Below are 72,089 nucleotides of genomic sequence, written 5' to 3'. Positions count from 1 at the left end.
AAAACACATAGTTAATCAAAGAGTTTAGTAAGAACCGAATGTAAAATATATAAAAAACCTGTAGTCCATGAATATTATATGTTAAGATACAATGTTTGTATACTACCTATTGAATAACCCTGATCGTTTCCTTGAGATCTAAGCCACAGCCCAGATCTCCAATATCTTATTCCTTGCGACCATCTGTGCCACAAAACCGCACATTTGCCGGCCGCTCATCCCTCAATCTCTTCCATTAAATCTCGAGGTCCGCAATTTGCCTATCGAGGAGTGTGTGGTCGGCTACTTTAGCCGGGCTAACCTCAAATAGGAGACACTAGACCTGCCTACCATGTGTGATAAGTCCTAGCTGGTACACGCAGATAGCCATCGGCGGTAGTTTGAATCCTCACCAGGCTGACACCTACAACGAAATCTGCACATGTTGTAAGACGAGGAGAATTAAGGGGAAGAGGATGTAGGGTTGGAAAAGGATGAGGCTGGATGTGTTGCTTGCGTGTATGGAGAGCAGCAGGGCCGATCCCTGTGCATCTTTAATATACTATCGCCAGCCTGGGATCGCGGTGTGTATGCTGGATCTAGATAGCATCAGGTTGGGTTTCTCTCCGATGTGAACGCACATGTGGAAGCCCAAATTGCGTTGTTAAAATGCGAGAGGCGTTGACAATGGGCACAAACACACACATGCCGGGGCTGGAGGTTAGTCTAGGCCCAGGACTTGTTCCTGGCTCGTTTACAAAGCCAAAAAATGAGCGCAGCCTTATCGAGATGGCCCTATGCGGCGACTTGATAACCGATCGCTGATAGCCCTCTCCAAAGATGAAGCAGCTGCCTCCGTTCCGTTCCACTCGGCAACTCAGTAACTGAGTAACTCACCAGCACAGCACCGAAAATCTGTTGCCCTTGATCGAGGTGTGAGCTTGCTCTACATACCCTGTAATTACCGGCCAGCAGGTGTCAAAATAATTAGGCGCCTACTTAGCCAGTCCAAGGTATATGTATCGCTGTCCCTTCGCAATGGAGAGCTTTCGAGCGGAGCAATTACCGATGATTATCGTCAACACCTTGCACTCAAGGTGTCAAAATGTGCGCAGGGCATCATGCAAAATGGCAAACGGCACTAAACCCCGAGTGTAGAATGCAGAATGCCGAAACTCGAAACTCCAATTCCCGGCCCCGCTAATTATGTGAGTCTGGCCGACAGTCGACAGTCGACGGTCGAGAGTCGACGGTCCGACACTCAGTCACTCAAAGTCAGCGAAATGCAGTCCGGAATTATTTTCAGCAAGTGTGAAGTTGATAGTCGGGCACGTCCATTAATCATTTGGTTGTTAACAAGGCACTTGATGGCAGTGACAGAGCCCGCTTTTTGGCTCTGGTCCCTCAGTTTCTGTTTTTTTTTCCAGCTCTTGGGTGCGAACTGCCAAACTCAAACTGTGCTCCAAATCTGTCTTTGACTTATCCGCCTAATGGCATTAGCTGTTCAGGAGATCAAAGTGGGTTCCTAATTGCCCGGAGCTTGGGTTCCTTACCTGAGTCATGCATATGGAGGTTACGTTCTCATAAATCGAAAATATATTATTTTCATTTCCCCTTTTTTTGATATAATGGTCGCTAATAACTTTTTTTAAGCATTAAATAAAAAAAACGACATCCTGTAGCTTGCTTGTTTAAAAGAAAATTCAAATTTTGAATTATAACTTGTAAGAAATTGCTTTGCATTTTTTTGTAAAATTTTTAAGACAAATATTGCAGTTTTTGATTAAATAAATATAAAATCTTTTAAATAGTACTACTCATTAAATTTATTTAAAAATTAACTTTTTTTAAATTAAATGAGTTGTTGGTTTTGAGTTATTAGAAAGACAAATAGTTTAATTTTTTAACCAATCGAAATTAAATTTTAATCCATTTTCCATCAAATGTAAATAAATAAAAACAGGAAAACAGTAATAGCATGTAAGTCAAATTTTAAGACCGTCAAATGTTTAATTTAACATAATTTAAGAGAACAAGCCACTAAACCACTATCAGTAGCTTAACATCGCACTTAATTTCTGCAAAGTTCGATCATGAGAAATGCCGCTAACTTGTTTCTGCAGTTCTAATGATGAGAAATGAGTCATATTGGATTCATAATCGAGATAAAGCCAGGATTGATTAGGGCTCTTTGAAAGCCACGAACTGAACGGCCATAAACAAGACAATTAATGATAAAACACTGAGAGGTGCCCAGTAACCTCTTTTCGAGTTATTCGAGCCCGGTTACCCACTTTCTCCCTATCTATGTGCAAGTATCGCTCCTTTGTCTCGTTCGCCAGCGAGTTGCCAACTAACCCAGTGAATTGCAGGCCATGCAGCCTGATTAATGTTTATGGTCACACCTCTGGGATGCAGCAGCAGCCGAAGCAGCAGCAGCGGTTTTGCAGAAGAGGTGCCAAAATTTTACACCTGCAACGCACGCAAAATCGCAAGTCAGCGGCAGGAGCTGCAATCTGCCCAGAGATACGAGTCCCAACGGGAAGTCATAAATAAAATTTAGACAACCAGCGCACAACATATGATTTGGAAACAATTTTCTAACACCAGTCGACAAGGAGTGGGAATGGAAGTGGGAATGGGAATGGGATTCAGAATGGAACCGAGTATCTTTCCCTTTCGAGTTGGTGGCTGCAGGTGCAGTTGCAGTTGCAGTTACAGTGGTTGATTGGCCGCATTTAACGCTGCGTGAGTTGGCCCAAAGTCGTCGTCGTCTGATCTCCTCTGGCGCCCCTTTGCCTTGCCACCACTTATTCTAGGCGTGAACTCGAGATCCAGCCATGAAACAAACGCAGCAGGACATGGCACCTCAAACCTCCAGCGGCAGCAGCAACTTTCAACTGCCTCCGCCGCTTGGGTTGCCAAAAGTGTTCTCCTAAATTATAGGTTCGCTTTTTGGTTAATTAAAAAGGTTCAGCCGGTTGCCGACGCCGCCGCCGCCGTGGAAGATGATGATAATGATGAGGGATATCCTTGACCAACACCTTGGCTTGCCGGTTCTCGACTCGCTGTGATACGGCGCCGGCGGGCAATTAAAGTCTTGTTATAGAGTGTAATAAGCATTTATGAGGACTGAAATGCCAGCGTGTAAATATAGCTCCTGGGGCTCTGTGAGATTGGAATGGAAATACCCGAAATTATCGCGCTAAATTGTCTTGTAGATTAAGCCTTAAAAATATAATGTTTAACCTTGCTAGATAGCGGCTTATATTAAAAAAAAAGGAATTTGTTGAACTCTCAATACATAAATAAAAACCATCAGAAATTAATATAACCATAGAATAATAAATATAATATATGTATATATTATTAAGATAAAAAAAACATCACATCCACAAACTTAAATGTTTTGATTTCAAATATCCCTTTACGATTTTTTTTATATTAAAAGGAGAAAAGTAATAAAAAGTCAAGCGTTATTTGTCAATCTGAAAATAATATTTATAGAATAATCATTATTTGTTGAGTTGAAAATAAAACAACAAAAAATCTTTCATTTTTGAGATTTGTATACAACTCAAATAAAAACTATTATCCTTCAAGTTTTAAATAAAATTTGAAAAATATAACAATATACTGGTATAGTTGGATTACTTCTACAGCTTTTCGTGGCCATGATTTTTCGGTCTAAAAAATAAATAATACATTTTTTACGATCCCTGATAAAAACTTGTAATAAGTGATTGATTGTTCTTTGAATTAATTACATAAAGAGTAATTTTTAGGTACGCGTAAACAACAACATTTTTGAGCGCATTTAATTTTATATTTAAATTTGAAATCGGATATTCCCATCATAATGATATAAAGTGATCGCCTTTTTCTCTGTGTGAAGTCTTGTATTTTGTCAAACCGTGGTGCAATTAGTGATCTCAGGCATTTGCGAATCATCCCAGCAGCTGACAACTGATGATCCCCACAAAGAGATCCGCTCGTTCCGATGCCGATTTGCTTTCTAGCCAAAACACTTAAACCGATGACAATCGTGGGGCACTTAGAGCTGTCTCATTCCGCGTAAATTGATATTTTCCACGCTTCAAGCTAGCTCAGTAGAGATCCCAGAAGAGATCCCAAAAGATTCGAACAAAGACATGGGCAGACGAACTCTGATTTCCCGAGTCCAACCACGTCGATCGACAAAAAGATGACATAGAGAACTTCTCTTGGTTCTTCGTTACCGATCTTAATCGCATCTGCGGCCCATCCTACCTGTTTCGGTACGAGATAACCACAAATTGTTTGCCGAGCCCTGTTTTCGATGTTTTCAATATTTTTCTCTTGCGCCTCGCTAGATTCTCATCAGCATGCATCCCATCGTTGTCCTTCGGCCCTTTGGCCCTTCTGCCTTTTGGGCTATTGTCAACGGCTCTTTGTCAACTTTGTGGGCCCAGTGTCTTTGCCGAGGGCTGGCTCACGTACGGGACCAACCGCCAAGATTGCCCAGGTTGCAGGCCTTTGTTCCAGCAGATATCGATCATTAGATAGTTGCCCCTGCGCCTGCCCTCAGTTTGTTTTTCCACGCACACAAAGTACACACACATCGCGACGTGTCCCCCCCCTGTTCTACGTGTGTCCTATGTCATCAATTATTATGTAAGTTTTATGTGTTTTTCCCCGACGACGGACGGACGGACGTACGGTTTTCCCGGGTATTCGTGGAATCTGTCGCAAGCCTCCCAGGACCATCCACTAGCATGATTAACTGGAAATATTTTGGGGCGTGTATGTCCAGTCTCCCGGGTCCAAAATGTTGTGATAAGATGTTGATTTGGGGCTTGCTATTGTTAATGGAGCGTTTGCTTCCTAAAGTTGCTTGGCGTTCTGTGAAAAATATTTAAGGAATTCCTAATTACGGGTCAAAAATAAATTAAGTGCTACTTTAAAGTTCGTTTTTAAAAAACTTATAATTTTACTAACTAGTAAAATAAAGAGATGCATTTATAATATTAGTTTTGTCACCACCTTGTATCGCTTTAATTAATCAATTAACTAATAATTTTTGGTGGTCTTCAAAATATTTCTCTGAATTTGTAATACATTTTCTACATAGAGCTAAGAATAATATTACTTGCCATTGTAAATTGAAAAATGGTGTATGCTATGACATTAAAACTGCAAGAAATATAGCAGTTATAAAGATAATTGTTAGTCTAACACGCTTAGTAATGAAATCATATACCTAAAAACGCACTTACAGGCCTGATTTAATCATTCTTTAAATTCAATTAAAAGTAGTTTCTTAAGTTATTTGCATTATTTTGAGGAATCTTTAAAAATAAAGTAAATAGTAAAGAAAGTATTCGGCCTTAGCTAAGTATTGCTAACTGCTTATTACTTAAATATAATCTTTCCACTATCGAGAACAAGACCAATAATTTATCAGATTATACTAAACAAATATCTGTACTGCAGTGAAACATTATCTGTTGATACCGCCTTTTAAACTTATTTCCTTGAGGGACTGCTCACTGTCGTAATACAGCAAACGAACTCTGCGAAAGCGGAGACCCCTTCAAAATTGATCCCGTTTGCGTGTAATCGATGCAAATTATCAGCTCGCCCGATAAACTGTTAAGCAAACTCCTTAAGTGCTGCCCCTGACCTAACTGTACTTGGTGGCAAGTTGGACTGGGAAATTGAAAAGTGATACCATTAGTGCGGCCAACTACTCGGCATGTGTGCTGGTGTTGGTTGGAGCATACCGATACCGATGCCGATGCCGATGCCGAGTATCGTGCAGCATGCAACACGTGCTCGAATGAATTATGGCCATGAAAGTTCTTAGCTTTAATATGCCAGCGAGTGAGTGACCATCCGAATACCCCTGCATCTCCCATCTTCCTGGCCATCTCGAGCTGAGGCTAACGAACAAAATGCTTGCACGCTCTGGGCCACAGTGGACTATGGAGTATGGACTATGGAGTATGGAGTATGGAGTATGGAGTATGGAGTATGGAGTATGGAGTATGGGGTATCTGGACTATCTGGAGTATCTCACAAGTAGCGCAAACGAAGCTCTTACGCAACGGCATTATGGCAGCGGACCTGCCAATGTCATCGATGGCCCTCCAACCGAGCAGCCTGTGACGCCGTCGTCAATAATAAATAAATATGTGTCTATGCTGTGGCATGCCAGGACACTTGAGAGGCCGCTGCTCGACCGCTCCCCAGGTAAGCAACTATAACACTCCAACTGCGGGCCAAACAAAGGGGCAAAATAATATAAAACCCACAAACGAATGGGACAGAGAATAGAATAGAATTTTATTGCATAACCGCTTTGTGGCCAGCAGGGAGGTCCACCATGTAATAAGGACATCAGAGCCCTTGACTCTCTGACATCTCCACTGGAACATCACTGGACTAGGACCCGGACTCGGACTCGGACTCGGACTCCGACCCGGCATACTAATGATGACACACATTTCGTATCTTGATCTCTCTTCTGCTCTAAGGACTGCGACTCGGATGCTTGTCAAAATAAATTGAAGCACATGCTTAGGCGCTGCACAATGGCATTAACATTGTGATGTGTACTGGAACCGGAGTTCCCAGTAGGTAGCTCCACTGGCTTTGAGCCAACGAAATGTGGGCGGTGACAAGGACTATCGGTGGTTATGATCTCGACTCGAATAAATTGTTGGCCACTGGCTTACGGGAATAAGGCGTACAAATTGGCTGGCCAGGAACAGGACCCTTTACTACCGTTCGTAGGTAGTACCCCTTCGCAGGTGCTCCAGCTACCGTGGGCACTACTAGGGCACCTGCAGGGCCCTTCTCGAATCACTTTTAATGAACTTCGACGAGGGTTGATTACATCTCTCCACCCGCTCCATGTGTATTCCAATCAAGTTGATTAGGGCTTCACAAGATTTGTCATAGCTCTTCAGACATAAGAACCAAAACTTGAAGTTCAAAACTGTTGCTGTCGTGTATGCTTAATTATTTTATCAACGCTTGGCCTATGCTTAATTTTGTGATTGATGACCCGCCCTAATTTGTCCCGAAAAAATGCAAAACAGCGGGCATCCAAAACACAACAGTGGAATTCTATTCGAAACACAGATGTTCCGGCAAGTGCAATTGGCCAAGTGCTGCAGTTGCGGGGGCGTTGAGGCTCCCAGCAAATAGATAATAAATCATAATTCACAGTTGAGTGGAAACATCAAAACAAAAGTGACCCGCGCTTCGACATTTTTGGGCTTATTGAAAGTTCTGCAGCAGAAACTGAAACAACAACAGAAACAGACCCAGAACCAGAACAACGATTCCGTCGAGTTATTTTCAAATGTCAGAAATTAAGTTATGACAGATGGCCAGTGGCCGCCCCTCCTCCTCCTCCTCCTCATCCACCTCCACCTCCACCACCATCTCCATCTCGATCCGCATCTCCATCCCGCTGGTCAGCTGTCAACTCATCCGCTGCTTTACAACTTTGGGCGCGTTCATAAATTTTTCAGAAAGCTCCATTCATTTGGGCTCTCGTTTAAAGGGCGGTCCCCATATATAAAACGTATCCGAACAGCAACAGCTACAACAATGGCAGCGGCAGTAACATGATGGATTAGTTTTGAAAATGCCCGGCGTTTTTCTACTTAGTTTGATATTCGAGGTGGTTGGGGGAGTTTTTGGGCCGCTTTCTGGCTGATGATAATCGCATCGTTTTTTGTGAAATTGAGCTGTGAACTTGGTTCCCTCTGTTCGTTGGTTTGCTGGTTTTCAAATGTGTAAGATGATGATCCGATATGATATGGGAATGGACTAAATGAAATTGACAATGCAATTAGACAGTCAGTCAACTGGGAGTGATGCTAATTATTTGCTTAAAATATAAAATATATTTAAACATAATAAAATAAGAGAAGGTTTAAAGTTATGTAGCAAAGATAATATTTCTACTTAAACAACTTACTCCAATTTCAAATTATAAATAACATTTAACTTTAACTGCAAAACAATTAACTTTTGCAAAATAAACAATTAAAGAGTTCATATTCCAAGATGAAATCGGATTAGAATCGCAGCTTATATCTAATTGGGAATCAAAAGAATAACGATTTTCCAATGGTTTCCTGTTGATTGGAAATCAAATCCCGCCACCTGGCGGAAATCCAAAGAACTACAAATTTCTAATTTACTGAGTTGAATTTGATTTTTGAAAAGCAATGTGGTGGGTTTTACAGCACAGAAATAAGTGGTAATATAAAACATGTAAATTTTAATTAAATCCGATAGCAAGATCATTTTGTTACGTTTGCAAATTCCCAGACTAGATTTCACAAGGAAAACACTCTTAAGTGTCTTGTGAGTTGTGCCATGCATTTTATCACTTCAGTCAGACCATATAATTGAACGTAAAATCGTTGAAGCCAAGCAAAACGAGCAGAGCAATGCAGTTGCACATGTGGCTGCCACAAATGGTGACAACTATTTGCACAGTCGAATAACTGAGGCGTTCCCGTTTGTGTTGACTTAGGCACGCGGCCAGATAGAGATGAGCAAATGTATGCACTGCAACATCGGTTAGTGAAAACCCTGATTTCTTTTAGTGTTGATTCAAATGCAGAAATAAAGCAACATTTGAATCAACAATTGGAGGGGTCAGGACAAAAAATAGATGCTAATTAGCCAAGCGAATGATAGGCGAACAAAAACATTTGGCTCAAAAAGTTCTGCCGACACCCTTGGAAAATGTTTGGGGCGTTTACGTTTAATAAATACAAAATGGTTGTCAAAATTAAACGAAACCAAAAGAACGTTCAGATCTTGGCTTGCAGCGATTAAAGCAATTAGGCATTATGCTAATTTAAAGACACACGCCGCCCCCCGTTCAATTTATCCCACTCATTCATAGTTCAACTTCCGGACTTGGTCCAAGTTTAGTTATTACTTTTTTAGGTTTCCGCTTGGGATCCACACTCGAAGCGAAGTCTAAACAAGATTTATGTTTGTGTTCAATTTTTAATATGTTTTCATTTTTTTCGGTCGCTCCAAAGACTCTCTTTTTGGCCATATAATTGCTTCCAAAGGGGTTTTTGGTTTTTGGTTTTCCGTTTTTTGGTTCTCGGCCTTTCGCTTTTGGGTTTGGGTTTGCGTCGAGGTGTGTCTGCATTTTTATTTGGAGCACTTCAAAGTGTTCCGCCCTTTTGTCTCTGCTGGTTGCTCATCCTCCACAGTACGCGGCGATATTTTAGTTATTTTTCCATATTTATTTTCTGTACCGCTGGCCACCAAACAAAGCAACAAGAGCAACAAGAGCAACGGCGGAGGCAGCAACACACATAATTAGTGTAATTAACGCTTTTTGGCTGACTGCGTGCAGAAAATTGTGTGTGAAAGTGCGTGGCACTCTTGAGATGTTTTTCCGTTTGTATTTCCCCGATTCTCTAGGCGTTTTGTTTTTCCATTTTGAGGGTTCATTCAACTGATTTATGTGTTCTAGGCCATGTTTGCTTGCAGCCTGCACTCTTTTTCCGTGTGTGTTAATTTGTGAATAATCTGTGCTGCACGAAATGCCAGAGAACGGTGCATCGACTAACCATAATTAGCAAGACTATCTTTGTTGGCCCAATCATTTGGCAAATAAATAGAGCGATAGAGGATGGACAAGTGGAGGGGGCTGGGAAATCGAACGACTCCCGCAGCTGTTGTCTGTCATCGGGGAATACGACTAATAGAACCCATATATATGTATACTTATGCCCCAACGTCCAGGCGACAATAATGGCCCCTTGTGAGAAATAATTAAAAGTGGAGCGGCGACAAGCAGGAACCCTATTTTGGGGACGACAAATATTAATTGCATATGAGTCCCGAGGAGCTGTCGCAGACATGAAAATGAGCAGCAATTAATATGCGTACTGCATATTACTTTCCACCGCCGTCCCGCTTTTTTCCTCCTAACTGAACACTCAAAGCAATTTGCTGCCAAGTCGCAGTGCAGCTCTAAACGAAATCTAATTTACAGTAACAACGTGCACGCTGGCTCTTTGGAAAAAATTTCCCTTTCTGTCGCAACTGTTTTCCATTTCTCTATTTTTCTGTTTTTCCCTTATTTCATATTTTTTGTGTCTTTCTGCGGCAGCCAAATGCGATGGCACCATATCATGGCTGAGTGTCATAAGTTTGACAGCACACAATTTACACGTTGATGGAAAAGGATTCTGGGGATACTGAATACAGAATACAGAACACAGATACAGATGCTCATGCTCATGCTGATGCAGATACGGATACGGGATGAGTTCGAGCTGTACGGAAAAAAAAAATTGTTTGAGTCATAACCTCAGCCTTTTATATATTAGATACTTTATAAACGGATTAAAACGTTTTGATCCCAATCCTTAATGTAATTATACTAGACACAAATTTTATGGCGTTTTGAATTCTTGTATAGGTTTCCAAAAGAATAATTCGAAAATAATTTCAGTACAAGTTTTTTTTTCATCAAATTCATCAAATTTTTCTTGAGACATTTGGTATGTTCATTGATTCAGTTGATAACCAAAGGGATGATTTCTAGAACTATTAAATGTGTTAATTCTTTGGAAAAGATTCATTACATGATAGAATTTTTTTCAGTTCAGATATAGATATATAGATATGACAATAAAGTATTTAAAACTAATAATATATACATGAGGTATATAGGTATTTTTAAATTTTATTTTCTAAAAAAGTCAGACCATAACCGCTCTTTTTGCACCTAAAAATGTTTAAAAATCGAAAATTATCAGTACAACGGTTTGTAAATATATTTTTCCCAGTGAAAGCGTGAACCCTGCGCTCGTCCACGCAAAGTGTGAAAACTCATTTGTATCAAATTTCCCATACGTGGAGAGCGGGGGACGTGGAGGGAATGTGGAAGGGCGCATCGCACACAAATTGATGTAATAAACTCTACGCGACTGCGGCGCTGACAGGACAAACTTGCCGAACTGGAGACTGACGATGCCGCTGCCCCTTGGGGGTGCAAATCCAATCCAATGCGTTGCGGCCTATATGGAGCCACCCTCAATAGAGGTCCACCCCCCGAAGTCTCCGCCCCTGGCCAGTCAGTCACTCACAGAGTTTGACATTTTTGACACGGTTTGTAATTGACACTTGCACTTGGAAGAGCAAAATGTGTATCTCCATTCCATCATCACGTGCATGGCAATGATTTATTTCATCACTTGTCTTGTTTGTGCCGAAAGATTGGATGTGCCATGCCACACCGATTTTTCCAGGGGATAAGAACTCGAGTTGGCTTTTTTGCAATGGTTACCTTGTTGCCATCATCATATGGACTTCAAAGATTTGGCATTGATGGCCATTGAATGTGAAGTGGTAAGCAATCTGAAACCGAGACAGAGGGGTAATGCAGCAAATTGTGCTAACTCAAGCCCTCCAATTACCTCTTTCACTTAATAAACACATAAAAGCGGAGTTTGTACATTTCCTTCAGTTGCTTTTACGGTTTCCTTGTCGCGTTTAAAAGCAGTTCCAAAGCTCCACCCCCAAACATTGCCCAGGGCAATCAGTCGGGATAAAAAAACCCGACGAGTGCATGCAAATTGACAAAGTAAAGCTTGCTACTTGGGCTAATTAATGGATCTGTAGCAGACGGGAAATTCCCTAGGCAAATTGCGTATGCAGGAATTCTGCGTAACTGCCAACTCAACGACGCCCCAGTAATGGACAGGTTGGGACACTTGGGTGTGGAGCTCCAGGGTTTTATAGGGCCAGGCTAAGGAAGTCCTGCCCCTGGGTCATTCATTTTGGGGCATTTCTTCCTTACCGCCTTGGTCACGCCAAATGAAATACAGCAGGCGACTGCAAGTGAAATGCACTTTTCACCGATGGCGATTTATGCTCGTGAAATCCGTAGATACACTGTAAGGAATGTAAAAACCCAAAGATGCCAATATGGATCGCACTCAAACATTTGACACTTTGACATGATTGTCTGATTTCTGATGCTTTAAGGTGTTTTAAGAATCAAATCAATTGCAATTAAATAATGTTTCTTAAATAAAACCAATTATGTCAGTCTTGAAATTAAAATGTCTAAAAAATTTACTTATTTTCTGTGTGCATTTCTTTACAAGCCTGGTTATTGATCGGCATTCAGAGCGAGAAGTGTTGGAGTCGGGAGCCATTATGTTTCCGCTTTGGTGATTCGATTCAATTGGAAATTTAAGGAAAGAAAGCGCTTGCGCATGCGCACACCTTTAATTTGGCTAAAAGAGGCCGAGAGGCGTCGCAGTTGCATTCGCATTTGGGCTTACTTGTCATTTGATTAATGAGACCACGCTCGACCATCGATCTCCATTTAGCGGGGCAGTCAAAGAGTGAATAATGGGGGCGTGGCCAGTTAAACCAGGTATGTACCACCAGGTATATGCGCATTCGACGGCATATAGCGATGTGAGAGTCCCCTTAAATGGCGTTCTAATTGCACAAGTGTGAGGCTGACTGACTTCCCCTGTTTCACCTTATTTCCCTCGTTCAGAGCTGCCATGTTGCCAGCGACTGATGCGTGAAATTTCGGAGTGCCAGTCTTCCAGAAGACTGAAAGCAGAAGACTTGAGAGCGGAGAACTGCGAACGGAAGGCTGAGGGGGCGTGCCCAGTGACCAGTGACATGTCCATGTCTCAACCGGCCAATACACAAAAGCCTGTCTCACGAGACTTGAGCCATTGTCCATTTCGGTTATTGCAGTCGTTGGTGTTTCTGTTTCTGTGGGCAGGACGCGAATTGCAACAAAAGCAGGCATTTCACTTAAACTTCAAGTTGCAGCTGCCCATCGACATGCAACTGTGCACTGCTGTTTAGAGCTGAACTAAATAAAGCTTAAACTACACTCCTTGGCTTAAAAAAGATTTATGGACGCTTAAAATTGAAATATAAATTAATTATCATACTAGCTAGAAAATAAGGAGGTAGAACCATTATTCTTCAGCACTAACAGCTTAGTAAACTGTCTATGTATAAATGTATGTATAATCACCGAGATTTTGGGAGCGACAAAGCTCTTGGTAAAATTATACCGAGAACTTATTGATGAGACATAAAATGTTTTCTATTTTTTCAAAATTTTTGTTACGATATTAAAATCTTATGACATTTTTCAAAATTATGATTTATACACAAAGTATGTATAAAAAGCATGTAAAAAATAAAACTTGACGTTTTTAATAAAATAATTTTATTTATTTTTAATTCATAGGAGAAGAAAATAACTATAATAATCAAAATTTAATACGGTTCCATTTTTAAAAAAATGTTTTAAAAACATATTGTTGCCTTAAACGTTAATATTTTACGAGCAAAAAAAACAAACCTTTGCAATTAAATTTTGACTTGAAACCGCGGCTAGCTTTCCACTTGTTCACTGTGGTGACAATTTCTCGGATTACATTGTAACCCCATTCCCAGGGAGCAGCCCCATGCGAAAGTTGATAGCCGAAAATTTGTATTTCCCGATTCTCACTTGTATTGATCTGTAACTGGCTGCAGGGCAATATCTTGGCACTATATCATGGCTGTCTCGATTAATGACAGCTCATGAACTAAGCCACAACTAAATTGTCGCTGTTGCTGTTGCAGTTGCCGTTGCAGTTGCTGTTGCGGTTGCTGTTGTGACTGTGCCATCCCAAGGCACTAAACTAGGTCCCTGTGCTGACGGTCCCGGTTGTGTGCCCAGTTACCCACTAACACAGACCGCAGCTGACAATTAAGATGCACATACATAGATTGCAGCCGGAGTTGAAGTCGGAGTCCCATCTCAGGCACCGACTTCTGCTGCGATGGCACCTTTTATCCAGTCCAATCCAATCCTAGACCATCCCATACGCAATTTGGGCGAACTGACAGTCGGGACTAAAGAGCCAAGCGGATGTGGCGAATGGGGCGAGAAAGTAACGGAAAAATTCAGCAGCGACGACATGCAACCAACAACACACGAGCAAAGCCAAATACACTTAGCAAAATTGATCCATATTTTAAAAGCTCTGATACTAAAAACATTTCATAAAGCTACAAAGTCTTGACAAATAGACAACAAGGGTTGGTTTGCTAAAATAATAGTGTTCTTAAAGTCATTATAAATAAATACAAAATTAAGTTCTCCAAAGAAAAATAGCTAGCTTGATTAACTTACTGGTTTATCCAAAACATTTATTAAATATCTTGAGATGCCATAAACAAAAATATCGCCTTTTTCCTGCAGTTTCATAAGGTATATAAAATAAATGTATTGCTAAAAACCTTTTCTTTTACTTAAATTAAATTTAAGTAAATTGGCTCTTAACCAATTGACTTCTGAAGTAAGCTTACATCAAGAGTTGTATGATGAAACATACACACGGATGCCAAATTCAAAGAGTGTTTTTTTTTTTACCGCCGAATTTGGCTTTCGATTGCCTATCGTTTGCAGGAGATTTTCATGACACCACAACAATCTCACAGATCTTGCTTTTCTATTAACTCCCTTTTACGATCATCAAAAATTATCCAAAAATTCACTGTGTGGCAAGTCGCGGCTGGGCAGACACAAGGCGATTGCGATTCGTGTCAAAGTTGTGTGGAAGTTGGGGAAAATTGCGCAGGCGCACCTTTCGCCACGAAGGGGAAAAACAGACACAATTGTCGCCCCATCGCCATCGTAAATCGTGTAATTCTGCCGACGAACGACGAACGAAAGACCCAAAGGCCGGCTTTTCCGAGACTTTTCCTGTGAACACTTTGAACTCAATGCTGGGCCTGGTGGGCGTTGACAGACGATAGAGAAGCCTGGCAAGCTTTTAATTGATTTGTAGTTGTTGCCTATGCCGATGCTGGTGTTGCTGGTGCTGGTGCTGCTGCTGCTGCTGTTGCTGTTGCTGTAACCGCAGCAACTTGTAATTGCCTCGGGTTGCAGTCGGACTTCGACTTGGAGCTTGGGAGTTGGGCATTTGAAATTGGGAGTCGCATTAGTCATAAGTGCGCGGCATGCAACGTCAAGGAATTCGGTGTGCAATTTTCCGCTTGCCACTTAAATGTTTTCGGGGCTCTGACTCTCCGAATGTTAAATTATTGCCAAATCATTAACTCGACCAGTCGAGCATATGGTCGGTCGGTCGGTTTGTTGATCGGTCCGCCAACAATTTTGCTCGATAATTTATTGGCACACAGCGCACAACGACATCAATCACTTTGGGTGCCTGGCTTTGCGTTTCAGTTCGCTTTTCAATGCAACTTTTCCGCTGAATGAAAACAAATGTTCAATATTGCCGCCAAAGTATGTAAAGTTTTTGTGCTCTCTCTTTCTTTTGGTCGCCCTCTCTCTCTCTCTCCCTCTGTTACTCCCACAATATACACTATTCGGCTTAGGGCATATTACAATTAATTTTAGGTCGGGTTTGGGAGTGAAATAGTACAATGGCTTACACATTTTCTTTTTTTAATTTAGTTTTGTTATAAAAAAAAAGGAAAAGGAAAATAACTGATTGAAATTTTTTTGCAAACAATCACCTTTTTTTTACTTAAGCCAGAAATTAATGGAAACTGAATATGGGTTTAACTATACCTTTAATAAGAAACCCTTGCTCACAATGCTACTACGATTTAAAAAATAAATATTAAAATGACAATTTGCAACATACATTTTTCTTTTAAGTTATTGACGAGGTTTCTTTTAATTTTTAATTTGTTTATTGTTATTTTTTTCATAATTATATTCTCTGGTTTTTGAGAGCATACCAACTTCGAGCTGACTGCTTGATCGATTGTTTTAACCGCTTGTCGTTTCTGTTACTGTCGTGGGTATTGTGCTAATGGTTTTGCTTTTGATTTCAACATTGTTTTGTGGGCCAGTCTTTTGGCCAAAAGCCCAGCCCCGACCACTTTCCGGCAAACCTGCTTTATTGATGATTGCTCTCGTCGTTGACAGCACAAAGGCAGCTCGAAACTTACCCTTATCCTGGGCCATTCCACTTCAATCCTTAGGCTCCTTCTGCTGCGGGGTCGTTGTGATTTGACTTACTGCTCGAGTTGAGTTGCAGTGGCCCGACAAGCCAAGCAAACAAAAAGCACATTTGCATACAGTCGAGGCTGGGATCTTGGCTGACCAAAAATGGCAGAAGCCGCATGCAAATGAGAGACCTTCTTCAGTGGCCAGATCCGCATCCATCTCTCGTAATAAAGTGATATGCGTGCCCCGAAACAATGGGGTATAAAATTAGCATAATAAAAGCCAAAGGCCAACGCTCGAAGAAAGTGGCCGCTGAAGAAGTGCAGCTCTCTGCGGAGCACTCAATCTCAGGGCCAGGTCATCTCGAGCTGAATGTCAGCGGAGCAATTTGGTGCGGGGATTGTCGCGAAATCAAAAGAACAAAATATTGCAGAAACCAGCAAACGACTAGCCAAAGTGTTACACGCATTTCAGTCACGCGCAGCCAGTTTACGTGCTCTGGCCATTGGAATCAGCATAGGAATCAGCATCTCGGCCAGAATCAACAGTCGCCAGTTGCGTGCGAAGCTTGGCCAAGGACTTTGGGCCACTGGGTTCGGACATGACACAGTTATGCGATTTATGTAACCGAGAATTATGTGTCAAAGCTGAAAAACTGACAATGCGGCAGTCTCTCTTTTTTCTGCTGTTTAGGTGCCTGTTGACAAGAAAAATTAGCTGGCCAAAAGTCGCTGGAATGCTGCATCGAAATAGGAATGCACTTTTGCATGTTACAGTTAATGGAGGTATAAAATCTCTGAAAATTGCTAAATAAAAAGTATCTTAAATATAGATAAGATTGGTTAAAGCACAGCATTGGAACAATAAACAGACACTGCTATTCTATCTAAACGTATATTTGTTTTGTTGTATAACCAACACCTGTGCTATTTTTTGCCAGCAATAAAAAAAAACAAATTTTCTTTATATTTGAGAGATTTGATGAGATTCGCAAAATATTAAAAACTGCTGCTATTGATTTAACACACACTTTTCACACCCAAAACTTTAAAATGCATGTAACAATAGTTTAGTTTCTTTGACAATTTTATTTGGGTGTAGATTTCCTAAATCCCACCAAATTCTTGCCCATTTTATTTAAGCTCCACTTTTGTTAGGGCAGAAATTCTGAAATTATGCGTAACAACTAGCTCGCCTTCAATGCCGCTCTGCATCTGGAATCTTGCCGTTTCCATTTAGCGCTTTTCAGCGAACTGTCTGTCGTTTTTCCGTCCTAGTCTTGGGGGCAGTCGCCGGGCGTAGACAACGGTCGGGCAAACGGGCCCACAATAAACTTGGGCCAAAATATGGGCGGCTCAAACGACAATGGGCAGTCAGTTGGTAACTGGGCAGCGACAGACGTGAAATGCCGTTCCACAGCCTGGGTATCGCAAGAGTTGGGCCAAGACAAGACAACTGATATGCAAATTGCTTGGCAAGGCTTCGAGTGACAAACCCAGCAGAAAGTGCAGCGGCCAGGGAGGCTGATACTCGTACTGATAAATCGAAAACGAAACAAAACAGCCACTTCAAATGGGTCAGAGCGTGGACCACGAAATTACTAGCACGGGGTGTGGACTCCAGTTTAATTAAGGGGGCTGGTCTGGTTCTGCAGAGGGATCCACGAATGGGAGTGCAATATGAAATTGAAAGTCGCCAAGCAAACAGTTAAAATTGTACTAAAATACTCTTCTAAAGAAACTACCAAAGTAAAATATAAACACTCTTAATAGTGTTAGCTTTAGTTTGTCTTAAACTAAAAAGATAATTCAAGTAATTTAATAAAGTCAGAATACATTCAACATGTGCTTTAATGGATTTTAGTGTGAAATACAAGTTTATTGACTTGCCTAACTTCAGAAGAAATTGGAGGAAAAAGAACAAATATTTTTAATGGAAAGTTTATTTGTTTTTGTATCTGAAACTCGCGTTTTGGGAAAAAGATTTATTAAAAAGATATCTTATTGTAAGTTGTTGAATTAGTTTTTCCATTTTAGAAAAAAACGATAACAATAAACTTAAACTTTTTTAAGAACTATATTATTAAACGACTTTTTTGTATAAACATAACATTTCAGTTTAAAAAGCTGACGAATTTAATAGCAAAAGCAAAAAGAGCATCAGCATTGGAACAATACTACGAAATAATACCAACTTTTACTCTCAACATAATTTAATGTTTATCATCAAAAATAGTGTTAATGGAAAACTTAAGAAAAACGGAAACACAAAAACAGATCCAAGAAATGAATAAATCTACCCGAAACTATACCAATTTTTACTCTCAACTAAAATTTAAGATTATCATACCTTGAACTGTGTTTGTGGTAATAAATAAATAAATAAATAAGGAACTATACGTATGCTGTTCTTCAATTTATTGTCAGTGTTATGGTTTGCTATTTATTATATTATATCTTTTACTATTTTTTATAGCTTACAGACCTCTTTTTAGGGTACTTCCAGGAGAGCTGTGTGTACACAAACCAGTTGCAAATGTGTCCGCAGCTCTGCGTCACTTGGCTATTCCACTGGCCATGAGGCCTCCATCTGCATCCAGACGGTGTGTGTTTGTGTCATTTTGTGGGTGGCGGTGGGTCAGTCAGTTGGCCCAGGACTGTTGGTTGTTGGCCATTGCCAGCTGGCGCTATCACATTCGCTGGCCATTTGTTGCGCCATAATTTGACTGGCCGAGTCAGAGGCCGCTCTAATTAATAGTGGGTCGTTTGCTGTGGGCTTGATTTTTATCGCCGCCTTTAAACAATTTATGCCCGACTGGCCATTACTGACCACTGCGGATGGGGTCCAGTGGGCCGCATTGATAACGAATTCCAAACATGAAGCGTACCCCTATCATGTGCATTTTAGATGAGACGACCGAAAGGGGCGGGCTGATGTGATGGGTAAACGACGCACATTTTCCCCCAATTTTCGTAAATTGAAAATGGCCCGGTCGAAGATAAAACTTGGCGTGGGAGGCCATACATTTCGTACATATTCGCCTGCCTGCCCGTTGGAAATATTGAATTGGTTTGTGGAATGTTTTCATTATGCGCTCGAAAAGCAAAAGCGCACCTTTTTGGTTTTTCGGCAAGGATGTGTGAGGGCCAGGACCCGCAACACGAGCCATTTAAAATGGATTATTGGGCTGAGGTGACGGTGACTGTGACTGTGACTGCCAGATCAATGGGCCACGCCAGCAAAAGCTCCGCGGGAGTTTGGGCCACACCCGTTGCTCGTAATTGGAAATGCAATTTGCCAATCGCATTAAATGGCCAGCAATTGTCGTCGCGCACAGTGGCAATTTGACAAATTTTTTATTGTTTTCAGCATTGGCCATAAAACGATATTAATACCTCGATGCATTGTCCTCGACGATCAGCGATGTGAACGTAATGCGGCGGAGACTTATTGCTGACACGACTGACTGGCCATATCACGATGGGAGGCGAATTATTGCCATACGAAAATTAACTGACTTTATGATCGTGCTTTATTCAATTAAATGTGTGAAACTAGTTATTATTATTGCGGCTATAAAGCTTCTGCTTTAAGCTCATTACCACTAATACCAGTATAAATTCATTATATATTAGATCAAAGCTTATCTTTTGATCACGTTGAGAGCTAGATTTGTTAACCCATTAATTAAATTAAATTAATTTAAGTGTTAATAAATAATTAGCTACCACTTTAAATTCTAGCTTGAGATAATATCTTAAAAAAATATTTTTAAAATTAATATTATATGGCAATCAGTTGCAAACTTTTACTTTTGATGCAGTTATAAACATAAGGATTTTTTTAAACATCAAATGAGTTAACATCTACATAAATGTAAAAGTAATTTCAAAAGGGCAACACAAACATTGTATTGAAAATTTATAATTTTACTTTAAATGTGTATATCCCATTTGGTCTGTTAAATAAAATTGCCGATTCTCCTGAACCAGCTTTAAATTTCGATGACGTTTCTTGTGTCCTTGTTAAGATTGCCCCATTCTGAAACCAATTAAGTGTTATCGAGTGGGTCCTTTGCCCCACTGAGCAGCATCCAACCACCCAAGAGCTGCAGTTGGGCGAAAAATAAATACCAGACTGCGCCGGGCTGTCAATGGCAGCGCTCTGGGAATATGATAAATCAATATCTGTGCGGCTGCACACTTAAGACAAGGCTCCAATGTGCATTCGCCAGATATGAATATAAACAAATATTTGTGCATATAAAAAGATTGGCAGCGCAGGGCGCCATGGGTTAAGTTGATTCAATGGAACGAATGGGTTCCGCCGAGGGAGTTTGGCTGTGAGTCAGTTCTGGGGACCGCCTGTTGCGAGAGACAAGCTCTTTGGCTTTGTCTCTTGGCGTCTTTTGAATGCATTACATAACACCTACGGGGTGACAGGCTCGAGGCGTGGTTTTCGGGGGCGGGAAAGGGAGGTAAAGGGAGGGAGGCATTCCCGAGCAGCGATCCCCCCCACCGAAGGGGGTGTTAAACAGCTGTCCGCCCGGTGACTGGTGTTCTATAAATTTCCCTGATTGATTTTTATTGAAATGGGGCGCAGCTTGAGACCTGCTGACAATTGCATAAATATATATCTCTCCCCTCATGCGGGCTCCAATTTCAGCACTGCCAGTCGATTTATGAAGTGACAAAGGTAGGCCTGGGCAATACCAGTTTCGCAGACCATTCCCCCCTGCTTGGGGGCTGTTGAAAAATTAATAATTTCATGGGCAATTTTTAATCTAGTACGTGATTTAATTCGCTACCCGGTCAGCAAGTCAACGGGTTGCAACTCGAGCGGATTCGCAGCAACTTTAAATACAATTTAGATGCAGCACAGTCTAGCCCCAAGTTAATTTGCAAATGGCTTTTCAGGCTACTGGCCACGTCCTGCACCGCCACCTCCCCCTCCTTCCTCCCTTTGCCAACCCGTAGACGGCGTCGTTGATTGGCCACGTTTACGAAATTAGTCCGCAGAGGGGACGACGTCGTCGGTCGTCATAACTTAGTCTCCGCCGATCCGGCCTGCTTCTGCACTGGCAGCTACTCCACTGGATGATGAAGTGGTCCTCCAGCTCTGCCCCTTTGTCTCCCGCCCCTGCCTTCCTGTTTTCTAGTCCGTTGTGTCCGGTATAAGCCGAGACAATTAACCCGGCCTGGGCCGCCCCTGGCGTAGGTGGCCCCCTGCGCACCCACCCACCGCCACTTAGCTGCTCGAGTGGACCGGCTACCTGTATTCGAGTCGCAGTTGCACAACTAACTGGCGACAACATTAAGCTGGAAGTTATACATTGCAGCCAGGGAGGTTTGTTGAACATTATGAATACAAAATACAATTATTATATATACAAAACTCTTATTAATATTATATGTATAAATACTAAATGCAAAATCTAAACCATCCACTTGAGTTACCTAACTTAAACGAAGGTGACACAAAAAATCTCTTTGATTTAAATTTTCATTAAATTGGAGTGACCATGCAAGTATTATAGTACTTTATAATTCAAAAAAACAATTTCATTTTATTCATGTCCATTATGGAACACCATGCTAACAGCACATTTTGTTTTATCATGAACAAATCCCTTTAAATAAAAATAGCCATTCCCTTCCCTAAGTGAACAATTAGTTGGAGTGGCGTATGCTGAAGGGAAAAAAAACGGCAAATCAATAAGATTATTTGAATTTTGCAATACCCAACAACCCAATTTTGACTTACAGCCGAAATGAACAGCTTACCTGTCCATGAAGCCTTCAGTGCTAGCAAAAAGAATACCTGTTCGAACCACTTGACATTCCAGTGGCATATCCTGGCACAATCCGCTCGAGGGGCGGCCACTTCACAGGAGCAGAACCACACGTATGCATAAAGGATTTTTATTTGCCCGCGTGCCCCGCCACCTCAACACACGCGTACAATAGGCTTTCGCCCATCGTGAACCCGAAAAAGAGGCAACTAACATGGGGCTCGCGATGTAATCCTGTTATTTGGCCGAGTGCAGCAATCAGCCACGTGAACAGTTCAAACCAAACAGCGGTGGCAGCAGGACACTGGAAAAAATTAAAGTACTTTTTGATTGGAAATCAGTTTGCATCGGTTTTTCAACTTTAAATTCTCTCTTTATTACTGGTTAACTAAAATTTTTTTTTTGGAAATAACTTGTAATTCAACTACTATCAAAGGGGACCCATTTGTTTTCTGTGCAACGGCTTCAGTACCGGAATTTGGACTGCGGCTGTGCATTTTTGGGTGGCTCCGGCACTCGAGTGGCATTCCGGACTCGAGCGTCATAAGCGCATCACAACGGTAAATGCCACATATAGCATACAGCGTATGGCGAGCGCATAGAGCCCCCATCCAATATGCAGTAAAAACTGAGCTGGCTCACTTGGTTTCGGCGTGGTTCAGGCCAGGGCAGGCCAATTAGAGCGGGAGAAAAGTGCCAACTCGACGTGAACGTGCCGTTAGTGCTAAGCCTCCTCCCGGCAGATGCAGATACTCCTCGGATACAACTCAACCCAAGTCCCCCTGGCCCACCAAACATTCGATAGGCGAGGAGCACTCTAACGCTCCAGTTTGCATTGAGCCGCCGGCTGAATGTTTCGCGCTAATCGAGTTGTTACATTTACGAGGCGACCAGGCAACCGCCAAGACGAGAGCTGCCTGCCAAATGTCAAGAGGTCAAACGCCTTGAACTTGAAGCAAAAACGTGGCCAAGATGTGGATGCAGACGTGGACGTGGGCCATGAATGTGGGATGGGAGTGGAAGCGGCGGTGGGTGGCAGTCGGCGGGGAAAACAGCCAGCACCAACCTAAACTGCAGTTATGGCCTTTACTATTATATACCCTTTATTAAGGATTATCCTCAGCCTACATATAACACGTTTAATGAGTTGAAAATGGGCATGCGATTTTATAAAATTAAGTCTTGATTTAATGAGAGTAGATAGATTTTTAACTAGATTTTAAAAACAATTTCTTTAAACAATAGCTATAACTGATTATCTTAACATCATACACTAATGTCATTCCCTAAATTATCATTATCATTCTTATAATTTTAGTAATTATAGTACTATATCATTATTTTAATGTATTATTGATTGATATCATTGACTGACTGAGGTCTTTAATCAAATTACTTTATCAAGTAGTTGTAAAAATAGCAATAATACTAAGGTTTATAAGAAAAGAAGCTATTTACTAAAAATATGAAAAAGGCTAGTAAAGTTCAACAATGTTATTTTATTCTTTTTTATATAGCATATACAATTTTCGGGTATCATTAATATTCTTTACTTATGCTATAATTAGAAGATACTTTTTGCTATAAATATATTTGATGACTACGGTAGCTCACCTCAGAGCATCTCATGTTCGTATTGGCTCCTAGTCTCTTCCCACAGACTCCAGATCTGCGGTCTCTGGACTTCTTCTCCAATCGCGATCGCAGCGTGCGCATGCGCGACGCTTCTGCCTGCGGGCCAATGGCCAACGATGGCTTGAAAGCGGCCACGGACGGCACAGGCACAGCTTGAAGTCGCCCCGGTGAAGTAAGAAATCATAGAGCGCGGCCATTTGAGGCCTTTATAAATGCTGAAAGGTGTTAACTGAGCGCCCGTTTCGCGCAGTGTAGCAGCCGCTGCGCCCATCAACGCCGCTGATTATGATGCATGGCCACAGGACACAGTGGGTTAAGAGCTGGGGTTAAGAGGAGGGACCTGCGTGCGGAGCGGAGCAGAGCACATGTGGCGATGTGAAAGAGATGCCGACGCCGCGATGAACCGACTGGATGGTCGACTAGATGACTGGTCGACTGTCTAAGCCGGATTCCTGTAGCGGATTGCTGCTGCGGACATAATGAAGGCCCCATTGCCCGCCGACTGGCTACCCAGGGGCGCTCGGCTATTGCCTTTGTCTAATTACATAATGCAATGCAAATTGCCGCGACCACGCCCCACTTGCCTATCCATTTGCCGCAATAATGCCGTTTAACCCCAGCCAAGACCCCGGGACCACCCAAAAAACATAGAAAATATAAATGCTCTCGATTGCCGCCAAGCCAATGAAAACCAAATTGCAAATAGCAAAAAGCAAATAGAAATAGAAACAGCAAACAATGACAAACTGTCTAGGAATATAAAATTGTGCAAAAATTTGCACACTCAAATGGAAATGCAGGGGAACAAGAGAAACGATTCTGAACCCAATGTGCTTTGCCCGAAACCTTGACGTTCTAAAATGCCAATTATAACTAGCGCAAATACAAATACAAATACAAATAAAAGTACAAATAGCTGGCCGGCACAAAAGCCAACTCCAACTGCAGTCAGCTTGGAGCACTGGCACTCTTTGGCCAAAACAAAAGTCCACTTGGTTGTGGCTGTTTTCGTTTTTCATCAACGGTTTTTCCATTATGCTGCAGGCCATAAAAAATATTTGTTTGGGGGTTGCAGCCTGCAATCGAGATGCCAACAACCGAGGCACTAAGGTTTTCTCAGTTGATTTGTCAGCTCAGAATCGTGACGGGGATATTCTTGTTTAGAGCCTATAAACTTGATTTGTGGAATGACATTTGTGTAATTTCTGGTCAATGGGCTGCGATGGCCCAGGAATGTGCGATATTAAATGTGGGCTAAAAAAATATCAACTACTTAAGTGGCTGATTTTGCTCTACTTAATAAAGTTACTTATGATAACCTTATCTTTGCATTTATTTATAAAGTTCATTAAGGGGTAGAAGTGTAGATAAGATGCTCTTTGATTGGACGTTAATATGTGATAAGATTTGATTTATTTTTTCTTTTCTTTTATGATTATTTACAAAAGATGAAGTGCAATCTTAATTCGACTTGAGATTTGCTGAGTTTTTTCGGTGACCCACCTTGTTTTGAGATCCGTGCAACGTTTGGCTCACATGAGTTACAGTTACAGCTCAAATATCGTCGGTGGTGAACTCGTTAAATATTCGCCGGTTTGGCCAACTGAAATTTTCACATTAATCGTCCAATTCCCCAACTCTGCTTTGCCTGGTAATTGGCAATTGTTTGCTGAGGGAAAATCTGAGTTTTTGTTTTGCCTAATTGAAGTTGCAATTATTGATTGGATGCAAATTGATTGGCAATTGCCCAGATGCTGTGCGGGGTCTCTCTGCACCTGCTGCCACCTGCAAAAGCCAACTTAATGAGGCCCACAAAGCGCACTCTGGAAAAGGAGAACGAGGAATCCGCAAAATGGTGTAATTCAAAACTCCTTTGCAAGTGCTCCCCTCGCATTGTGTTTCTTGACAAATTTTCCGCAAGCGGATGGGAAAGTGAAAAGCGTTCTTCGCATGCCGGCGGAAGTCGGCGGGAAAGACCCAGCCCGGCAGATGCGTATGTAAATGATAGCCAAGCCACAGAAAGCCGGCAGGATGGCATGCCACATTGGCAAGATATGGCTTATACCTGGTCGTGCGTGCGTGTCTGGCATGGTGAAGTTTGGTTGGTTTGTCTGGCGCAAAGTTTTCCCTGCAGTTTGTGGAGCAGTCGAAATTCTTATGCTAATTGTTGGCATAGGTGGAAGTAATAAAACATTTTCGTAACATTATCAAGTGGCACAAGTTGCGCAGTGAGGCAAGCAGCGGGTTATCTGAAAGGCTAATGAGCTACTTCAGGATAGGAGCAGATCTCTGCATCAAATTTGAACCCGAGTCACTTTTAATGACGAGCATGTTCAAACAGTTCACTTTTGGTTGACAAATCCCATTCTATTTATTGGTCTTATTGCTTGGCAACCATTGGACTGCCACATGTATCTCGAACAATAACAAATCAAAACGGAATCAAAACCGAAATCGAAATCAAAATTCAAAAATTCAATTCCCCAGCAGCTGCAACATTGCCATTATTGTTATTGTCAATGGTTATTAAAATGTTTTACAAATGTTTGCTGTCCGCACAGCGATCAACTGACAAAAACCAGTACCGGACCATGGGGTAATAACACATAAATGCCTATCGCATATGCCATGTTCCATGTTCCGTGTAGCCATGATTTGGCCAAAGGAAATTGCGCATTCGCCGCGTTAACCCACATGGGCATGAAACGCACAAAAATGCTCAATACATTTTCGAAAAGCAAGAGAGGGGATCGAGAATTATTGCAAATGCAATTGGCAGATACAATTATGAACTAGCCTGTCTAATAGAAAACTAAGCGCGCACTTTAATTGAACACTCAGCGATTTATCAACCGCATTTTCACTTGCGTGCACTCGGCCTGAATTTGAAAATATATTTGCTACCGAAAATTGCCTGACTGGCATTTGATTGATCCGCCAGGTGATCCACCGTCGATTACCACCTCCCCTGCCGCGATTTCCACTCGAATTTTCCGCGTTTTCCAGTCGTGCCCAGCCATCATCATCATCATCGGCAGCCGAGTGCAGTAATCGCCCGGCTGAGATCTACAAGTCCCCCGCTCCATTCAGCCCAAGGCAGATACAGATTTATTCGCTGCGGTCTAACTGGAAAGTGAAAGGATTTGCATGGCTCAGTCGGCCCAGCGTTTTATTGGCTTTCGTTACCCTTTTCCATTGATTAAGCCGAGTTGAGACTCGCTTGCATGTCAAATTAATTGATCGGCCGGGCTCCAGTGACGTGTTAAGAAACCGTCGAAACGTCGGCAGGTGTCGGCTAATGGACATCTGATCAGGTGTCCCCCGATTCGGCCCACTGTGCCGCGGCATTTTCGGGTGTACTTGGTTTGGTGCTGATTGAAAATGAAAATCGTCTAGTTGGTTGGCCGTTTGGCATTTTCCGAACAAGCTGCCAAAGTGAAAGTGAGCTAAGCCCGGCTCTTTGGTCCCGAACAGACGTCAAATTTATGGCCCCCATTATCTAGGGTAAACGAACAGTTAATCGCCCCAATAACATATGCCAATCAGGTGGAACTGTTGGCCAAGCCCCCGCGTAATGAATAACCCATTTGCGGAGCCATTCATCGGGTTGATGAATGTGGCTCTAAGATAAACAACCGAGATAGCCAAAACGATGGGTAATTTGATTTCCATTGGAGTGCACTTCAACACAAACATAATTGAATTGAAAAGCAATCGGAATAACGAAAGACAATCTAAAACGTATTCTTCGCTATGCAGAAAAATATCCTTAAATAAAAGGCTTAGTTTAACTTGATAAATATGACTCATTTACTTAAATCAGTACACCACATTTTAAATTTAATTGTATATGTTTATTTAGAAAACTAAAAATAATTTAATATAAACTATCAATAATATAGACTAGTTGTATTATATATTTATTTGAAAAAGTCATACTTTTTATTGGTAAAATGCTTTTTCTTTATGCACGGAGTTCTCTTAAAAAATGTTTGTTTAATATTCACACTTTTTTTTAAGCTTGAGAAGTCTCACAAAAAATTGCCGTTTAATATTCACACTTTTTTTGAGATTGAAAAGTCCCACAAAAATTTTCCACATATAAATTCCTTTACTTTTATCAAAGAGGCCGCAAAGTATTTACAAATCAAACAGATTAAACGTGCACTCATAAAAACCAATTGCATAAATGCACAGTAATTTTTATAACCTATCAATATTTTCAACATTCTCGATTTCTGCAGCTCCGTAACCATAACCACATTTGGGTTTTTCAAACGTGAGCTCTGCTCAGTTCTGTCACCTCTTTAGCCAAGTGTCAAAACTGTTACGTGCTGACAAATTTCTGAGGCGTATCATTGGCTTATTAATTTGTAGAGTTTGCATAATTTCCACATTTGTTCACTAATCACTCGCGTCAGCCTGCGATTTGCCCTACCCAAAAAGGCAGCCATGGGTGCATATTAATTTCCATCATAAATTACCAAAAAAGAAACGATGAAAAAAAACGGAGAGTTGTCATAGACCCGAAAAATTTATATGAACGCTGAAAGCGTTAGAATCCGGCTGGCATTCATAATGCTACCAGTTTGAAATTCTAAGGCTGTGTGTGCCAGCATGTCTATAAAATATTAAAATTATATTTCATTTGCAATTGTCGCCAGCAGTTGGTGGAGCAAGAAGTCAGTCGACCGGCGTTTCATGTGAGCCATATTGCAATCGTTTCTTACTTTGGGGCCTTTGTTAGAAATATAATAAATGTCGGCCGATTTTGCTACGATTTTGCCCCCTAGTGCCACGCCCACCAAACGGGTTAAAATTTATGCCCCACACGAGCCTTTTTATGAATTGCGCCGTGTCAGCGGGTCCAAAATTTTCATGTGCGAATTTATATGCGAAACACTTCCAGATTGCCACCAAAAACCGCTCTAACCGAAAAATTGTTCACTTTGGCTAAGTCAAGTTAGATTGAAAATGTAATCAGAGTGGGTAGTACTCATTTCCCCGGATGGTTTTCGTGGTTATGATTTATGACGCCCATTGCGGCTCGTTAAAGTTTTTTTTACAAACGTCTCGTTTAACTCTCTTTAAAGACTAAATAACTCTTTAAATAAATGTTATATGTTTAAAGTATTAGTTTAGTATGAAACCTTTCTACACTTTTAAGTACACTATTAAATATATTTAACAAGGAAAAGTAGGATTTCCCGACCCCATAAGGTATATTTTTGCTAATAATCATCAACCTAGTTTCCTCCGCAATCTTCATTTAAAGAAATATATATCCAAAAACTTCAACATAACTCTAGCTAAAAAAATACATTACTTTTGACCCCGAAAATATAGAAAGGTTTTAGAATTAAAGTTTTTTAATAGATAAAAATAATTAGATATTAAATATTGAACAGTAAATATTTGTATGCTGATCCTTATGACACTTTTACTCCTGCAATATACAAATAAGGGGATCCGATAATTGAAATGTTTGGTATACACATCACACACTCGAATGGTAATTACCCGGGAATCGAATCGGAGTTAAAATATTGGAATTAAATATGAAGGGTACTCGCTATTTGCATAATGCCATGGAAATAAAGATGGTAGCCCCGATCAAAACTGCCTTGTCCACAATTATGTTTTGTCACCTGGAATATAACGCTGAGAATCGAAAATCTTTATATTTGAGACACCAGCACCGCATGGCAATGAGTGTGTTCAATAAATATTCGGAGGAATAATCGCTGCAGCTGATGATGGATGGGAAATAGACATGCTCAAAGCAACATTTGGAAATACTTTGTTGCGGAGGAATTATCATAAAATAGCTATTAAGCGCTGCAAAAGGGATGTCCGCGACTGCGAGTTCTTCTGTTCGACGTCTGCAGTTGTCCTTATGACAACTCTGTCCGACTGCCACAAAAAGTGGTGCCGGACGGGCTGGCATAAATCAATGTTCCTCGCCAAGCGGTTGACATACTCGATGGCTGATGCTCGATTGATCGCCGGCTGGAACGATCGCTGGAGCGTACTATAAATTATGGGATATTTGACAGTAGCGCTCGTGTAATGAGAGATCACCAACTGCTTAATTGATAAGTTTGTTTCGCCGGTGACCTGGTCCGCAGCCTTATCGCTATCACTGCGTTGTGATGTATTGTTAGCCGTGACCAAATCGTGTAATAAGCCAGCCCATAAAATTGCCAACTACGCAACGATAATGCCTCCGACTAAACAACTGTCCGCTGGTTTATCGCCGCTGTTAATCTGGCGACATTATGTCAAACAAGGACAGGCCACTCTGTCTTGGGTCTTGGGTCTTGGCTCCTCTGGATCTTCTGGATCTGCGGACTCCTTGGGCCGCCTCTCGCCAAAATGATCGATTGCGCGCAAACGCATTGACATATCGACATGAATCTTGCATTATTAAGCAACGCCAGGAATCTTAAATGAAGACCGAGACGGTCTGCTGCCGTTTAGCTGCGATTGTTATCGTAATGATGCGTTCGCAGGAAAAGGAAACCCAAGGCAAACGCATTCCACACTCACCGTCGCATTCACACGCCGTCCGTTAAAGGAAAATCTGTCCAGAGCAGGGAAAAAAGGGCAAGAAAGGGCAAGGAAGGGCCATCCAGCGAGAAAATTAATAATTTCGCATCGACACCCAATTGGCAAGGCGGCAGCAACGTCCGTCGCAGTGACAACCAGCTGATAATAAATTATATTTTATTTCTTTTCGATGCTAATGACAACATCCAGACAGCATCTTTATAGCCCTGTTTCAGGTGTTCTCGACCGCCATTCCTGCTCAAATAACTCACAGATCTTTGGCACCAATAAAGGAAAGGAGGAAAGCCTCTGCCTGCCCATCGAAATCGTTGGAATCTTTCATTCTTAGGAGAAACGGACATTGCTAATTGGCAATAAGGTGGAGATATTTAGTAAAGCCAATATACGCTGTGTTATGTTATGTTATGTATCATAACGAACCTCGACTTTATAGTTCGTTTACTTAATTGAAAATGTGGTATAGTTAGAAGGAAAGAATTGTTTTTAACTGCCTACATTGTGTTGTGATATCATCTTAAATTATGATAATAATGTTTACAATTTTAAAAGTCCAATGATCAAAGAATGTTCGATATATTTAAGCTATGCTCTTTGCTCCAACTTAAGTGATACCCTCAAAAAATTTACAAAATATAACAACATTTAGATTGCATATTTCTTTAACTTTCTTGATGGAAGCTTTAAGAGTTTTACAACAATTACAACTTTGTACAATATCTTATATATATTTATCAGTGGCAATAATTATTTAAAATCCATTTTGAAATGTGAAAAATTTGTATTAGAAAAAATTTAAGAAATTATCATTTTTCACTAAATTCTTTTTTTCTTACTTTTTAATAAATGAAATAAAATAAATTTACTACTTACTACTGGCCGTGTAAAACTGATATGTATTCACATAAGCTTATAAATGGCAGATTCTGTCCTGGTTTATGCTCCTTTGATGGATTGCCTTTATAGGAATTGTCACAAAGTATTCAAATTGAAATGCAAATCCTAGCTTTAGTTGACAGCTTTGCTATTTCATTTCCACAGTTTGTTTGGCGCATCACAAAATGCAAATGCAAAATAATAAGCCAGCCACAATATTTGTTCCGGTAATTAAAATATATAAATACAAATATGGGCATTTGCATACCGGTGTCTGCATTTTGTAATTATTGCGTGCGTGATTTTTGGTTGAAAACAATTCCATCAGTTCCCAGGGGTAGAAGACTGTGGGGGGGCTGGTTGGTTGTCCATTCATGACACTCAGCCTGCACTGGCACGATTGTTTCTATAATACAATAAGACCAATCAATCAAACTGTTAATTAAGTAACCCGCAGTCGATTCATTTTAATTTTTAATTAGTTCGTCTGACATTTTACAATAATTATACAAAATAAATAAGTGCACACATTTAGATTATTTTAATGCTCTTATTCAATGGATTCAAGTATAAAATGAATATAAAATAGATTTTTGATTGACAAAAATTAAACATAAATATGAAATTAAATGTACACATAAACCTAAAAAACTTGCAGGTTAATTTTTGTTTAAAATAATGATTTATATTATTAGTTAGATTCAACAAGAGCTGTTTTTAAAAATAATCTTCCGAACACTTTGCCAAACGGCCAAAGATATAAGCTATAGGGTGTTTTTAAATTTTAAATAACCCCAATACAGTCAATTTTAAGTACAGACAAAGGAAATCAATTATGTAACTGGCAATTCAGTTTAACCAAACATCGGGCTCAGTTCAGTTTGGACGGTTGTGTTTGCCCGTCAAAGTTAGCCAACTGTGTCAACTGTCAATTACAAGGGGAAAGCATTACATTCTCCTCCTCACTGCGGTGCCAGTAAGCCAATAAAATATACAGGGGAATTATTCCACAGTTATATGCAGTTTGCGCTGAAAAATTAAGTAGCTCCGGGGAGATTTATGCGATTTTCCGGCAAGACAAAAGAAATCTTAAGCGAGGAAAAGGGCACTTTTTTGGCCAACTTTTCCTGTCTCGTCCTGTAGTGTTTCTCGCCTTTTGGCTGACTCCCGAGCACTTTGCGATTTGTCAGAGTGCAACGTGGCCAAGAGAAATGTCAGTGCAAGTTGGCTGCAAAAGTTGCTTGCTTAGAATTTATCTACTGTCAGCTGTCCGACCGCCCCTGTCCAGGACATTAAAAAAGTTATGACAGTGTCCTTGTTGACTGCGTTTGTGTTTCTTTTTTTTTCGCCCAGCTCCTTGGCTTTGTTTGGCCGCAGATTCTTGGCCAGTTGTTCTGCAGCTTGTTGTTTATTTGTTTACGGCCAGCCAGGAGCAACTTTTGATGTCCTGCTGGACTTAAGCGCGGGCGTCTGGCTCTTAATGTCAGAAGTTTTATGCATCCTCGACCGGCATTCACTTGAGATTTATGGATGCTAAGGTCCTCGCCCCCTTCGTTCGTTCCGTTCCATTTGCCCCATCCTGCCAGCCATAAACATTTTATATGAAGGCCCTCAACGCTGCAACGCCCTCGAAGCTCATTAGATGGGCAGGTTTGGGGGCAGAAAGAGGGAGATCTCTGGCCAGAACCAGTTGCAGAACGATGTGACATGATTGCGGACAGATTGCAATATAAGCCCGACTGCAGCAGCAGCAGCAGCAGCAACAGTCGATGGCACATAAAACACAGGTCCACACCAGTTGTCAACCAGTTGGCAGCTGCACGGAAACATTTGCTTCCTTAAACAGTCAGTCCGAGAGAGACCAGGAGCACGGCCAAGTCCAAGTCCGATGCCAACGGCTTAAATTATGGTCAATGGAATTTTTATAGATTTACCAAAGACCCAAAGAGCTGGGACGCTGAGCAACTGAATCCACCGGACCGCACAAAAAGTGTGCAACAAAATTAAATGCATTTCATAATTTCTGCGGCGAGCAGGCGATGTCTGGGTCCGGTCAGGGGCCCCCAGACCACAGTCACTTGACTGGTCTGCCTCCAGATTCACCTCCAGGCCCAAGTCCAGCACCATCTCCAGCTTCAGCTCCAGCTCCAAGTCATCTGCTCCTCCTTTTGGCCAAGAGCGCGCTTTTGGCCGCGGCAAGTGCAACGTTGTCTGTCTGTTAACTTATTGACACCCATATTTGGGATTGAATCATTAAAGCCAGTTTAGCTGCGGCTGCATGTGTATATATGTATGTAACTGCCCCATTACCGCTGCACTATACGCCAGTAGCGGCAGCCCCTCGCTTGGCCTTTGTTTATTTGGCTATTGTCTTGGCCGTTTTGGACAAATTTTATTGGTTTACGCACGCGCACTGACGTTGACAATGTGACCTTGTCAGCATTAGTGACAAGCGGCCATGGCCGTTATCATATTTTCTATCCCGGAATTGGATTGCTCTAGTCTATCTGGTGAAATTGCTGGGAATGCGTTCCACAGCGGTGGTGCTACTTTATCTGAGCCAAATTTGAAAGTTTCTTAGATTGCAAAACAATAGTGGATACCACTTTGTCTTTTTTCGGAGAAAGTTTAGCCATTTATAAGTTCATAGATGCCATTAAAGTACAAAGTTTTATATAACCTCCGGAAAACAAATATACCTAAATGATATTGTCAACATTGTAGTGACTAATTTTCCTTCAATTTAAATATATATAACTAAGTTATGAAACTAATGGGCTATTTCTTTATATGAGGTACATTTGAAAGTTGCTTAGACTACAAAATAATAATGGATACCACATTTTTTCCTCGTTAAAATATGGATGTCATTAAAGTACGATGTTTTTTATAACCTACGGATACAAAAAAACATTGTAGGTAATAAATTTGTATTAAATATATATATAAGCATATAATAAGATAAGTTAACAAGTTAAGAAAATTTACATTTTAAAATTGTAGATTAAGTTTCCATTTCAAATTATTGTTAATTATTTAATGTATACATTATCAAACAATTTTATTAATAAGAAATGTGTTTAAACATCATCGGTTACATAAAATATTACAAATTTATTTATTTATATTGAAATCGATGAGGAAATTTAGCTCCGAAAGAATGGGTTGAAGCTTATGTATTGTTTACAATTTAAAATCTATTGCTTTATTTCCATTGCCATGCGCTCGGGGCTATTCGAAAACCCTTTAATAACCTCCATAAATCGTGGGAAAAACAAGCCAAGTTTACGACTTAATGACTCGTTCGTTTGCATATTAATTGGATTTCGCGTATTGCAGCGCCGCCCACATTGCCACACACCTATCATAACAATCTAATGAGGCACTTAATTCGCCGCTGCCACACACTGCAAATCGAAATCTCGCGCGGCCTGACAATCACACCTATCTAATAACTTCATTACCCAATCAATCAAAGTGGCAACACGACTGCCGGCATTACAATACGTCAACTGGCCGAAACAGCTGCACACCGGCTTAAATGGCGAGAACAAAAAAAAAGAAATACAAAGGATGGGTGGAAAGGGGGTCTCAGAACGTGGGGGCGTAAAGCTGGCGAAATGCAAATGCAAAAAGCTTGGGAAAAGCTCCACGAAGCAGCTCGGAATTTTCCGACTCCGGCATATGTGGAAAAGCTCCCATGTGTGCGAGAGCCAGTGGGTTTATTTTCCAGCCAAGCTCATTTCCGCTCACTCTCCCACGTGCTCACGACTCTCAGCGGGCGGTGGGTGGTGCTGTGGGTGGTGCAGTGGGTGGCCACTGCCGAAAAGACACCGGAAGTAGGAAATTGGGTTACAAAATGCATCTCGTGTGCGCCATAACATTTCCGCTACGGCCACCGCTAACAGAGCCGCAACAGCACCGGCAAACCGGAGCAGTGAAGAACCGGAGAACTGGAGAACCGAGAGCCGGAGCCGAAAGCCGGACACGGACACGGAGTCTGGTCGCCGGAAAAACCAAGATTGCAGAGCACACGCATTTCCCACATGTCGTATGCCGAATATCACACACGAGCTGCTGCGAGCTTGGAACTGGTTGCACCGTTTGGTTCTTGTCTCCGCTAGGGCGCGACTGCATTTTCAAAAGTGCAGCAGCAACCTTAACACCTTCCTGCCCACCCCCGCCTTTAACCCTCTGCTGGCCCACTCACATTTGAATGCCTTCAATCGAGTGCAACGCTAACAAGCTGAAAGCCTTTGACGAGCGAGTTTGCCAGTTCGAAGCAAATTGAATGCCGACCAAATTGTGCGACAAATTGCCAGCCAAGGACGAGGCAAGTTATGGAGGCAAGTTCACCTTCCGACTTTGTGCATATTCTCGACAGGCAAAGTTTTCGGCATGAGCAGCAAGTAAAAGGGATAAGTTTAGCGAAATTAGCAGTAAAATTCATACCGATAGAGCGACTTTGGCTTAACGTTAATATTTTGACGGTTATAAAGAACTTGCAAAGAGCTCTCAATCAGCATTAAAAATATTTCAATAAGTTGTGTCCCTCAATTCTAACGATCCTGCAAAAGAGTTTTCTGCTTTCACTATTCCCAAACTTTAGTTTAGTTTATTAAAAGATAAAAGTAAATACTATTAGCCATTTTATTCAAGAGTTTATGCTTGAAGAATTTATTAGCGCTGGTCATTATTTTAAATGGAGCTCAAAAGCTTTTTTTGTATAATAACAAAACATTGAATATAGCTAGCCCTCACTCACTAATTCACTCTAATTAAGAGACATTTATTTCAAGTTATTCGTCAGAAAATAAGCTACACCCATCATATGGCTTACCCGGCAAAGGGTTGATTTTTCGCCCTTCTGCGATGGCAAAGATTTTCAGAGCCGCCAGCTGTTCTAAGGAAAAATCTACCCACTGCCGCCCAATCAGCTTCCTTCGCCTCTGGCTTAGGGGGAGTAAAAAGCCTTTAAGTAGTTTTGTGTAATTTAAATATAAATACTCATTTAATTAGCCCGGCTGCTGAGAGACTCGCTGGCAGACCTTTGATCTCCGGCAAATGTGTAAATATTTGACATTAATTACAAGTTGAATGCAGAGCCCGTCGCCAGTCTTCGGTTAACCCGTTGAGGCACAGACGCAGGCAATAACTGGAAAATTTATTTAATATTCACTCGTGAGGCCCCCACTTCGCCAGCAAACGGTGGCAAATTACTTAAGCGCTTATTTGTCAACTGCGTCGAGGGTGGGCCGTGCTGGTATGGCCATACATTTTATACATTATGCATATAGACAGTGGCAACTCATTAATAGCGACTCAGTCGCTGGATCAGCCCTTAACCCATCACAGCCCATCGCGGCATCAATTATTCAGGTGGCACGCGACGACGGAAGTGGCTGAGGAAAAATGGCCGCCAGCAAAATGGCGTCACTATGGCCAAAGTACCGTTGCCCGCCAGGGAAATTACGTGCCTTCGGATGTGTGAGTGGGTGGATCGAGTGCGTGGCTTGCAAATAGTTTGAAGGCCTCAAAACTTTACCACACTGTCCACAGATGGCACTGCAGAGTACAAAAATAGTCATAACTAAAAAATTGTTTATTTTGAAATTTTATAAGATTTTATAATCTTTATAAGATTATAATTGTTACAAAAATAAGGATGTAAAACTTATAAAGCTTAAGTAAATGAAAGTAAATCATACATATTATTATCGGTCTAAAACTGTCATGGGAAATCTATAAACACAAAGATTTCTGTGGCATCCCCGAAAGGCTTTTGGATTTGATAAACTTTTACAGCTTGATTTACAATCTCTATTTATATATAATAAATAACTAAATTTTCCTCACAGTGCGCCAGTATCAACAGCAAACTAACAACATCTCAGATGCACTTTCGAAATGATTTCCCTAGTAATGGAATTTCTATATGCACAGCTTAGGAAAACTCCGCAACAAACAAACAGAGTAAAGAGAACCTGTTAACTTTCACCTTGCAGTTGTCATCGTCACACACTTTGCTTGTAAGTCCCAAATGTACGACTGTTTGTTTATATTCCTGTCGTTGGCAGTAATGCATACATTTCGGCAACCGAAGCAGTGGCTCAGCAAGATCTTTAATTATAAATAATTATTTAGGGGTCGGAGTGGGCGCAGAAATGCACTCGGTTTTGGAGAGTTAAGGGACATTCCACCCCCTGGGCATGTGTTATTAATGATGAGTAATGCGCCAGTAAATATTTGTTAATTAAATTAGCATTGCTAAGCCACTAGATCGCAAGTGCGAAATGTATAGCCTTATAGCTAAGAGACTTGCTCTAAACCATTGTCACCATCCGCCTATTAATAATTTCTTGTCTTTAAATTATATGCATATATATACATAACATTTAAATCTAAAGGGTAATAATTAAATCCAATTTTCTAGCATGCTTCTAGGCTTGTTGATAGATTTCAAATATTACCAGTTCTGGTGAAGTACGCAAAATAAAAATGTTATCTAACACGCCTTTTAGATTATTTTAATGAACATAAAATTGTGGAATCTTTCTAGAGTAATATTTCATGACAATTCAATTTTTTAAATGTTTGAACGTGATCTGAGATAAGAACAATTTAATGACATCAATCAACATATATGATTTATACAAACATAGATTGATTACCAAAACATATCTCAATGAGGTAAAAAAAAATTCGTGACGATCGCATCTTTAAACTGCAAAATGTTTGATCAACAAATGTGCGTAATAAAAAAAATATATATTTTAAAATTTGTCCAATTAGTCCTTTGCAAGAAATAACTAGTCTTCATATTTTTTCCGTCTTTGTAGCTTAACTGTTTTAAAAACTGTAAATTAAAAACAAACAAATAAATACATTTTGATTAAGTTTTAAAAATATTTGTTTATATTTTTGTTACTAACAAAAACTAAATGATTTTACCTTGCCCACAGTGATGAATTCGTCACAACCAAATGTTTGAGAACGGAAATGAGACTGACTTATCAGCTTGACCTTGTATAATTTGAATGGCAGCCTTATTTGTGTTATCTACTACTTACCAGCACACGAATTCACATAACAAATCTTATCGCGGAATCTATGTTGTTGCTGGTATAAATGCCTCTATAGTTTGCGCTGATAACTTTAAATTTTGTTCAAAAATAAACGTGGGACCCAGAGCTAAGTCTACAGTAAAACGACAGACCGCCAGACACCAACAATGCTACCCACCTGGCTAACCGAGGAGTATCTGCAGCCCCGGCTGAGGGCTTACTGAAAGGATGATGGTCAGCCATAATCCTGAAAGAGCGCCATCCGGAACTCCTGTCCAAGTGTTTTTTTGTTATCTGGTTTGCGCGTGGCAAAAATGGATACACTGAGGTTTGGACCGGTTTGTCTAGGTCTTTCCTAACAATCATAAGTGGCCAACCAAAATTGAATCAAAGCTATGGCGAGAAGTTAAGGAAACTGCATGCCAACATTATGGAATATAGAGCTCGGGTCTATGATGTGGCCGAAACAGACCTTCAGAATCTGAGTCGTTGAGTATCATTACAACGCCCTAAAAGCAAACCTGGAAAGGTTTTCGTTTAAGGGTCAATTTCCCAGCCTTCCCAATGAGTCCGCGGGCTTCTCAGGCCTGTATGATGAATCCCCAAAGGGTTTGCGATTCCAGAAATCCATGTATGACAATGAAAATGTGATCAAATTCACAACAAGATTATTAGCTTGATGCCAAGGGCCTCTTAGAATTGGCGGATATTTTTTTTTAGAATTTTACAACAATTAGGTCACAACAAATCATAGAAATGTATAAGAGACGAGCAAATGAACATTAAATATAAAGTCAATAACTTGCGACATGTTTTAAAATAAAATTGGTGAAACTATGATTTTCACTACTTCTAAGTACACATGTTTCGGTTATCATTATGGCAACTCAGCAAGAGCAGTAAAATGTTAATAAATAACATTAAAGTTTGTTGGTATATTTCAAGTCTTGTTTATTTCTGATGAAGTAGTTTATTTTCTCCCCATGGAAATACATTTTCCGGGCACCGCAATCTCGAATCACATCTTCTACACGGCCAAACACTCATCTGGAGTTATGCTGGGCAGTATTTTCCAGGTGCAGCGCTGCCAATATCGTGTTATCCATTCTAATTAGCCCTGCCCATGCTCGTGGGCTATCATTCGTCCGCTCCTAACCCTCTGAGCAGAGCCAAGACGGCATTGCCGCTTGAAATTTACATCGGCCATTTGGCGCTTTACATGCTCTAAATTTAGCAGTGGCCCCTGGCCAAAGTCGAAGCCAAAGCCAAAGCGAGTGCCAAAGTCGGAGCCACATAAACCTGGCCGGCGGTCTTCTGAGCCGGGAAACTGCATGGCAATGGCAGCCGCTTTGTGGCCAATTAATTTACGCGCACTTGGCGAGCACTTTGGCTTAGAGAGATGCGGCACGATGCTTATCGCCGGATTAAACCCATATCATTTCATTATTATATGCCTGCCCGCTGGCGATGGCCCATACCATGTGGCGCTCCCTTTGGTGGGCTTGGGCCTGATGTTGGCAACATTTCTAAATTAATTAGCCGAGGACGAGGGGCTTGGCTGCAGCTCACGGGTTGAGCAAGCAATTTTGACAGCATCAGCCGAAAAGCGGCAAAAAATGGCAAAAAATGGCAAAACAGAAAATTGGCAAGGAGAAAAAAAATATGGGAGAAGAAAAGAAAAGCCAGTTAACATTTCGGTAGTCGGCGTCGGAGGCCCTCTTATCTTTAGGCCACACGATGCCAGGCGACGTCGACGACAACGACAATTTATTGACAAGACAATGGCGCTCAGCGTATGTAATTAATCTCGACATAATCTGAGTAGATAATTTTTGCCGCTCGTCGTTTGTTTGTTTGTTTGCCGTTGCTTGTTGCAGATGCTTTGGATGCAATGGCCGGTTTGCCTGGCATGTTTCTGTTTTTTTATTATTGTTTTTGTTTTTTTATTTGGGTTTTGTGCAGCTTCAGCCCGTTTGCGGCGGTCCGTTGGCGGTCTATTTTGGTGTTTGTTTGTCTCCTCGACGCCCGCTTTGGTCATGTTCTTTTATAGCCTAGCCTAGCCGGTCCGGTCCGGTCCGGTTCGGTCCGGGCCCTGTCAGCTTTATGAAGTGCGCAGGCAGCCCATAGAGGGCTAAGGACAGCGATACTGTCCTTTTACGGCCTTCCCCCACATTGCTGGCCTTTTTCAATTAAGTAAAACGCAACAAATGCAATCTGCGGAGCAATGCATTCCATAAACCCCACAGAATGCCTTCCCCTTTCCATCTCCTACCAGCGTTCTCCAGCCCCGTTCCATATCCTCGCTCCAAGTATCCCCTCTACTCGACGTCCCAGACTTTGGCCTAGTTTCCGTGGGGTGCTAAAGTACCCTTGCCATTAATTCTGCGGAAAAGTTTTTACGCTGAGGTGGAGCGTATAGGGCAAGAGGAATTTTTTCTAATAGCTGCGGGAGTCCTTGCACATAATGGGTATGTTTTGGCAGCCCCATTGTAAAATATATCCAAGTGAAAGATGTGGCTACAACAAAGTAAGTACAAATGTTGCATCATTTCAGTGGTTGCATTAAAACTTCTTCAGATTTAGAAAAAAAAAACAGATTAAAAAACTCATTTTTAAATTTTTTTTTTAAGTTAATTATTAGATGATCTTTTGCTCAAATTTATATACATCGGATTAAATAAATAAATGAATGTCTTAAGTCCCATTAGTCTTACAAAAAAAAAAAATAAATGATTGTATTTTTATTGAGAAGCATTTCGTGTTCATACATTATTACATTTGGGTGTAATTTAGTAATTCAAAACGAAATCAAAGGTATCTGAAAGTCTAAGCACCCAGTTCCCACTTAATGGATTATGCGTACGTGGGAAAGTTGGATTCGTATCAAAAATTCAGTATGAATTGTTATAATGCAGGCAGAAGAGCTCCGCCATCGCGGCCCCCTCCATGAAACAATGAATTTACATTAATGATGAGACTGCCTTATCCCTCCTCAGATACCCTGGTCCTAACTTTGGCGCATCCTCAGCTAAAGTTTTGCTGAATCGTAAAGCAAATGAAACTATGCGAGGCACAGTTTTATTTTTTAGTGTTTTTTTTTTTCGCCTCCCAGCCTGTATGCAATTTTAATGCTTATGGCCGAGGCTTCCATTTAACCACCACCCACCAACCAACTCGCACCAACCTAGACCCAGTCCCATTCCGACGATGGCATGTGCATCCTCGAATCCCTGGGTGGCCATTTGGTCGGCGTTGGCAAATTTTACGACCATGCATATTTCAGATAGCGAAAGTGAAATTATGAGCCGCAATTTTTGGCAAACTTTTAAAGTGGATGGATTTCCTACGAAGCCAGGCCAAGCCCACACCCTCGCACGCCCACTGGTGCATCCACCTAATGCCAGGTGACGGCATTTTTGACAACTCATCAGAGAGTTGATTGCCATTTAAGAGCCGGGGTGAAAATGCCTGAAAACGATATTTGAAGACGATGGCTGGCACTCGTAAAGTTGTTAAATTAAGTGGAATGGCACAGCGAAATGTCAACTGCTGTGACGACTTTTCATGGTTTATGTTTGGCTTGGGTCTTGACATCTGGGAGCGGCACACAGATAATCTAGTTTGATGAAGCACTTCCAAAAGCTTGTGAAACTGTTCTCCACTTTCACCGAAACCCAAGTCGAATTTCTAAACATTCTTTGCATTAGTAGTAAACTCTGCTTCTTATCCAATTTTAAGTAGCATCAATTATTAACAAGCGTAGTCAAATTATGTCTTAGTTTCCTAAACGAGTTCTCAAGCATATATTTACTTTATATGGTCGGGAATGACCTCTTCACTACGTTAAAAACTATTGACCAGAATTATAATTCCTTCTGAAATTAATTACATAAAACACAGATCTTAAAATCATATACTAAAGAAAAACCAATTGAAAAAGGTTTATAAAAATATGAAGCACAATAGTAATAGTTTAAAAAAAAAGTACTTCACTTTACCCCAGATGGGACTCGAACCCACAATCCCCGGCTTAGGAGGCCGATGCCTTATCCATTAGGCCACTGGGGCATGTGCTACCGGCTGGCCGAATGCTATTTTCAGCTCAGGGTTGAAAAGCATGAGTCAGTTCTACGTCACAGCAGGCAATCGAAATATCCAGATGGGGGAAAAAAACGTATTCACTTATTGAATTTTTTATGGGGTGGAAATAAACCATTTTGCTACCTGTGTTGATACATTTCCCTTATTGCGCTAAATCAAGAAGAACATACATTGTGATTGATTTTATTTTAATTTTTTTTTTAAATTCAAGAGTAAAGTAATAAATAATGTAATTATATAAAACAACAACTTTCGTTATCAACGAGAAACACTTGTGCTGCTGAGTAAACTTAACCCAAATGTCTAGCTCAAAATGTTTGTCCACCTTGTTTTGTTTCCGCGCAAAAAAAAACAGTTTATTTAAACAGTTGCTTCGCCACAAAAATTTAACCGATAAAAGTCTATTTTTAGTTCGTTTTTGTTTTGCTTGTTCTCGGGGGCCTTGGCTTCATATAAACATTCTGACAACCAGAAACACATGCCCCAGTGGCCTAATGGATAAGGCATCGGCCTCCTAAGCCGGGGATTGTGGGTTCGAGTCCCATCTGGGGTAATGTGTAGTAGTTTTTTTTTATTTGAAGAATTATTTTTTTTTTTTAATTTAGAAAGTAATTCCAGGAGCAAAGTCCACAAATAACTCTTTATAAAGAAACTTATTGTTTTCTAATATAAAGAAATTAAATTAAATTATTTTTCGTGAAAATACTTTTTTTAAGACCGGCTCTACAATTTTTTTTTAAATATTGGAAAACAAAATCAGTAGCGACCGCTGGCCTCATTTGTTATATGCAAATTGGTGTTACATAATCTGGACCACTGACAGCCGTCTGGTGTCTGCCGCCTGTCTTTTCGACAATTGTATTTGCGACCATTGTATTGATTTTTTATTCCATACATATTTATTGTGTTTCTCGGCTAGTCTATGGGTAAACGGCGCATTTATTTATTACAACTACATTAAACCGAAAATGTCACGACATTAATTTCGCAAATGCGATTAATAAACGTCAGCATAATGTCATTGTTTGCAAATGCCCCAAAGAGGCGATTGTAGTTGTGGTTTGGGGCAGCCATTATGTACAAGCCATTGACCACAAGTCAAGTAAAGTCAAGTCAAGTCTGGGCCAAAAGCCAGCACCAGACAGGCAGACAGATAGACAGCGAGCAGTGCAAACATGATTTACACCCATCCATTGTCTGTGTCTAAATTGTCCGGGCGAAAAGTCAGCTGGCAATAGCTGAAAATAGCAAAACGCCGCCAAGGTGTCTGAGTAGGTGCGTGTCCCACAATTTAGTGAAGCGACCCGACCTACTTTCGGCATCTGGGGCCTGGTTGGCCATCCGAATCGCGGTCCGCTAATGAGAAACCCAGAGGAAATTATAAGCTGGCAAATTGAAATACGGCGAAAACGGGGGAGCAGTTGCTGTGATTCGGTGGTGGCCAGAAAGCCTTGAAATGTCGCTGGGCGAAACAGTTTTCCAGGCCAGACCACAAATCGGTTTGGCAGCCGGGCGCTTGCAAAAAGCCAATCTCGATTACAATCAGTGCGGATATCAGGTCTGTCCAAGGACTTCTGGGGGCGGTGGGAGTGGCTGGGGAGGCGGTGCCCATCGGCCCGCTTGTTTGCATGTTGCCAGGCGATAAAGATCAAATGAGAAATGAATGTCGCCGACGCAGCCTCCAGTTGACGGGTTGCATGCTGCGTAGATATTTGCATCGCCGTATCGCCGGTGACAAGATTTGTGAGCGCCCAGCTGCAAATCGGAGCGAGGCAAGTAGCTGCCGGTCCGCAATTAACATGCTCACCAGCGCTGCTCAGAACATACCTCAAGAGCTTTGCAGATCAGCTAGATAAATGTGAATACAAAAAAAAAATACAAAATACAAAAAAACATATAAAATGTATTCCAACAAGCAATATAAAAATCAAACTATGAGCAGCATTAAATATAAAGTATGTTAATCTATTTCAGCTGTTTAAAAAAATATTCAAAGTCCCTTAACCATTTCATTATTTGCATATGGGAATGTTTTTATTACAGTTTAAGCAGACTTTTAAAATAAATAAAATGTTATTCGTTAAATCATCAAACATTTTAAAGATAATAGCAAAATTTTTGGTATACCATTTGTGCGATATAAAAGCTCGTTTAAAAAGACAAATTGGCTTGCAGGAGATTTCGCACTAACACAATCGAAAACTGAATTTCAGTTTCAATTCGATTATGGCTAGGATCGATTTTGCTTGATTACCTCCACCGAAATTTAAATTTTCTCAGCTTGTCGAACAGGTCCCCCGATTAAATATCGGTAGACGTGTTCGGTTGATGTACCTACAGCTAATTGACGGCTTCCAGTTCGAATCGAAAGAGCCGTTAACAGAATTTCGTGATATGTCACGCGCCGGGCAATGAGCATATGAAAAGTTGCAGCCATAAACCTGCCCACATCTTCGGGTCCACCTCAATTTACTCGGCCTCAGTGCAGATCGTAAATTATTTTGCCTGGCTGTGCAAATTAATTTCAACTAACTGTCAGACTAGCCGAGTCTCTCGAACGGCATTCGATTGCTGGCCAGCATTGACTGTGTATATATTATGAGCGGCTACCCCGCCCACTTGGCCGAGAGCAACGTCACGTCACCTGGCCGCCAAATTTGGCTATCAATTTGGCCAAACTTCAGCCCGCCGTTCTCCTGTGGCAGTGACATTTTCGTTTGTCCGACGCGTGCCTCGGACAACTGCAATTAGAGCTTGGCCCAAAAACAGATTTGTGTGGAAAAAAATAAAAATACTACATTAAAGTTGCTTTTTAATACATTTAAATACATCGATTGTCTTGTTTACTTACGAATTAAACTTAGGATTTTTGAGCGCTGCTTAAAGCGGAAAAAAACTTAAGTGTTTCTGCTACCAAGTAAATATCAAATAAATGAACTTAAAATTGTTGACTTTATTTTAAACATGTATAGAAACGGTTTCCTTTTCGGTGTAAATCGGAATAGGTATTTTTGGGGAATGTGAGTGCTGCGATGGCCCCACCGTTAGACCCCGCCCCCTGACATTGCAACAATGCCTGCGCCGAACTGAACTATGACATGACCGCAGTTGGCATAAATCAAAGCGCAGTTCGGGCATTGTAAATCGTCTAGGAGGCACATCATCGCGGAGATGCGCAGGGAAGACTCTCGCATCGAGGAGATTCGGTCTCGAGGAGAAGGTTTGGCTTTCACGCCGCATGCAAGGGGCACACCTGAACTACGGAGCCCGCTAACTAAATCAACAGCCGTGGAACAATGGAGGGAATATATAGTATAGTATAAAATGGTATACCATACATACGGAGCGAAAAGAGCCGCGCAAATTAAAGTTAATCGAATGCCTTTGACCTTTTCACACAGCCCTTCTCCTTCTCCTTCTCCTGCCGTCAAACTGCATTGCATTGCCTTCGATTGGCAATTTCAGATAAAGCAGCCAGTCGAGAACCTTTGCAATTCCATTGAAGCCCAAATTGGGAACACCCTGTAGAGTACTGTGAAGTAGGACGCAGCCATCTAGCGGGCAGTGCGGGCAGTGCAGGCAGCTGCGAGTGAGTGGCGCCCTCTTTTATAGAAAGACTTGAACGAAATTTGGAAAATTCTGATCGATGATCGATCCGGGAAATACAACTAGCACAAAAATATCCCAAGCGGTGAAGTTTTCCAGAACACTGTTATACTAATCAGATTTGAAATTGAGTTGATATTTATGTTTGCATTAAGTGGAATAAAAGTAGTTTGCCTCATTGCTTGAAGTCGACAAGTAAAAAACCTCGCAAAAACCTAAGCTTTCAACCCAGAATACCCTCTTGCACCCTGCAGACAGTCTACTATCGGTTGAAAATGTTATGTGAACTGAACTGCGGGCGGGTAAAAAATGAAAAGGCGAACTGAAAATTAACCTTAATTAAATTTGTCATATCTGGGGTGTATGATCGGGCAGGCTGGGGCTTGTGTGTGTGGCCAGACAAGCTCTCTTCGGCACTAGAACTCCCGGCTCTAATGTCACCGACAACATGACATTGGACAACATGTCAGCAAAAAGTGTTCGGAGCGGGCTAAAATTAAACAAAAGCCAAGCCAAATAAAGCAAAGGCGAAATCTATGTTAAAACACAAGCGATTAGAATCGTTTTGGTCGACTAAAACACACCTAATTGCCGGACAAGTCGCTGGAGGACGGCTAATTGAAACGCCGCCCGCTTGTGTTTTTTCCAGATTCTTTTTTTTTCAAGGTTCACTTTGAGTAATTTCTGTGTGTGCGCTGGCAAACTGTTTTTTCTAGATTGCTTGATTTTTTCATTATGTTCGCTTTTTTTGCGGCTACACAGAATAATTTCAATTTTATTTACCTGTCTTGGGGAGCGGCCACGGCCAGACACGTTTCGCTTTTGGGCCCGAACAGAACACCGACAAGCTGAAATAGAAAAAATGCATTTGCTGAGCATGCAAACCGCGACTCGAGCGGCCAATAAATACGGGCGACCGCGACCGCCCATTTTTATGGCAATCAAATGCGTTGTTTAATTCGAATTGACTTTTTGAACTGGCTGGGAAACTGGGAAACGTGTCGCACGTGCCCACGCCCCCCCTGCGATATTTTATTGGATTATTGGTGCCGGGATTGTCAACTGTCAGTTCGATTATTGGGCAAGCGAACCAGAAAAAAGTGTAATTACTTTGAGATAACATGTCACAAAAGACTGACTTAGTCCACTCTTGAATTGCCTTCTATCGAAAATGATTTATTAGCTGGCATCGACTAGGATTTCTGACAATGGGTTTTAGAGCTAAGCAAATTAGGTATTTTTTCAAGAGGCCTAATAAAGTACTAACAAAGCTACCAAAAAATATTAAAGAAACTACCAATTCAGCATGATAGCGAGAACTTTTAAAGTACTTTCCGATCAAAGTTGTGGGAAAGCCTCTCTCAAAAGCTTTCAATGTAGGCTGCCTTGCAATTGATCGTTATACCATAAACTTGCTTTTAGAACTATTGCACAACACCCGAAAAACAAAAGCCAGCCCATCCCCGCCGAAAAAAAAATAAATGCAATCAGTGGAAGTTGCCCTCTTATTTTCTCTTGGTCAAAACAAGTTGCAGTTGGCTTGGGTTGAATTGGATTGCGGTGGGCTGTAGGCGGTAGGCGGAGTGTGGGGGCGTGGCATTGGGTCGGGTGCCAAACTTTGTGGCATAAACTTTTAATGAGTTCTTTTTATTTGCGATTTGCATGGCCACGCCCCCCATTTGTCACACAAATGAAATCTGCCAGAGCAAAATTGCATTAAGTTGCCGCTTGTAGGGCATTCATATCCACCACCCATCGCCTACCGCCCAACGCCCAATACCCACCGCCCAATCTCAATGACATTGCCTACTTGGAGCCAAACTTTGGTCAAAGACTGCAAGAAACCCACTCCATCGTCGGACTCAATGATGAGCAGAAAACAAAAATTGCGAAATAAAATAAATAAATATGCCCGAGTGCAAAACTTTTAAATTGAAAATGCGCTTTGAATATTTCAGCGCTTCAGATCCTCCGGATCCTTTCGCCATCTTGTGCGCCATTGCACTCGCTAACTGCACTTCTGCTCATCTTTGTCTCCGTGTCCAGATTTCAGATTCCAGCTCCCAGCTTTCAGTTTTCAGCTTCCTGCCCCGCCCACTTCCATCTGTCGACGTCTGCGAAAGGCGAAAATAATTTGAAATTTTAATTAAAAGTATTTGGGCAAAAGTTGCAGCGCTGCCAGCGGCTCTGCTTTTCTATCACCAGACAAATACGACAAAATCAAAAACACAAAAAACGAATAAGCGAAATCACGAACGGAATTGGCAAGACCCTGGGGCTGGGGGATTGAAGGGGTTGGGTGGTTAAGGGGTTGGGGTGCCTTGAAAAACTATTTCCGGGCCTGCTTTCAGCCTGGTTCGCTCGATGGCATTTCAGCTTAAATTTTAATATTGCCGCCGATGGTAAAAATTGTGCACTTAAACATGCAGAGTGCGAGATTTGTGCGGGACGGGGAAAAAGGGGAAAGTTGCAATTGTTGCCGATGCGACAAGTGTCCCTCTTACCAGAGCTTCACTGCTCATTTCGTTCATCCTCTGTTTATGCGCATGTGATATCGCGAACTTCAGCTAGTATCCAAATAGATTATTTTACTCATTAGCGTATCACTTAACAATACAATACACTCTAAAATAAATACACTATCCTTTTATTTTAGACCTGCGAGTAAGCATCACAAAAAAAAAAAATGGAACGTTAATGTCATTAAAAAAGCTTTATATTCAAGTTCAATATTCAATCTTCCTACTAAACCCGCTTCAATGAAATATTAGTCATTTGACAGATCTGTATTTGCTTACCCATACAAAATATATGAATGAACCAAAAAAAATTAGTGGATTAATATTTTGTAATATTGTTCTTATATATATATTTGACTTCACAGATGACAAAAGTCTTTAAAGCATGACATTTTAAGTGCAGCTTGCAATGTATTTTAATTTTAGTGTCACTTTAAACTAAGTATTTTTAAGTCGTGTTTAATAACAACCAAAGATTAACACTTTTAAGTTCCCAACTGTGTTTGCGCATAAACTGTTCTCCTCTCAATATGCGTGTTGCTGCGAGTGTGTGACAGGCAAATAAAAATAAATAAAAGTAAAACTATTTGCCACTCCTAGGGTCCACTACTTTCTTCTGGCCATAATTAAACCTCAGTAGCCGGAGCATAAGAAGAAGGAAATGAAGCCCCAAGAAGAGAGAGCCTCGTGTAGTCTTCAATGTCTTCGTCCCTCAACGACGCCCCTTCGTGTTCGGTGTTCGGTACATGGAGGAAAGAAAGAAACTTTATTAATAAAAGTTTTTCCTTTGGCATTTTAGCCAAGTATTATTAAAAACTTTCATATACGCAACGCTGGCAATTCCACACACCCCACACTGACAAACTGACACACGTGTGCGCCGAACATATGTCGACGTCTGTCGGAACATTCAAGCGTTAAATTGTGGAGGCCCTTTTTATGCATGCGACAATATTTGCTGCTTGTGCTGCTGCTGCTGCTGCTTTTGATTTTTGCTGCTTCTCTTGTTTTGCTTTTATTAATTTCGTTGTCATGACACTGAGTTTTGGCAAGTTTCGGTCGTGGGTGTCGAATCAGCAGCTAATTTGCCGTTGTTTTGAAGTCCTCACACGTCAATTGTTGACAAAAGAACCGAAATTAAAAAGCTGCAAATTTTTCTGCCACATAATAAGTTAAAAATCAGTTTGTGTCCTTTCCGGACAAATCTGATGTTCTTTCAACACTTTATATGGAGTAAAGCAAATGTGTAATGTAGTTTTAACAAAACTGTTTATCTATATTTGTTTTTCTTGCGCCACAGTCTAGTCCCCTTCCAGCTTTTGGTTAGCTAGGCAAAGTGGATGGTTTGTTCGTCTCTCAGCCAAACTAGTCATCCTCATGCCCGAACTTCAGGGGATGTCCCTGGCCTGCTGTATCTGTATCTGTATCCATTCGCTGTTGTCGGATTCCAGCTCTCAAACTATTTGCACATTGAGTGCATGCATATTAGCATTGGAAAGAGAATATCTAATGAAGTGCGTCCCGTCCATTAACTGGAGAACGCATTTTCTCTTAGTTTAGTTCCATTAGAGCGCAGTCTGGCTTTGACTGGTTCCCCCCTCCCGCCGCTAGTTGCTAGTTGCTAGTTTTTTTACGGCTCTCACTTAGCTAGACAAACTAAACAACTAATTAAAGTAAACCGAAGGCATTTAGCCAGAAAATTCGTTGACCAGATGGGCGGAAGCAATAGCTAAGCGCACACAAGTGCAGAGTCACACTCGCACTCGCACTCAAACTCGCACTCCCGACCATGAATATGCAAATATGAGGCTGTCATCCAGCTCATTTCCATTCCCATTCCAATTCCCGTTGTACGTTTTCCCATTTCCTTCAATTGGGTGCGTTGTTCATTAATTTGCCGACTGGGGAAAAGCTGAATGCCGGGCCATCACAGCTGCTTGGTTGACATCGATACGGCGACGGTTGACTTTGTTGGCTCTTAATTGATTGCAGCCATTTAGGCATCGTCCTCCTCAGTCTCAGAGCCATTCGCATCCTCATCGTCAACGTCATCCTCATCCTCATCCTGGTGGTGTGAATCTTTGCACTTGTCTTTGAATTAATTAAAGAGCGTGTTTCGAGTTCAGGCTGTTGTCAAGCAGTCGCCAACAGAAGAGAGTTATGGAAATTGACTACAAAATCAAGAATTGGCAAACGTATTTGGCTTTAGCAGATTTCAACACAAGGCAACGCAAATTATTTGATTTATAAATAGTGTTCATTGCTAAATATAATACATATATTGGAATGTCGTGCTAAAATATATCTAAACGTATTGTTCTGTTGTATTTATAGACTTTAAAAACTCAAACGTATATTCTTATTTTATTTGCTAGGCAGAACTTATATATATGCCAAATCAAATTAGACTTCAATGTTTAAGGTATTAGCCAGAAGAAATCTCATTATCATTATCTGTACTGCATAAAAGTATTATTAGTCGGGGTTTCACCCATCTTATTGTATGTTGTACTTAAGTGCACTTTTACAATTAATATTATAGATTTTTGATTTTAATATTCTCTCTTGCATTTTTCGCAAGTTTTTTTTCGTTTCACATATATTAGAGGCCTGGAAAACTCTACAACTTTCGTTTTGCTTTTTTTGCTTTAAAATATATTTTTTATACTTCAAAAAACAAAATACTTTAAAAATAAATATGTTTTTGAGACTGACACAATAAAATCCTAGCTGTTTCTTTACTTTATTATATGACAACTCAAAGTAAGTGGCAAGGAACGGGGCAGCTGGCTACGGTTGCCACACCAATTAAATGGTTATATTTTATTAAAAGCGCGCTACAAAAGACACATTGCCTTTGCCGATGCTGCTGCCAATGCCAATGCCATTGCCATGGCAAATAGACGCTGCGATTTTCGCTCATTTTGCGGTGCAACTGAGCGTATACGCAACGCGAGGGCGAAGCGCCTGGAAGAGCCACAATGGGCAGGTGTCTCGACGCCGTCGGTTGCCATAACGCCCATGCTGACGTGGCACGGCCCAACCCATACTCATACCCATACCCATACCTATGCTCCTACCAATACCCACACCCGGTTCTGAGCCCGGTCTGGATAGCAGACCGCCGCAGGACGGGCCAGACAAACGCTGTTATTTATTCCGGATTTGTCTACCTTTCCCCCTTTTATTTATGTTTGGCAGACGCCAATTTTCATGGCGGTGGCTGCAGCTCAGCTGCGTCTGCAGGTTGGTCTACTGGTCTGCTGGTAGCCGCGTCTTCCTCGCGCAGCAAATCCTACGGATTCCAGCCCCACAGACCGCTCCAACCGGGCGGAAAATAAAAGAAACCCTGTCGCAGCCCAACTGTCGTCGGCGTTGCCTGCTCACCTTTGATTGTCTTAGAGCGGCATGCTGGTCAGCCAGTAATGAAATCTGCCCAGCCCTTTGTTTGCCATCTCCGGCTGCACAAAACATTTCTGCTGTAAATATTTTAGCTGGAATTGGCCCACACTCTGCTACTGTGGCTTTTGTTCCTCGGCCTTTGTCTTGGCCGGGATTGAAACGTTTCGGATTGTTGCCAGTCAAAGTGCAAGCTGCGGCTTGGCCCTGGACTTTCTGTCTGTCATTTGGCTAAACACTTTAAGCAAACTATTTCCCAGCCAGGACTTTTGATTAAAAAACTTTTGGCCAGCCAAGCCGAGCAGAGCAGCGCAGAGCAAACAAATTCAATAAGTGGCGCTGCGAAAATCAATACAAAATCGCCACCAGATGCTGGAATTGCTAATCTAAGCCACAAAACACAGCCGCAGAATGAGAGCCTCCAGTTCGGAGTGGAATTTGCGGGGCGGGAGGCACATAAATTCAAGATGTGGCCATAAGATTTATGACGATTGCGAACGTGAACGTGGAATTTTCGGGGGTCCCTGGAATAGACACCACTTTGGTGGCCAAAAAAAGAAACGGCGGCAACATTTGCGGACCCGAGCTTCTGGCCTTTGAGCTTTGCCAGCAGCAGAGACTCGAGGAAACTCGAAGGACTCTCGTTGGCAAGATGGCCGGCAATTTACAGTAGGCATATAAAATACACATAAAAATTGAAACTGCTCTACGGGCGGCCACACCAGACTTGGCGGCCGGCGGACGGGGCGTATACTTTACGCATTTTAAGTTTCAATTTCACAGTCGAATTTATGGCCAGAGATGCGAGTGCGCGCTCTGTGCGGATGTGGATGCGCCATGGCTATTTTATGGCCACTTCCGCTGACCAAAGGTCTAAGTGATTTCTGACATAAAAACATTACCTCAAGTCAGATGGCGCTGATGAACTCGCTGAGGGGAGGCATGCAAATGCCAAAATCAAATTTTTCACTCGCCCATTTCCGCGACGCTTAATGAAATCCGGCAAATATTTTTCCGTGCCATTTCCATTGCCAGCAATCAATTGTCAACGTCATCTCACTCCGCTTTATGGAGCTCGCAGCTCGAGGGCCGCCATAATCCGGCTTATTATGCAAAGTAAATGCGCCGTAGTCCGGAGCTCCAAGTCCGGAATCCCACTGCCTGGCCTCGATAATCTGAGGCGATATTTCATTGTCGTCGCCGAGGCTTGTAAATGCGTTAACAGCACTCGATTCGTCTTCGCCCTGGCTCGAAATATTCCGGCTTCCGGTTGCCGCTTATGCACTTCCTTTGCTCATTTGTCGCCAGTTTGTAACTCGCGGACATATCTGGGCTGCTCTGAGATTTTACGATGTCTGTCATACATTTTCATCACATGCAAATTTCCATCGCACAATTGTTCTTTGTTCTTACAGAAAGAAAAACATAAAATCTGATGGCTTTGTTATTCAACTTTATATCTAATATATTATATACCTATCATTATTAAAAAATCATATTTTACAAGAATCATATTTTTGTCACAATAAAAATAAAAATAACACAATAAGTACAGTATTTCTTATATACATATACAAATTTATGTTCTTAATGGTGCGTCTTTTCTTGATTTTAGCAAGACGAAAATTCCTTTAAATGAATTCATTCGAAATATTATTGATATACGGCTAACACGGACTATTTGTTTTCTGTGTACCAATTTCCGTAAGCGGTCTCCGTTTCATATCACATCATGTGTTCTTCCAATTTGATTGCCGGACTGGAGTTTCCCCTGTTTGGAGTCATTTCCATATTAAATGGTTTTTCTTCGAATTGATGAAGTATCAAATTATACGGGGCGCCTTTGCAAATGATAACGATTCAGATTCAACCCCAATTTCGGACACGTTTCCTTATATTGGGGTCTCAGCTGGGAGTGATATGAGTTTCCCCGTTCTGAAATTTTGTTATTTAACTGCTGCACCATTTCTATTACGAATTCATATGCGTATTCAAATTGATGGCCAGGTTATGGTTTGCTTAGATAAGCATGTGAATATTGAAAACGGTTATTGCACTGTAAGTTTCAATTCATTTTTGTTTATTTGACATTCCGTGAAGAAATTAATGAAGACCTTCAGGTTGCAGAAAATTCCTTGTAAAACCTAATTAAACTACCCATCGTTCCATTCTTTTCGGTTGCAAAGAAAAGCTTGTAGAAAATCTGATAATACAATACCCCTTTGTGATCCACCTTATAAGCTGTGCATTGCATATTGAACAGTTTCCACGCTTTTCCGCAACCATTTTTCCCATTATGCTTTCCACCGCTCCTCAAGTTTTGTCATTTTCGGCTTGGCATTGGAATGACTTCATTTTGAGCTCGTCCATGCAAATTCGCAACTGATTTCGGGCCAAATCACATTGCCATGTGAGTGGGTGTTTGGGGAGCGAAGAAAATGCAAAAACGATCTAAAAACTCTAAAATTAAGCTATCATAAGGTTTTACAGCCGGCCATCAACATGCTAGACAAGGTGGTATGCTCCGCCCAAAATAAAAAAAGGAGAAGTACAAAGAGCCAAAAACGAAATAAGTGCAGTGCAATGTCATTAAAGCAGACAATGAGCGGCAGCATGGAACTGGGAGCAGCGAACAGGACGTCCAGGATGGCCATGGCCAGCATAAAATCACAGCACGCTGCAGATACGGAAGACTGTCAGTGTAGTAATGCCAATTTAGCTAATTTTAGTGAAAAGCACAGTATCCTTTAGACAGTAAATGTAATTTTCTGTTTTTTCTTATAAATTGAATCCTAGTTACCAAATGTAAAAACACATTTGACAACATAATGTTCCAATAATAAGAGAATAAAATATAATTCAATTTAAGTGGAGGGGAAATACTTTCAATAATATAACTGGGAATCTATTGTTCAGCGCATGTTTTATTCCTTTTTCAATTGTAAATTTAAGACTTTTTAATTAATTAAAATTAAAATATATAATAAGAAAAATGTTCAAATAAATATACCATTAAAAAAAGGCAATTATCGGAATATTTAGTAATAGAGTTGGCTCTAGATAAAAAATTCTTAAATATGGGTTTTTTAAGAATATTTGAAGTATATTGCGTTATTATTTTAATCAGCGTCAAATATAATAAAATAAGATTTTTGATTTGTTATATTAATTTGTACAAATAAAGTTAAATATACGTATGAATTTAGTTTAACTTCATTAATTGACATTTTACGTATTAGATCCAGTCTGTAGTACAATTTTCTGTGTATTTAAATATATAATGTTGTGTTGGCACCACTGAATCTGGCGTTTTGGAGAGGAGACCACCTAGTGCCCACCGCTTATCGGACCTCGCTGTGTGTCCTGGCTGGATGTGCCTGCCTTGCCGCCCTTCCAACCTGTCTTCAATGCTACTCTATCCATCCCCCGTCCCTGCTCTGCCACTCCTTATGCGTTACGTATACGTAAAGCTGTAATCTGTGCTTATAAAATGGCAAATGGCAGGGCTGCAGAGGGTTTTTAATTGTCTGTGCCGGATGGCCAGCCTTAAATGCTTCAAGGAGCGCACACATGGAATTGCCAACGACTTTGTCGAGAATTGCTGGCAGGCAAAAAATACAAAATATAGAGAAGGCTGGAGGACGGAGGACGGAGCTGAGAAGTAACAGGGTTGTGCTTTGGGTTTTTTAATTAAAGCCCTCTCATAACATTATGTTAATGTGTGCGGTTCCCTTTGTCGCCCACGCACCTGGACCACCTGTCAACTCTTTGGCCAACTAATTACTGGTCGAGATTGAAGTGCCAGCTAGAAAGTTGTAAAAAGTAATTGGCTGGCAGTCATTCCACTTGATTTCGACCAACGTTGCTCCTCCTCCTCCTCCTCCTTCTCCTCCGCTCGAATGCAAATTGAGTGGGCTATCAGCAAATGTCGAGTGGTGCTTCTAAAACCAACCAAAAACCCAACTAAAGGCTGCTGGCCTGGCCAACATCGTGGCCCACCTGTTTTGGCCCTGCCGTGTGTCGTTCTGCCCTTTTCGGACGCTCTCTGATGTCGGCAGATTTAGCGCACGTAGCACATTTTAATAATGTCGACAATTGTCATATTTGTGCAACCAAAGCGGTTGTGTCTGCAACGGATCTTGCCGCAGTACGCGATCTGACGCTCTACCCAAAATTTCAGCAATTATTTTTGGCCAATATTGCCAGACAGAGTGCGCAATTACAAGCTAGGAAACTGTATTTGCAATGAAAGATAAGGAAAAACCATTTTTCTATACATTTTATGGCTAGGGAAAACATTAAAAAACTTGTTTTTCCAATTTTACTCAACAACTTTGATGCAGGAAATTTATGATAAACTATTCTGAAGCAGCACTGATTTTACTTTAATTTGTTTATACACAATGGATAAGTATATAATATAAAAACAACTTATCTTACATTTTTAACAAATTTTATTTGTTGTCTGAACTAATTCAATACCACAACATTTTTCGTTTAAAATTTCATAACTCTGCATCCATTGTATTGTTGATATGCCTTTCCCATTCTGAATCTAACCACTCCCAGGACATTCATCCAGTACTTCCCGACGAATTCATTTTTATTGGCAATTTTTTTGTGCACTTCCCCGCGTTTCGCTCTCCTAAAGCCTGTCATATCAATTGTCAATTTTAATTGCCGGCAGTTGTCATAACTCGGTTGTTAATTTTACAACTTTTTGGATCCAGAGAGCTGTCACTTGATAGCGCCCACGACACATTTTGTGTTTTTTTGTTGTCTCTACTTTTTGTCTGGTTGCTTGCTTTTTTTATGGTTACATAACAGAAAGCTTCGGCTTGGACGAGGCTGTGGCCATATTCGATGATGAGCCTGGCTGCTTAATATGCAACTAGCGGCCATATTGAATCATCTGAGAGGCCGGCCGCCCGGGGTTTCTGTCATTAATGAGTTTGCAGCTGTGCAGAGAAAACAAAACCGGGTAGTATCGATCTACAACGTTCAAACCTTTTTATATTCGGAGATAATTGATGAACAAGTAGGTATTTTGATGGTTTCATGATTGCAAATTTTAGTAAATTTGTTTTTTGTCTTAGTACAATTGTTTTTTAACTTGTATCTACTATAACACTTCTAGCCAATTTGTGATATATTTAAAAAAAAAGTAATATGAATGTACATCGATGCTTTATGTTTTGACATAATCTTTCAAATGCACCTCAATTGCTTAAATTAGAATATATTTTTTTTAAATATACTTGATGTCCATTTTCAGATACCATTTATTTTTGCAAGTGGCAATTAGAGCTGGGGATTTGTTCATGCTGATAAGGCTGAGTCACAGTCACGTAGATATGATTTGAAAGAAATCATACATTAAATCGCCGGACTGGACGACGGCACGTTTAATTGCGGCCGATAAGGTGTTCCGCGGAATCCCCTGGCTGCGATACACACTGCCATGGCCATTTCCATTACCATGCCCCCTCCCCTTAGGCCAGTTCCATCCCCAGTCGCAATTAGTCAAACGAATTTGTAGCGCCCAGCTGAGGAATTAATCAGAAGTCGTCGCCGTTCACTGCTCGCATTTAAAATGCAAAATGCGTGCGCTAAATTACGGCGAACTGTGAGCCACAAAAGCCTAGGCATTTTTCAGCATGTAAAGAGCCGGCTCCTTTGTGGCCAAAGAAGTTGGCCCCATCCACCATCCACCATCACCATCCCGATCCCGATCCCCATCCCGATCCAAGTCCAAAGCCAAAGCCAAGTCCAAGTGTCGTTCGCTGGCAGATGATGATGACTCGTTTTGGCGTCGTGCTCGCTGGCGCGTCCACATTTGAATACTAATTGCATTTGGCCCGGCTCATAGTCGTCGTCGAGACTATGCCAATCTCTTTTTTCCCGGGCTTGCGGTAAATATGATAAACAACAAAGCGCGTCATTTTGACATTTGCCTGTTTAATGCGCCCACGTTGCCACCACACCGCCTTGGAGTCTGAGATCTTAAACTCCCACGATTCAGGCCCCCATCGCCATCCTCGGTCCTCAGTCCTCATCTGCAGCTCAGGCTGAAGCACAGGCTGAGGCACAGGCTGAGGCACAGGCTCACAGCCAGTTCCTCGGTAATCGCAAATAGATATGCGGCTCAGATAATGATCGTCTTGTCGGTTGGCTTGCTTTGAACTTAAATGGGTTTTGTCTCCGTGCTGCTGCTTCTGCCGCCTTTTTGCCTGTTTGCGGCTTTGGCCCGGCAAATTTGCCATGTGTTGGCCAAAAGGTTGGGGCCTGTGCATTTTTGAGTGGCAGTTTTGCCTTTACAACGATGCTCAAGTGTCGCGTTTTTGTGTGGCATAGCAATCTATAACCCTGTTTGGGCTGACTTAGGCCCTTTTTAATCACTAAAATTAGTCATGCCCGCGAATGGGATGCCTTTTTACTTATTTAAGAAGATGATGGATTTTGACAGGATAAATATAAAATATTTAATTTGTTCCTTGATTTTAATGTTCATGTTGATGGTTAAGTGCTAGAAATAATGCAATTTAATATTAATCAATTTGCTTCATAGCTTAAGCAACATATGCTTTGATGCCGAAAATAACTCTTAAATAAATACCGATTCGAAACTACCTTAAATGTGAAGTGGCCTGAATATATAAAATTACAAGTGCAACCACTGAACCTTTGCAAGGTGTTCAGTTTAATTACAATTACAATCAATTTGTAGCGCCCAGCTGAGGAATGTAAAGTTTAATGAAATAGTTTTATACATTTATACATTTTATTTTAAATCCCCGCATGCTTTTGTCTTATTTTCGCACTAAGGCAATTAACTTTAATGACATTCCTTCACCGCCTTTTGTCGCCTGTTGCTCTTTAATGGCCATCAGAATATCTACAAATTTCTCACAGTGGATGGAAGCGGTGTAGGAGGAGCATTGGGGGATCCTCTCGAACCAACCACAATGAATAATCATCGAGTAACTACAGTGGAGCCGCTGTGGCCATTCATTTGGCCACATCTCACAACATCAGCGGGCGGCTTTGGGGAGCTGCAAAAATGCCCGGTAATTATCACTGAGACACGCCGTTTCTGATTAAGTATGCGACACCGCCAGTCGGTCCAGGGATGCGAATGCGAATGGTAGTGAGTTCTTCTGGCCACTCTTCTCGAATTCTGACAGTCTTCGTACGGCTGACATGACAAGCTGCCAGCGCCGATGACGCTAAAAACTTGGGCCATTCTGGACATCAGTTTGAGCCTCAGTCTCAGTCGGATTTCGAGCTGCGACTGCAGCTCCGGGCTGAGTGGCGATGGAACTTCGAAGGATGCCGCTTCAGGTTGCCAAGTGCCGTCAACTGACGTCCTAATGCACTGAAATCAATGTTGAGTCTAAGAAAAGAAAAACCTAAACACTTACCATTCATATCTATTTAACATATATGATTAACATATATGAATTAAACCTTTCAAAGTATATTTATTATGGAAAGTAAAATATACTTTTATTATTGAAATAAAAACTTGTACATATTACATTACATTACATGTAACACTATAGTTTAAAATATTTAATGGGTTACTATCAATTAAGGTCTAAGCTATTTTTTCTGCGTGGAAAAGGGAATGAGAGCGTGAGCCAAGAGCCGCATACAAATGAGGCGTACCCAATGTTGACAATGAATATCAACCTTGAGTGGTGCTCCAGCCGGTTTTTGCCCAGCCAAGGTCATCCCATCCCATCCCAACCCATTCCATCCCGTCCATCGAGACCATCGAGTCCAGAGGATGTGGAGATGGTGTGATGAGATGGTTGCCGATAATTGCCATGGGCATCGGCTGGAGTCGACCTAATGGAATCGCTGTGAGTGTCATTCGGGCTGATGTGTGTAATCGATTCTGCCGCTGAGTTGGTTTTATTAAATGAAATGCCTAAATGCCATTTATTCGATTTTAAATTACTTACACAACGAAAGAATGATGAACTGTATAAGCTACATATGCTACAAGCTACTATTCTCGACCTTGGTGCTCCAGACTTCAAGAGACGGATGAGGGTTGTTCCAGACTAAGAGCCTCGGGTGAGGCGGCAGTTGACTTAAGAGGTGTAATTTGGTTGGGAGAAACAGTTCCCACATCCTACTCGAGTTGGACTGGGTAATTTCAATGCTCTCAAGTGCTATCGATTGGGTTCACATGCGAAGTTTGCATTCCCAGTCGTTTAGGCATTGCCAGTTAGCTATTTGGCTGCTTTGCACCGTCGACATTAAGGCAGCCGAACTGGATTCAGACTGCTAACCCAGTTTTAATAATCACGAAGTGGAAGTTACTTCGCGGTAATTACCTTTTGCATTCGCTAGATTTTTCAATTTTTTTCGCCTCTTGTTTGCGGCACGAACGGCAGTTCGCGCGCTGACTGACATATCGCATCGCATAAATCGCAGCCAAAGTCGAAATTTAATAATTTCCGAGCCCAGGCAGCATTAGCACTGTGGCTCTGGCTGGGCTTGAAAATTATGAATCGCGATTTGTTACACTGCGCGCAAAAAGGTCTATTGCTGCGCCTTCCTCTTGCGACCGAAAGTCTCTCCGTCTTCGAGGGTTTCCGGCAGCGGAGCACCTCTCGTCTCCGGCAGGAAGACAGTTCCGACGATGGCCAGGATGGAGAACACGCCGAAGATGAGGGGCGCAATCCAGAGGCCGTAGGAGTCCAGGTCGCAGATCAGCGGGGCCACAATGGAGCCCACCCGGCCGATCATGGAGCAGAGACCCACTCCGTTCGACCGGACGACCGTGGGAAAGAGCTCTCCGCTGTACAGATAGATGTTCGGGAAGGTGACCGAGGCTCCAAAGAGCGCAATGGTGGCGCAGGCCACCCGGACCATCTCGGCCTGGCCGGAAAGGCAGGCCAGGAGGAGCAGCCCCGCGGCACTCAGACCGTGCGAGAGCAGGAGCGTCCGCTTGCGGCCCAGGAACTTGGTCATGGGCACACAGAGGCAGGTGCCCGGAACACCCACGATGGCCGCGATCAGGTTGCTCACGAAGATGTTGCCGCCAAGCTTGGAGACGTACTGGGCGGTGCCGTAGTAGACCATGCAGGTCACCATCCAGTTGTTGGCCATGCAGATGGTCTTCGTACGGAGGTAGGGCGTCCGGAAGAGGTCCAGCACGGTGCCCTTCTTGACCGGCTGACGGGCGGCCAGGGCCGCGTAGGCCGCCTCGATCTCCGGACGGATCGTGTCCGTCGGCGCCTTGTTCCACTTGGCGATCTTCTCCAGAATCTTGATCGACTGGTCCAGCTTGCCGGTGGTGAAGAGCCAGCGCGGCGACTCCGGCACCAGGCAGATGTAGATCACGAACACGGCCGAGAAGATCGTGATGCCGAACTGGAACCAGCGCCACTCCCGGATGAAGTAGGCGAACACCGCCAGGGAGGCGTGTCCGATGTTGAAGGGTATCTGGTACAAAATGGCCACAATTTCGCGCTTCCCGGGACCCACGATCTCCATGAGCAAGACAAAGCTGCGGGAGGGACCCATTAGGTGGACACTTAAGGGCGATCTCTGAGGCGGTGGCCTCGAACCCACCTGATGGTCATCGTGCCAGCCGTGGCAAAAGCCACCAGAAATCGGAGGAGGCAGTAGAACCAGAAGTAGGGCGATACGCAGACAATCAGGCCAGTGATCAGCTGCATGAAGCAGGCAACCAGAAAAGAGGGGCGTCTTCCAAAACTGGGGGTCACAAATCAAAAGACTTCATATTAATGTTGTTTAAAAACCTAGTGTTGCATATTTTATACGGTTGTAGAATTGCTAGCTACTTTGAAAAATTGTTTGAAATTTTCTCACGATCCTATATATGTTGGACTTTTACAGAATCTCTGTATGTATCTCTGTTATATCTTGAAAAACAAACTGTTGGTCTAAACATGTATACATTTGTTTGGGTTAAGTTTTCGTGAAAAGAATTTTATTGCTTTTTAAAATTAACGTGATATTAAGGTAATATTTAAGCCAGTTACCTTAAAGATGAGTTATATGACACTTTTAATTGAAAAATACTACTGTGATTATTATTTTTGAATATTAAAAATAAAATCATAAATAACTTTTATTTACACTACCTAATTAAAAGAGGAAGAATGTAAAATTAATTTTAATAATTCCTAACTCTTAACGGGAAAGTAAGCAAAGAGCCGACTGTCAAAAACGGACAAATAATAATAACCGATTAAAATAATATTCTTACCGATCCGCGAACATGCCGAAAATCATGCTGCCAAGAAGGACGCCCAGCATAACGATGGACTGCGACAAACTGGCCAGCTGTTTGTGGTCGCACGTGAGATCCCACTCGGTGATGATGGTCGATCTGAAGACGCTGGTATCGAACTCGGTCTCCGCGCACTCATCGCTGCAGGGATCCGTGACATTGGCGGTCAGGCAGGATTGGGGCGTGGGTGCGGCCAGGAAGATGTGGCCCAGGGTGTGCCAGCCGGTGCCGAACTTGCACAGTAGGATGAGGAAGAAGTAGAACAGCTGGTAGCGCCGGAAGTCGCCGATCTGCGAGATTATCGGATCCGCCGTCTTCGTCACGGGCTTCAGCGGCTTCACCGGTTTGTCGGCCATGGCGTTTAGAAACTGAAAGATATGAGGTTGCCAAACTATAGAAATGTAACATCTGATTTTTGAAAATAAACTACATAGAATTTATTTTTTTTCTTCCAGTGTGGAGGCCTACCGAGCTGACTGGTTTCTTAGTGGGTGGACTTTCTCAAATATTTGCCGGGCTCCAGCGCAAATTGGACTTATCGAGCGGTGCGGCTCTGTGCAGACTGGCGTGAAAATATGGAACCCGGGCAGATAGAGATTTCATTTGCAAGCCAACCGGCCACCGCTAACCGGTTTTCGCCAAGAAGAGAGCTTCACAGATTCGATTCGGAGTCGGAGTCGGTGGTAGAGTGACAGGTCGGGGGAAACTGGGTGGGAAATGGAAGTAGAAGTAGAAGTCGGGGGCATTAGCACCACGGCCACGGGATGCACCGCCAAAATGGCATTTGAAAATAGGAGTACGGCCTCCATCGCCGCTGCAGTTTGTCAGCCAAAAGGCCAAGCGACTGGGGCTAAACTTTTACTCTTTAAGTAGGTAAATGAAGTCGGCTGGCTGGTTAATTGGAGGTAGGTGCGCCCGGGGATCTAGTTGCCAGATTAAGCCATTGTCTGCCGGCAGATAACCGCGAGTCCCAGTTACCCATTAAGATGGCTTAATTAAGGAAGCACTGCCTCAGTGAAAGTTGCCCGGAGAGAGGCAGAGGCTAAGAGGCCTGAGATTTCTGGCCGCAGATTCAGCGGCGAGTTCCCACGGCAACGACAACCTGTCTGGCGGAGCATTTTGCGCAATCGTCAGTGGCTCTGGCTCTGGCTTTGGCAAAATGTCACAGTGCAAATAAATTATATATGCAAATTGGATGGCCAATCAATAAAATAAACCATTCAGCAAACGCTTGCGTTATAATACGATCGCCACATGGTAAATCTGGCAAGACACAAAGCAACCACTTGGGAATGAAAAAATCTTTGGCAATGCCTTTGTTTGGACTCAAAATTACAATTCAATCGGCTGCGGACCAAATTTATTCTTTATGCTAAGCATATTATATTTTGTCAGTACCCAAACAATTGTTTATTTTCGCGACGTTTTACATTCTCTTATTTTTTATTATGAAACACTTACCTAACGGTCCTAGCCATATAATTGAATATACTAATAAATATCAGTGGGAATATTCCGAGGGCTTGTCTGGAGCCAAAGTATGTACTATAATTCACCGATTCAGTTGATAATTCTCTGTATAATTTGAACCACGTCTGGAGAGCTTCAATGTTCCACATTCAATGGCAGCAGCATCTCGTCTCGTCGGCGGAGAAAAGTCAAGCAACTGAGTTGATAAAGTCTTGTGTACTTTAATCCCAGATGATAAGAGGCGTTCGACAAACGTCGCTAATATGACAAACAAAGCTAAATGCCCTCAACTTGTGTCCAAGCGAGATAAAAAACGTAGAGAAAATTATCTCACCTCAAGTAAGCCTTTCCGCAAATGTTATTCACATAATTGCTAGGGCAAATTTAGCTTCTGTACTCAAAAATAGATCTTATAAATAAGTGTTTTTTCCGCTAATTAATTGAGACGTCTCATCTTGATTTGATAGTAGAAATCAATAAAATCAAAATATTATCACGCAGTTTTCATCAGTTCATCACGCGCTTACCAACTTGATAGTGTTTGAAATACACATAATTTTCGAAAAAAATAATGTGGAGTTGATTTATTTGGCTGATGGCGAGTCGATAATTGAATTTAATATTGCTAAACTGTTTAGCATTTAACAATTTGCCTTAAATAATTAATATCTGATGATAATAAATTGGATAAATACAGGCATTCAACTCATTCATGATCAACTTTAAAAACTAATTAAGTGTTAAAATGTTATTTTATCAGGTCCCAAAATAATCACTATTTTATACTCATTTGTTTGATTGTTTATTTATTTTTTGCCACCACTGTTTATTGTCTATTAGCTAGAAAAACAAATTCCCGGATATCAAATAAAGACAAATTAATTAAGCAGTACTGTTTTCAGTCCCTTGCTTTTAATTTCCAAATACTGCAAATCCCAAAAAAGGGTTTAAATTAGTAATTATAATTAAATCGGAAGGTTTTTAGTCAATAAAATTATTATTTAAACTATTATTTTGAGTAGTAAAGACGAAATGATTTTAGGCATTTCAGATATTCCGAGCAAATGCCCATAAATCCCTTTTAACTTTATTTAATATATTAAAGCATGCAAAATTCCGAATATTTCGGCAAGTCAAAATAAAGCGAATCAATGGCAAACCGATCCGCCATGCAGCCACATAACTAAATCCAATTAAAGAGCTCCATTTAATATTTACATTTGGTTCCCTGACAAGTGGTCTAAGCCGATTTCAGGGTCCTGAATGGGCCACCAGCCCAGCGAACTGTTTAGGCCAGATATTTGCAGTCGCAGTGCGATGGAGTGGGTATTTATGGCCCGGCAACGCTCCAATTAGCACACAAAAGGATTACAGGGGAAATGCCAAAATTCTGGTGCATTCGGCATTCGGCATTCGGCACTTGGCAAGGCCAACAAATGTTTGGGCCGGCTTTGGAGCGCTTTTGCGGTTTTTCCTCCATAATTGCAGGCCAGGACTGAAGTGGACAGTGGTCGAATGGTCGAGTTGTCGAGTGGTCGAGTGGCCCTGGCCACGGGATTGCGAGGAATCCACTTGAGAACCAGCGAGCAAATCAAGCAGCAGGCATTTAATTTCAACTACCTTCTACATCCCCGCCCCGCCGCCGCGCCTGCCTACCACTCACCAGGGCGCAATCAAAATATTTTATAGGTTGGCCATAAAGAAATTCATAAGGCGAACAGCAGCCACAGCAGCAACTGCAACTCTGCCAATTCATACGAAAATTGCTAACTCAGCGCTCACATATATCATTTTTATGCGCGACCACGCCCCTTTCAGCTCGTAGTAAATTGACAAATGCAGCGGGCCAAGTCTGTGAGATGTCTTTGCCACTATTTAAGGTCTTTCACGAGGGGATTGGAGGGCGGCGGAGGAGGAGCTGGAGTCGCTGGATGCTGCGCGCTGGGAGCATCGGAATGAAAAAGCGCACCGAAAACTATGAGCAACGCTTAGCGAAATGAAAGTGCTTGTAATATGTAGTTAAAATCCAAGTAAGGCGATTACAGCAGAAGAAAAGGCGACTAAAAATTGCTCTGTCGCCGTGTTTTCCATTCTAGTTTGTTTAAAACTAATTTAATGAAATTCCAACGCAACGCACAGTTATATATTAGAAAAACATTACGAAGTAGAGAAATTTCGCCGTATTTAACAACTTACCGGTGCAAAAATTCGCTCTCTTTTTGGATCAACACTTCACACCTGTCAACTGTTCGTTTTCAACTGAGAATAATCAATAAACTGACCTTACTTTATAGAAGGAAAAATGGCTAAACCACCCTCGAAGCAATAACACACCTTAACCTACCTGGTTGACGAGCAATTAGCTACCTGTTCGGGAAAAGATATATATTTACAATTGCTCTAAAGTGCTTGAATATTATAACGAAGGCAATCGTCCGACAATTTTTTTTGTAATGCAAAATTTACTTATGAAATTAAATTTGGGTGCTATATAGCCATACCAATAAAACTGCATACTTTAAGTAAACTTAAAAAACATTTTAAAAACCTAGACAAAACCACCCATTTGAAGAGGACAATTTTTGAAATATATAAAACTCTTTTATATACCGATTTGAAGAACACAATTCAAACTAATTTATTGTCCAATTCATTCAGTATTAAGCAGTGCCAGATGAAAGGGTATGCAATACGAGGAGACGCAGCTAGAAACAAAGCGCCGCATCAACGCTTTTGGCCCTGGTTGCCTTGGCTTTTTACCCCGGCCTCTGCAGTCGCCCTATTCCTCTGCAAATCCTCTTTGATTAAGTGCTCAGTCTTTTATGTGGAGATTTTTTAATCGTTACCTCGTCCCCCCGGCCAAGGGGGGCGGTGTAGTGAAGGGGCAGCGAGGTCCGATGTCCGATGTCCGAGGACCGGAGACCGAAGGGCGTGCATGTGACCATGCCCCGTAGATTAATCGCTAATCTGTCCCTAGAGGGCGTACTGACATTTTTAAAAACTGCGCACAGCTCAGCGGAGCCAAGGAAGCTGCTGGACAGCTCATGGCTGTCCACTTCATCCCGGGCCATTTGGAGATGTCTTTGGTTTTTATTGTCGGACGGCACTTGGACTTCCATCATTGCCGTTTACGGGGATCCTTGAGGACTCTAGTGTGTTCGGTCTGCGATTCGCACCTCTTTTTCAGTACCTTTTGGCCTCCCTCTTTGGCTTTATAAATAAATTAATAAATTTAAGCCGGCATTAATTATTATGCTGCTTGGCCGCACGGCAGATTAATGTTTTAATTTCGCTAGCCTAGGCTTCGATTAATTTATGCGCGCCCCGTTTGCAATTTGTGCGCCGTTTTTTGAGTAATTTCGCCTGGCCGGGGGCGATAAAGTGCATTAACATGGAATGCGGCTGCCGCTGCGGGCAGCTCAAATTGTTAATTTCGCAGCATAATAAAACGCGGCCATACGTTGCAGTTAAGCCGGGCCCCTTTCAATTTGCACTAGACGGACGTCCTAATGTGTGTCACATAAATCAGCGGACGGCCAGGTCTTCGAGCTCATCCTATGTGGTTGCCCATTTCAGTGGTTTTCCCTTGGCCCAAGACTAATCCCAGAAGCTGGTGGGAATGATGATGAGCGGCCTGCCAACACTTCCCAGATTGATGAGTCAGCTGCTCCAAGTCTTTCCTGTTTGCTTCTTAAAGTATCCTTATTTATCTCCAATTAAGTTGCTCACTTAAGTCATTTATACGAAAATCACCTTCAGAAGATCGTTAAATGTGCTTATTTAGGTTGCCCATTAAACCAATTAAGGTTTATTATTAGCTTGTCTTGTTAGGCCAAGATTTCCCGTCAATTGGGTCAAAGAGTCAAAAACTACGCACGAAAAAATGTTACAGGTACTAAATCCTCAGTAGTGGGCATATTGTGTAAGCAAACAATTCAAACAGTTCAAATAAATATCTTACTATTGAATTTAAAATTGTATATTAAATATTAAAATTAAGTAAGAAATCCTAATATTCAATACAAAGTATATTCATTTTAAGATTAAATATAAAAAATAATGTCAAAATAATGATGGTTTCTATGAGGTAAAAATATATTTTATCTGAGTTAAATATGGTTTAAATTTTAAACAAATATTCAGATATTTATTGTAAATCAAATCCGAAAATATTCAAATGAAAAATTATATTAATTTTTGAATTATTTAACCGCAATGGATGAAAATCAAAGAGAAAATATTTAAATTGAATACGAAATATTTGTATTTTGCTACCAAAAATACTATTTTGTCATTTAAACTCCTTAACAATCTGATAAAATTCTCAATTAAGCAATTAGTATTTTTAAGAGGTCATAATTAATAAGCTGAGTTTAAAATTTGGTTTTTTCAATGCAGGCTTTATCTTAAAGGCTCTAATAAATTTGCTGGACAGCGGCTTGAGCGGCCCTTATGTTACCTGATTTACGCGTGACGGGCACGCAAATCGAGGCGTTTAATTTCCGCCGCCGACAGCCGTTCTCACCGCAGCCTGTCAGTCAGTTGAGCAGCTGTCATAATACCGCTCCGCAGCCCACGACGCTCCGCAACCCACTGTAAGCCACGACCCTTGATTACCAAACTCGCGGGGCTGTGGCAACCGCTTCGACTCGGATGGCAGTAGACCAGAAGGTAAATAAGCACCTTGTCAGGGCCACTGCCTTATGCATAATTAGCTTTTGCCGAGCGCAACATTGGCTCCGTGCAAATGTTGCAAACTTTTAATTTATGCCTAGGACGGAGGGACGGAACTGCTGCCTGGCCTCATCGGTTATAGTTTGCCGTTCAGTTTGCACTACATACTGCATAAGCAAACATATTTTAATTTGAGGTTGTGTTTACACGCTGCTCGGTGCCACGCTTCAAGTCACCCAACACGGCAGCCGGAATTGCAGCAACAGAAACAATAATAAGAACAGGACCTAGGACAACAGGAATAACAGGAATAACAGCATCAGTAAGTCCTCCCTACACCCGGCTACAAAAGTTCCGTAACTAAATTCATGGCCATCAAATGAGTTTGTTCAAATTCAAGCTACACACAAAAACTAGCAAAAGTTTCAGGTATCCAAAAACTGGGTTGAAACATTTTACAACAATTAAGCTATATTACTAAGAATACTAGTTTGTATGGCTCTATAACACCCAGAGAAAAATCATGGTTTATACAAATATTTTCACTTTTGTTTAAATCAAAGTGGATTATCATGATTTTAGTTTATGTTAAGTAAGCTTAAATTTTGAAAAACATTATTACAAATATTATAATGTTTTATTTTACTAAAAGGATTTTCTTTAGGTGTAATACTATAATATCTGCTTTGTTTTTTAACTGTTCCTACAACTGATTAAAAAATTCTTTACTATGTTAACGATACTTCGCCATTCTGTTTGCAAAAAAATCACTCCACACTTTAATGTTATTTTTCAATTATAAATGTAATCATTATTTAGAGACATTGCAATTTTCTAAACCTTTTGCATGTGGCACAGTGTCATCACACGGGGTTTCGAAGGGCTCAGCCGCATACGCATTGGGTGCATTATCGCCAGTGCCATATCAGACACAAACATAAATGCAAACAATAATATTTGCTTAAAATTGGCTCCGCCCTGGACACATGGGGGGTTCTACTACTCGATATTACCCGATATCGGGGGCGGAGTTGCCAGTGGCAAAAGAAATAAGGGGAAACATGTGTTTTACATGGGAGAGAGTGGGCTGAAGCTCAACTACTGGGGGACATGTTTGCTGTTCAATCAGTCGTTCAGTTTATGGAGCCCTCGAATGCCGATCCGCCCGATAGCCCCTCTATATTCTGTGCATGCTGCATACTGCATATTGTGGCCCCGAGTGTGCAACTTCAGCAGTCTTGTTTACTCTCCAGTTTGTTTTCGCTGCCGCTGCTGCTGCTGCTGCTCGGCTCCGCATTGCGTATACGCCGCGTTTGCTGTGGCTGCCCATTTTGCACCTGACATTTTTGCGCTACCCTTGCTTTGCTTTGTAGCTGCTGCTGTGGCACTTTATGCAAATGCACCCAAATATTGTAAACGGACGGAACTCTTGCCCCTGTTTCCCACCTCTTTTTGTTTTTGTATCGCAAAACCTTACATACACGGCCGTTTGCAACAAAGAATCCAGTTCAAATGTCAAGGCCCAATGTTATTTTTTGGGAAGTGGTTGCTTTGAACCTCTTAAAGTTGCTCAAAACACAAAAGGCAGAAAGGAATGAGTTTCTTGCCTGTATTTCGGTTACGCATTGTATTGGGGAAATAAAATAAAGTGGCCTAGAAATACTACATAGGTTAAACTAATCAAAATCAAAATTTTGAGCATACATCTATATTTTGGTATAACTCATAGAAGTAAACTTATTATTTAGTAATTTGCTTGAACAAAACTTTTTGTTTTCAGTCAATCTGTTGATTTCCCATCATTAAATGTTGCGTATCGACACGTATTGTTTGTTGTTGATAGGTCATAAATAACCACTACTTCACTAAATAAATAATAATGTGCTTTACCGCGTCCTAAGGCCCTCTTTTTGCCAAACAACAAACGAAAATCAAAACAGACTTAGAATATTTAGTGTAAGGCCTAATACTTTGGTGGCTAGCAGCAGTGTGTTAGATGGGCTGAATTTTATTTCCAGCCCTGTACATCTTGTTTCCTTAATATATCTTCTATCCTTTTATAAATCCATATTTATTTTCCCTTTTCGTGTTTTTCCAATACCAATACCATAGCACTGACAATGGCGTTTGGGTGCATCGGCCAGCGATACAGTGCTCGCCACGATGGCAAAGTGCCCAACAATGATTTAATCCCGTGGCCGTGCAAAATGCATTTTAATTACGCGCACGCAGCGAGCAGTGCACTTTAGCATACTTAACAGGGCCACTTGGTGAGTTTTTACTGCTCCTGGATGCCGGCACTCTAACTATCCTGCCCTCTGGCACTTGTCTTTTCGGCGGCTGCGGGATTTTAAAATGCACATCATAAATGCATTCATTTGTGACACTTGATGTAATTTGTTAGTGCGGTAATTACATAAAAGTGCAATGGCCAAACAATCACACACTTAAAAGCCTTTTCCCTTGGGGAAATGGGGCAAAATGGAGGGAAAGGGGGTCCTGCCATATTGGGAGCACTTCCGGTGCATGCGTGTGTACGAAATCGCATTAAAATTAATGTAATTTACAACAATGACCATTAACTTAAATTAGCGATGAAATGCAGTGGCTGTCGGTGGTCTTCCAGGGGGTGGCAGTGGGTGGCAGGACATGTCCTTGCGGCATGTGTGGCATGCAGTCACGTGCATTTTGGCCAGTGTCCCGCTGTCGTTGTCGTAGTCGCTCTCGTTGTCTGGTCAGTCGCAGCCTTTGTTTTCAAACAGGCGCCAAGGAAACAAATCATTTGCACACACTGTGGAGCCCAGGACTCGCCCCCCTACCCCCAACCCCTCACTCGTTGCCATGGCCAACAAATTAACGACCATAAAGCGATTTTCAGCGGGTGGCACGAGGGCGGAGGAAATTTACGAGCGCGCGCGATGTCTACTGCCGCCCCAAAAATTATAGCGTACATAAATTGTTAAATGCGAAATCCTTTGATTTTAATTACGCCGAGAATTTTTATTGCCAGACATGAGGATGCCGAGCTCGGACTTTTCCAGCAGCTTTTTCAGCTTCCGGGACGCCTTTTGGGCCGAAGATTCACCGCTTCCTGCCGCTTTGCTCTAGCCAGGCAAATTAATTTTAATTGTGGTTTGGCTGACGTAATTAATTGCAAGTAAGGGAAGGCGAAACGAAAAGAAATTCATCTAAAACATGAGGCGTGCTCGACGGCCTATCAAAACAAATCAAATGAAACGCATATTTCTGCTTCAATTAATGGAATTAATTGAAATTTAATGAACTTAATTGTTATGCGGCGACTATGACCTTACCTTTCCCACCTGCAGGCAATGGCTTACAAGGAAAATATGCAAAGCGGAAGAGCGGAAATGGCAATGGCTCCCCAAAAAAATGGCTGCGAATCAAAATCAAAGGCGGCGGCAAAGTACTCAAAGCATTTCCTGTGCTGAAAATTTAATAAAGTCCCCTTCGAGGCGCAAAGACGAAATGGCCACGCGCCTGTCAACGATTCCCACAGGAATCTGGCCAAGGATCCTCTTTTCTTCCCCTCCAGCTCACCCGGTTGTCTTGGCATTTATTTGCGGACCTCCCTCCAATCCCCATCCCTTCAAATATATCTTCCCCTCGGGTCGCAGGCATTTTTCAATTTCTTGTGATTTTTAGTATGGCCCAGAAAATGACAAAGTCTCAACATTTTAACAACGTATTACGGCTAAGCAGGATAATAACACTTGGACTTCCTTTCCTCACTGCGCCAGTGTGTGTGTGTGTGTGTGTGTGTGTGTGTGTGTGTGTGTGTGAGTATCTCTGTCTTCGCGAGTGTGGAAGTGCAAACAAAGCTGAAATAAAGATACTTCCGGGCCGTGACCAGTGACAAGCACTTTAGTTGCGGCCAGCGGACAATGGAATCGTAGCTCGGACCCCAAACAAATGGAGATGGGAACTTAGAGGATTTTCAGCGGAAAATTTGGGGGACTTTAGCTAGACTTGCAATTAAAAATTTGCCAGATTTTTGGTACAAAATTAAGTAGACACTCCAAGTTTCCAAATGTGAAGAAAGTAAATATATTTTAATTTATATTTTGAAGATTTAATAAAAAACAAAAACTAATTTAAATCCTCGTTAAAAACTATTTTT

At 41.6% G+C, this 72,089-nt stretch overlaps 1 protein-coding gene and 2 non-coding genes across 6 annotated transcripts; 1 reads left to right on the top strand and 2 right to left on the bottom strand.

Annotated features, from left to right (window-relative positions):
- Positions 1-41,901: 41,901 nt before the first annotated feature.
- Positions 41,902-41,974, bottom strand: Trnar-ccu (transfer RNA arginine (anticodon CCU)). Its single transcript has one exon. It is a non-coding gene; the product is annotated as a tRNA-Arg (tRNA).
- A 513-nt stretch (positions 41,975-42,487) lies between these two features.
- Trnar-ccu (transfer RNA arginine (anticodon CCU)) lies at positions 42,488-42,560 on the top strand. The gene has a single exon. It is a non-coding gene; the product is annotated as a tRNA-Arg (tRNA).
- A 16,882-nt stretch (positions 42,561-59,442) lies between these two features.
- On the bottom strand, positions 59,443-63,442 carry LOC128254917 (organic cation transporter protein). Of its 4 annotated transcripts, none has more exons than XM_052984282.1 (4): positions 63,266-63,442; positions 61,781-62,172; positions 61,120-61,263; positions 59,443-61,054 (listed from the first exon to the last, which is right to left on the bottom strand). In XM_052984282.1, exons 2-4 carry the CDS (start codon positions 62,158-62,160, stop codon positions 60,085-60,087), a joined length of 1,494 nt encoding a protein of 497 aa, XP_052840242.1. In that variant the 5' UTR covers positions 62,161-62,172; positions 63,266-63,442; the 3' UTR covers positions 59,443-60,084. The 4 variants fall into 4 exon arrangements, with proteins under 4 accessions (XP_052840242.1, XP_052840244.1, XP_052840243.1 ...); XM_052984284.1 differs by lacking the exon at positions 63,266-63,442 and adding an exon at positions 62,318-62,366; XM_052984283.1 differs by lacking the exon at positions 63,266-63,442 and adding an exon at positions 62,273-62,360.
- Between the last annotated feature and the right edge of the window lie 8,647 nt (positions 63,443-72,089).

This window comes from Drosophila gunungcola, assembly GCF_025200985.1.
Source record: "Drosophila gunungcola strain Sukarami chromosome 2R unlocalized genomic scaffold, Dgunungcola_SK_2 000006F, whole genome shotgun sequence".
Classification (NCBI taxonomy): domain Eukaryota; kingdom Metazoa; phylum Arthropoda; class Insecta; order Diptera; family Drosophilidae; genus Drosophila; species Drosophila gunungcola.
Note: the sequence above shows the minus strand (reverse complement) of the source record. Positions and strands in the feature narration are given on the sequence as shown.

Coding starts and splice junctions, on each gene's coding strand:
- LOC128254917 (XM_052984282.1), bottom strand. CDS start 62,160: ATGGCCGACAAACCGGTGAAGCCGCTGAAGCCCGTGACGAAGACGGCG. Junction 61,264..61,780: donor TTCGGCATGTTCGCGGATCG/GTAAGAATATTA, acceptor TGTGACCCCCAG/TTTTGGAAGACGCCCCTCTT. Junction 61,055..61,119: donor GCTGGCACGATGACCATCAG/GTGGGTTCGAGG, acceptor TCCCTCCCGCAG/CTTTGTCTTGCTCATGGAGA.